The following is a 62,755-nucleotide window of genomic DNA, read 5'->3' as shown; positions in this document are numbered from 1 at the left end:
TTTACTTAAATTTTCACACCACTACCCTATACCACCAGTTGATTGGGGGCACAGTGAGATTAAACCCCTGCTCACTGCCTCCAATTTTAACTGATTAGTTTTGAAATTACGGGGAAACAACTGCCAGACTGAGCTATGACAGACTTGTGAATTTATCTTGTTTAAATACTCCTGTTAAGCCGTTGCAATGTTTTCTAAACTCAATCCATTCCATATACTTAAAGATACATTATGGGAGATTAGATAAAGAGCTGACAGTAAAAACTAGATAATGTAAAGGAAATTTGCTGAAAATTTCAATCAAATTGATCCACTCTAAACCGAGAATTTAGTAATTAAATTTTCGGCCTAGCTTAGATCATTATTACTAAAGTCGGTACGATAATATAAACATAATGTCGATTATCCATTTCATGATTAAATCATAAAAAAAGTTGAGCAGCAAATAGGACCCTAATCCAGTAAATATCACAGGCTAGCGATGACATCGAGGGTTGATTATGGTCTGGATAAGTTAATTAATGTCTAATTGATAATTTAGATAATATTTCAGGCCTAAATAAAATCCTGGAATAGGCAGATTTAGCTCTTGTATAATGTATGTTTAACAGCCAGGAAAGTTGAACGATTGAGGAAGAATGATGTTTTGAAGTTAATGATACAAGATAATAACAACATATCAGAACAAAGTGTCAGTCCATCTTGTTATTTTAAATCAATCTAAGATATAAGAATTGGGTTCAGGTTTAATACCCAAATATTACACTGACAATTATTGAACAGTTGATACTTCATAAATAGTTCTTGGGTCAATAGGGTTTCAAGTTGTAATTGATTTGGGTATTCAAGTAGGAGCAGATTGGTGGATGATATTTGCTCTCTTGATTGGTGGTTCTTTTGCCTTAAGTTTCCTTCTGCCAGTCAAGTAGCTTTAGACTCATTAAGCTTATAGTTTGTGGGGATATTTGCTATGCTATTCAAAATACCCCGACAGAGTGGTTAAGTAAAACGGGGCCGAAATAATTTTGCACGCTGTGTTTTTATAGTTTCACTCTCTAAAGGGTGTAACCTTATTCAGTGATGATCTCGTCCTTTCAATGAGTCGATCGATACATGGTTTGACTCGATGGTGCATGAAGCTCAATTGAAAAAGCATGAGTTCATTTTTCATTGTGGAACCTATTTTGTAGCTGTCGGTATATGATTTATTACATGAAATAAATCATAAATCATCCCACCCCACCTTGACAATTGTATGGGATGGGGGTGCTGGGAAGGAACAGCGTCTAGTTGTTCGGTTGTGACGGGGAAAATGGGGTTGGCGTTCTCGTAAAAGAATCCTTGACCGTTGGAATTCAATTGCGGTGCAGGTAAAATGACCGCATAGCACACTGCATGTCGCATGTCTGTCTACATTAACCCTATTGGAGCAGAAACGTAGGACGAAAATCCATTTTCATTCGTCTTCAGTATTATTATCAGCTCATCCACCTGTAGTAACTATCCTGTCTTATTCTGTATATATCAATTCAAATGGCTTGTGGTGGTTTACATAGTAATCGATGCACCAACCTATAGTGTAAAATTATTGTTTAAAGCGTTAGAAAAAGGAATGAAAAACTTTTACCAGTTATAAAACATATTATAAATATGTTACAAAGAGATTGAAATTAAAGAGAAAACTGGGTTAAAGGGATCTCCAAAATTGATGACTTGTAATAAACTAACAAAAGATAAATTCAATACAGAGATAATACGATTAGCTTTATTGTATCATTATTACCAGAACGGTTTTAACTTTATCCGAGCTGAGTTATTAACTTTTGTTGTGTTATTAGTCTTCATTGTTTGACGGTCATAAACTGTTATTCTTTGATGTTGAAATATGGATTATAAAATATCATTATTTTAGCTTTAACTAAGATTGAGAGCAAAGTGTAATGGCTACTGAATAACAGTAAAAATGATAATATTCTGATAAAGTGAAATAGCTGCTGAATAACAGTAAAATGATATTATTATGATAAAGGAAAATTGATATCTTTATTGTTTGTCATATAAACACTGATAGTCTCAATATTAATGCAGATTAAATATGGTTCGTGACCGACTTCAAAACAAAATAAAAAGATTATTCGCTCTTTCCTCCGTGGTTATTATATTGAACATTAAGCTGTTTATATGAAAATGATTTTGGCGCCTGATCAATAGCCCGGCAGAGGGTGGGGGGGGGCTATATTGTTTGAGAATGTTACTCGGGATTTTCTGTCACGGTGTTGTCGGATTGCTTCGTGTAGTTGTTCGAAATGCACAAAAAACCAGTCCCAAATGACATTGGCGTGCTCGTAAAAACAACAGAGCCGCAGACAAATTGTCCAGTATAGCAAACGTTCGTGCAGAAACATACTAGGATGTTATACCCCATTTCACTTCATTTAATTTATTGGATAAAGAGCTGGCAGCTTTCACTATAATGGTGAAAAACGAGATAATGTAAAGGAAATTTGCTAAATATTTCAGTCAAATTGATCCACTCTGAACCGAGATTTTAGCGACTCGATCATCATTACTAAAGTCGATACGATAAAAAAAACATAGTCCCGATTATCCATTTCATGATTAAATCAAGAATGAAAGTTTAGCAGCAAATGGTGTCCTAATCCAGTAAACATTGCAGACTAGCGTTGACATCGAGAGTTGATTATGGTCTGGATAAGTTAATTAATGTCTAATTAATAATTTAGATAACATTTCGGGCCTAAAGAAAGACCTGCAATAGGCAGATGTAGCTCTTGCATAATGTATGGGGTTTTTTTTAAAAAAAAAGAAAATTTAAAGCATTGTACGATTAGAATGAATACACCCTAACCGTTTTCCATATTTCTGTTTAACAAAACCGAGCGCTTAACAATGGTCTATTAACAGTATTTTTGGGGATTAAACAAAAATATATATTTTGTTATATGTAATACCATGGTCTGGATGTTCTCAGATAAAATTGAGTTATCGCTCCGGCAACAGATAGTCAATGATGGCGATATGGTAGCAGTAGTATGTAATTTGAACTCTTTAAATAGCAGTAACTGAATTAATTTAGGGTTGGGCCAAGATTTTTTTCATTAAGACTACTTTCTATTATGCATTACTGACAGTCTTTTTGTGTGTGTGTGTGTGTGTGTGTTTTATGCTTGGTAACGACTTGTGAAATCTTTTTGAAACGTCGCAGTGAAATAAACCATAGTAATTGTTATCCATAAATAGTGTGTTGTTTGAGTCTTTTTATAAAATACAAATATACTCATCTTTCAATATCTATGGAAAATTTAGAGTATCGGATACCATCGAGGGTTGATGGTCTTTGTAATTTAATTCATAAATTATTACAACATTTCAGGCCTAAAGAACACCTTTAATAGGCAGATTTAGCTTTTGCATATGCCCCTCAAAATACATTGTAAACCATTTCAAACTTTTCGATTTGAACCAAGATTACTCTGTATATTTAATACTGACAGTATCTTAAACGTGCCTTTGCTCCCCTGTGATTGATTATATTTTATTAATGTTTGTCAGTATCTCAAGTTCTATATATAAAAAAGATCAAATGTTTAATTGTATTGAATCAAAGTCAACAATTGATAAGAAATAACAATAAAATCTACTTTATATTCCGTGTATCTAATAAATGAACAATAAAGATTAAAATAACGATAGTTTTAACAGATCCAAAACCAACAAAACTCTTGTGATTAAAATATACTTTATTAATATGAGGTGTTTAATTTATCGTTACTGCGATTGATGTTTTGAAGATAAGTTACCTTCGATGTAAGTCTTAGTCATATAAAATAATAGAAATAGGATGGGGCTTAGCGTCCTACTTTTCTGCACCGAGTGCTACGAGGAAAGTTTGCCCGGACAGCGGCGCATCGGCCTACTCCTATTTTGAATTCCAATTGTCAAGGGTTCTTTTAAGTGCACGCCAATTTATACACGGGAGCTCGGTTTTTTGTCCCATCCAAACGAATATACGTTGTCTCTTGTCAGGTTCTCCGCCCTACGCCACTGACAAGAAATGCCACCGAATTTTCTCGGCCAACGCTGGGATCGTACATCCATCTTATGATTTAGCAACAGCTTCAAGATAGACGAATTTCAGCCTGTCGATTTAGTTAACAAGGACGTGGTGTCTGATTGCTGAGCACCCGTGAACAACTTTTTTGAGCTAAAGTTTCCAGACCCGCTCACAGTGTATACCTTAGTTATTAAGATATGTAGTCAGTAATAATAATGATCAATTGGACAAGGGTAGCCATTGACTGACCAGTCAGTATAGTGGTGTAAATTTTTATTTCACCAAATTAAATTGTAGTAAAATGAACACAAACTTCAACCATAACGTGACAAATCAAATCTCTTTAAAGACATAAATTACAAGAAGAAAGTCACTTGGTCACTTATATTATCGATTTAACAATAACCTTAAGGTCAGATGAATCTGTAAATCAGATTTTATATCCAGTGGTTTTATGCCTCAGCTGCTAGGTCAATAAAATTAGAACATTAAACATCAATTGACGGCATTTATGGTGCTCGTAGAATTCGGGACTTTAATATAAAATGTTGTGACTTCAACGGAACAAGCTAACTAAAGCAGATGTAATGTTTATTGCTACAACACTAATAATTGAAAAAATTATATAACAATAACCGTGTTCATAAACATTACATTAATTCACTTTGGTACAAAAAGCGTCCATTCATGATATAATATATATAATCTAAATTTGATATAGATTATTACAACAGATACTATTATTCCACTAAAAGAACGAAAATCAACTGGGCTTGTCGTTCATTGTGGTGAAACATCGTGACAATTTAGAGTTATGTCGCTTCAGAAGGCCCGCATTGGTAAAAACAAGAAATCAGATTTCAATCTTGAAAACCATCCATCACAAGAGACATTGAACAATACTGAATAAAACTGTAACGAAGTGTAAAAGTTATTTCAATTAAGAATACTCCAAATCCCACTCTTTATTCCGTTCATATATATATCTATGGTGATCTGAACGTTAAAAATGTCATAGCTCAATACAATTTTATTCCTTAAAGCTCCAGCGGAAACTGTTTTAATGTCGAGGAGCAATATAATTTTATTTCTTTTAAAACTCAATCAGAAACTAGATCAGTAACGCGGATTAAAGTGTGCGTAAGGGGGAATAATTCACACTATTTTATTCTCGATCTCGTGCCAGGAAGTGTTAAGATCTATTAACGGTTATATCTGAAGTAGACTAATGAGATCGGTGCCTAAGTGCCATCGGGAATTATCAATCCGCCAATACTGAACTTACATAATTATAATACCACTGTGCTGGTAACCCAACGCCACCACTTCTCCTTCAGCTAGCAAATCATTTGCTTTACTTTTCATTTAAACCACCGGGCTGGTAATTCGGCTGATGTCCTCGTCTTCTGAATCCACGTTTCCATGTAGTCATAATGTGGCTTACTCTTACTCTTTTTGACCGATTATATCATTGTGTCCAATTTACATTCCTGGAAAAATTTGGTTAAATTCCAACAATTACACCTAATAGGCCAATGGGATAGCCGTTGGATTTTCTTTGCCACTTATAGGGTTTGCTTTAATTGGGTGCGATATTAAAGGAACTAGGTATCTATCCATTCCATAGTCACAGTTGTATATTTAACCCAATGTAGTCCGCCTAGTCCGGTCAAGAGTCAAGTATGTACGTAGAGATATTGGCTATCCGAATATTGTATTGATTGTTTTCTGTTGTGAAAGTTTCTCTGCAACATTGTTCAATATTTGAAAGAACAAAGATCTAATGTTTGCAGGGTGCCAATATCATTAAATCATGACTATATGACTTCACTGCTATTATCATCATGTCTTTTACAATTATTCATATATTAGTTATATTTATATAGACTAATAATGATATACAACATCTTGTATTGTAATATACATGATCAGAAAATATGTTAGCATCGTCATCATAATTATCATAATATACCTAAAGGTATTAATACTAAAACGAAAAGGGGGTTTAACATCTTGCTGTTCTGCACAAACGGGAGTAATGAAGAAGAGCATAATAATATATCATACTGTTCTGAACCAACCTGGCTAATGAAGACAAGTATAACCATGTGGCTTAATATAAGAGATATATTGTTTTCCCTGACAACGGTGTTGCGGTTTACTCCTATTTCGATGTCCAGCTGTCGTTATTTTGGTCCCACGCGAATGACTAAGCACTTGTCCTTGCCCACCCCACGAGTGACAAGGGGAAACCAATCTGGTAAATATTATGGAAGTTTCTTTGGCACTGGGAATGAACCTCTGATTTCCTGGTTAGTGATTCATAGCTATATTACCTATATGCTTTATATTAAAAAAAACAACCTAATTCAATTTGACAGGTCCTCTAATCACCGACAAGACATTTTGTGTCAGTATCGCCCAAAGTATTGTAATAAGTGACCATGAAAAAAATATATGTTATTCTCCACATCATATCCAAAATTTCAATGATTTTATAAAAAAAAACAATTTTACAAAACTATGGAGAAGTGAAAAGTTAGGTATTTCTAGGCCTACATTTGATTCATTTTCTCTTCAAATGATTTTATAAACATAAAACATAATTGGATAAGTATTGACATAAATAATGCCCGGTATATCTGCATTATTCTGTTATAAATAAAAATAGATGAATATTTACACAGCTCTACAGAAATGGTGTTAGTTACCTTTGCTTTGTTGTGATGAAATATCACTCTACTATGTGTTATATCTCCTGATTAAATACATATGAATTGTTACTTCCCCTGATAACTGAATTGATATAGATGTTAAGATAATATCTATAATTGACTTATTTATTATTCCCACATGACAAGTAAATTCAATATTTATTGTCTATTAGAGACCCCGGCAAGGAAGCGTAAATTCAGTAGCTATACACTTATATAAAAACTGCTACGGCCTGCACACCAATTGTTTTCCTGTACTATAAGCCAAACAAGAACTTGCTCCTCATCTCAACGGAATCAGTTTTAATAGAAAACAATTCTGATACAGGTTTATGTCGATTAGTATTGGATATTCTATTGATCTCTTGATATAATGTACAGGGTAACACAAATTAACTTAAAGGACAATATTGGTACCAGTACATAATGTGATAGACCTGGTTAAACACATTCCAAATATTATTTTAACACAGAGATCATTGCCACGATAGCTGAGTAATACAGGTTTCCTGAATCGGAAGTGACGAACGCCAAAGGAAAACACGAGTCATCTCTCTATATAACTGACTGATGTGACGAGTGATAACAGATACACGGCCGAATTTCTGCTCACTAATAATTCCTTCTAAGACCAAAAGTTGTTATATGGGACTGTAAGAGGATACCTGACAATTCAATAAAGTAATTGAGTGTCATTAGATAAGAGAACACGAGAAAAATAGAAATAGTCCGTACATTCCCTTATTTATATTCATTCTATACCTTATAAAAACATGCTAATGCACGGACTTTTTCTGTTTTTCTTTCGTGTTCACTTATCTAGTGGGAGTCAATACTTTTTTATGAATTGTCAGATTTCCTCTCACAATCTCACACAACAACTTTTGGTCTTCGAAGGAATTTTTCGTGAGCAGAAATTCGCCCGTATATCCGTTATCACTCGTCACATCAGTCAGTTATAGAGAGAGATGACTCGTGTTTTCCTTTGGCGTTCGTCACTTCCGATTCAGGAAACCTGTATTACTCAGCTATCGTAGCAATGATCTCTGTGTTAAAGTTATATTTGGAATGTGTTTAACAAGCTCTATCACATATGTGATAATGACTGGCACCAATATTGTCCTTTAATATCTTATGCGACGGGCAGTAAGCAAGGTCGGACTATTAATTCATTTACATGCCGATATAAGCGATACAGTTAGTAGCCTTTCGGGGAAAGGTATTGGTCTGGAATAGTTCTATTTTCTACATTAAAGTGACAACGAATATACTTTTAACAATTTAATCTGCAATACTTGCCATATTTTCGAATATGTCCATTGTTCATCATCTATCTTTAAAATCGCCTGCTGTCATTTTGGTTGCCCGAGTTTCAAAAGTTGTATTTAAGAAATGTGGAGGTTTGTAAGATTCATTTAATTTGTAGATGGCCTATACCGGGTTTTGGCTACATTCAAAATCTGAATGTAGTTGGCTATCATCAATTAACAGCAACAGTGAAATAGGATTATCACTCTGAACAAAATAAAATCAAAGATTTATGTGTAGTTAAATCTGGACGTGGTTGGCTATTATCAATTAACAGCAACAGCGAAAGGGCATTATCACTCTGAACAAAAAAACCCACCAAATTTACGTGTACATGTAGTTAAATCTGGACGTGGTTAGCTATTATCAATTAACAGCAACAGGGAGAACGCATTATCGCTCTGAACAAAAACAACCCACCAAATGGTACGTGAAGTTAATCTATATAAATAAAATCAAAGATGTCTGTGCATGTATGTATGCACGTATGTTCGCTCATCACGCTTCGTCGCTGCTATGCACCCCCACGTATGTGATATCTAATTAATTCGTGAATGTTTTAGACCATGGTGTATGAAGGTCAAGATCACAGATCTTGGTCGCCGGGCGACCCGGGCGAAGCAGAGTATCCTCCTAGTTCTGAATAGTATTTTGAAAATAACCCTACAGTAAGGTACTTTGAGCAAGGGATCGTCAAACACACCGAAAACCACCAAATAAAAATAAATAAATGATTAGTTGTCTCAGATTTTATATGTACATGTAATTTAATATGAAGTATGATGCAACTGTACAGTCCAATCACCTGACACCGGAAATTATTTATTTTCCTCCACAGACAGCGCTAATATTGCATGGAAGTTAAGACTTTCCCAGAGTCACATCAGTGTACTGAGAGTTGGAAATGGGGTTTAAAGTCCAAACAATCCAAACTATGTCATATCGGGACTAGCGTTACCTTACAATTTTAGTTCAATGGTACAAGGTAGACAACTCTATTATAAGACGTGGTCTAATTATTTTGGAATATGATTACATGTACTGTTTATTATTGAACGACGTTTCGACTAGTATGCTCTTGTCCCTTTCCAGCTCTACAGTATTGTTTTTCGGGGAGGGGGGTCTCAATATACTTGGACCCCCCCCCCCCAAAAAAAAAAAAATATATATATAAAAAATAAAATTTACTTAGTAGGCCCTAACTCAGGACTATCTATTTACAACAATTATTAGGATTAGTTAAGATTCTATCTGTATAAAACCTGTACATATCCCAATATGCATACGACGCCCCCTGACTTGAACATGATAAACATTGTATTGGTGTGATGTTTTAGTTTAACCCCGTAAAATATGCCAAAACAGTGTTTACAGAAGACTGACCCTCCCACACTCTCCCTAGGCCCTATCACACTGATCCGCAGTGAATATTTGCTTGGCCGCGACAATCACTGATAAGGATGACGTTGATGCGGCTTAATGAGCTAGAAATATTTACTTTTTTCCTGCGACAAATTAAATTCTAAAACATTTTTTGTATATATTGGAAAAATAAATAAAGGCGTTTGACGTATTTGTAGGTAAAAAATTATTTCCGATTTAGTGTAAATGGGTATTAAATTGACTAAAATGCAGCATTCTCTCCGAAGCAGTTATGTCTTATGTAAACAATGCACGCGCCATTCAGCCAATGATTCACACCGCGTGCTGTGACAGCACGTGTTAAGGCAGTCATCTGTGACAGAGATATTATACGAGACTCGTAATTCTCTGTGAAACAGATTGAGGCCCTATCGCGCTACATCGGCTGCTGCGCAGCCTCGTGCCTCCGGCATCACAGATTGTCAACATTTTATATAATTTCATTTGCGCCCCCCCTCCCCCCAATAAATATTTCACGCCTACGCCTCTGGCTGATAGTAGATTTAAATGGAATGGATCTTGCCGCAACACTAACGCTGCGTTCACACTGGGTTTTTTATCTGAATTGAATTCAGAATAAAGTCTTATTCCGGATTTTGGCGTCACACTCAATTCGCTAAAAACCGAACTGGATCTGAATTAACGAATCCGTATATTTTTCCGAATTCAACCCGGAACAATTCTGAATCGGGTTATTCGCAATCAAGATTTGAATGTGGCACACTTGAATCAGATCAACGGTTTTACCGGAAACGAATACTTTGCGCGCATGTCCACTTATACTTCCGTCTTATCGCGGAAAATCGTGTATTTATGAAACTAAGGGCTGTAATGTTGACGTGCCGTTTTTAATCCGGGACTAACCTATCCTAACTCCAGAGGCAGATCTCCGGAATTCGCATTTAATGCGCATGTAGTGTGAATGCAGCTTAAGCGAAACATCGAATCAAATCAATCCGGATCAAAGAGGTTTAATCTTTTACGCTAACAAAGAATCTCAACCTTGGTGTACTTATGCGTAATTGCCATATTGCTATACACACAAAAATCACAGAACTATCAGATATACTTATTTGTTCTTAAAATCTACTTTAATCCTATATAGTTTGTAGCTTGCTTTGTTTTATAAAAATTATTTGATATCTAATCCGTGAATTAACTTTAACTTAATCCCGTTTTCTTTGGCTACGGTCAGTTGAAAACCAAGACCCCTATAATTAACCTCGATATTAGTATTAGAGTAGACATCATAAAGATTGTCATGATATGGTTAAAGAGAAACTCAGCGCACACATCGTCACAAACTCCTTCACGTCACATTGTAAAAAAATTCTCGCTGCCAAACATAATAATTTGAAATTTTCCTGCGTGGTTTCCTATTGTCGAAGTTACAATACGGGGAGGGGGCCTGGCAAGGATAGGCGTCTCGTCGTTCAGATGGTACGGAGCCGGATGTCCCGTGTACTTTGGCGTACGTAAAATAACCATTGCTGATTCGAATTAAAAAAAAGAATAAGTTATAACGCCGCTGTCTGGCCCAAATTTCCCTTTTAGATTGGGTAAGATTTGCCGCGAACAAGTTTGATTTTGCTAGGGTAACTTTTCTTATGATACTAGTTTTAGCTACTGTAAATCGATCACAACTTTAATGTTTGTTTCATGTCGACAGATTAACTATGTATGATAGCGTAACAACATAAGACCACCTGCAATGAACCAAGTCCAGTAAAATATGATCATTGTTGAAACAAAGATGTTTTTGAAACTCGTCTGTTTTACTTTATATTTATACGAGTGTAACGGTAAGTTAAAGATACATTATGGGAGATAAGATAAAGAGATGGCAGTTCTCGCTACAATAGTTAAAAACTAGATAGTTTAAAGGTAATTTGCTGAAAATTTCAGTCAAATTGATCCACTATGAGCCGAAAAAGAACCCGGTGAAATTTTTGCATAGTCTCGGTCATCATTACTAAAATCATTAATATAAACAGCATAGTCTCGATTATCCACTTTTTCGGATTTAATTATCTTTGGCCGTTAGCGGCATATAGGAATCTAATCCAGCCTACATCGAAGGCTAGCCTTGACATCGAGAGTTTATTATGGTCTGGATAAGTTAATTAATGTCTAATTGATAATTTAGATAACATTTCAGGCCTAAAGAAAGACTTGTAATAAGCAGATTTTGCTCTTGCATAATGCATGTTTAAGTGATTTTCTTATTTTATTTTTTGCAATCAACACACAATCTCCTTTTAACTCTGTGCAAGATGGTTGACTTTTAAGTTCACGTGCAGTATACGTGTGACGGCTTCGATAACACGTCGTGGTTTATATCGACTGTAGTAACACAAACTGGTCTTGGCAGAACTGGTGCCTTTTACTCATTTTACGCCTTGGGATACTATTTTATGTACAGACTTACACTAATTGCGAAATATTTTTATCCAGTAATAATTCCAGTAATTGAGAGCTAATTAACTCGCCCGGGGTCATCCCTGATAGTAACGGCCAAACGAATGTTTACTGCTGATCAGTTTGATCTACGCAGTGTTAAGGTTTATTCGGTGTTTTAGGGCTGGGGATCGGGAATATTTACCAATTTTGAAAAGTCTAGTATTAGAGCAATTCTTAAACTTTTCCAGCATAATGCAGTCTGTTTTATTTCAAGCGACGATAAAATAAATTCCTTGAAAATTAAAACTTTCTTGATTCACAATTATTTTAGGCGATGAACCGAATCTGAACAGCACTAGGTTTGAACCGAATCTGAACAGCACTGAGTATGATCCAAATCTGAATAGCACTGGTTATGAACCGAATCTGAACAGTACTGAGTATGAACCGAATCTGAACAGTACTGAGTATGAACCGAATCTGAACAGCACTGGGTATGATCCGAATCTGAACAGCACTGATGAAGAACTTGGAAGTAATTATACCTTGATCGGTCACGATATTGGGAATGGTGGATATATTGGTGCCGATAGTCCACTTGGGAATTATCCAGGTAAACTACATTTTTCTTTGTAGAATTATTTACCATGTCTGTCCAATAAAATATCTTGAAAGCATGACAGAATACTATACACATCATATTTAATGCTGTTTGATAAATTCTAAAGAAGCCTAATCGAAACGTTGCTCCATAAGTAACCATTCAGTAATTGCCTTCCATAATATTGAATCCTGTGTATAAGACATTTCTAGATATGGTTCGGTTCTTATTTTACCCTGGAGTTCAACGCCTTATGGTGAGCGCATTATGATGCAACAGTAGGGGTTTAATTAAAAATAAAGAGAAAATTCAGAATCACGTCTATGAAACACTATTTAAGACTGGGCAACATTTTCGGGAATGTACATAAAATTCATCAAGTTATTTATTATAAATGTGATAAATTGTTGTCATCACTAAATTGCTATTTCTGTAATCAGTTTTAGGTTGTGGTAACATATTTGTGAGTGAATCGGGAACTTTCTGGTCACCAAATTATCCTTCATATTATCCACTAAACCAAGATTGTGAATGGCAGATTATCGTTCCTCTTGGTAACAGAATTGTATTATCTTTCTCCAGTTTTGAGGTTTGTTTCTAATTATTTTTAACATTAAAATTCAATGTAGCACGAAAACTTTGTAGTAATAAAAAGACTAGCGTAGAGACACAGTCAGCCCACCTCTGATAACACTTAGTAGTGTTTTGTAGATCAATAATTAGACAACTGTTCGGCCCTGCAAATATACCATAATACATGTACTTGACATGCCATTACTTGTGGAACCAAATCCTACGTAACACATGACACAATGATATGGAATACAAGTTACTTAAACATGCATTATGCAAGAGCTAAATCTGATTATTGCAAGTCTTAATTTAGGCTTCAAATGTTATAGAAATTATAAATTAGATCTTTATTTAAACAACAAGACCAAAATCAACTCTGTAGACCCACGGATGGCTCGGCTACAGCTCGGATTTAAATAGGATTTCACTAATTGATTAAATCAAAAAAGTTGTAATCCTGATGAAAATACGTCAGTTAGATCGAGGCTAAATGATAGAGTGTACTTAGCGAGGCCGCTGTAAAGCGTTTCCGTATGCCATTGAAAACTTTACTTGATAATCGAGATATGTAGGTGGATTAAACGCCTGTCAATCAAACGATCGGCGAAGGTGAAGACACATTTCGCTACCATTTCTAGGCAAATATTACAACGATGATAACTATGTTCAGAATAAAGTAATTTGACTGAATTTTTCAATATATTCTTCTTTCATCATCTACTTTTGAACTGTTATAGCAAGAATGGCCAACTCTCTATAAAAATCTCCCATAATGTATCTTTAAAGGATTTATTTCAGCGACGTTACGACGAGGGTTCTCCCGTCTTTATCAAGCAAAGAGGGGATCACGTGGCTAAGTGGGTAAGGCGCTGGCTCGCTAGCCTGGAGGTCGGGTGTTCGATCCCTGCATTGGCCGAGAAAGTTCATCTCGATTTTCCGGCGTGGTTTCCCCTTGTCAGTGATGCAGAACGGAGGGCCTGACAAGGACAGCTGCCTAGTCGTTCGGATGGGACGAAAAACCGAGGTCCCGTGTACACATTGGCGTGCACGTAAAAGATCCCTTGGCAGTTGGAATTCGATATAAGAGTAGGCCGTAGCGCCGCTGCCCGGGCAAAATTTCCCTCATAGCACACTGTATGGCGTATGCCCGTCTTCAATTAGCCCAGGTTAGGTGCAGAAGAGTAGGACGTTAAACCCCATTTCATTTCATTTCATTTATCAAGCAAAGAATGATGAAGAGGTGAGAACCCTCGTCGAAACGTCGCTGAAATAAACTCTTCAAGTAACTTGTATTCCATATAATTGTGTCATGTGTTATTCTCATCCAGTTACTAAATGCCACTCAATCAATAAATCCTACGTAGTTTTAAACATACATTATGCAAGAGCTAAATCTGCCTATGCAAGTCTTTATTTAGGCTTCAGATGTTATAGAAATTATTAATTAGACCTTTATTTACACGACAAGCTTAAAATCAACTCTGTAGATCCGCGGATGGCTTGGATACAGTTTGGATTTAAACAGCCTCGTCCATTTAAAATTAAATCAATAAATGGCGGACCAAGCTAACGTTTACCGTTACTCGCTGATGTCACAACCGGAAACTGGTGATGAAAAGCCTGCCAAGCGAGGCTGCCATCGCCATTGAGCATGTTACTTGATAATCGAGAATATGTGGGTGGAGTTATTGTTTGTCAATCAAACGATCGCCAATTCTCATAGACGGTGAAGATAGTGATGCCTATTTCTAGTCCAAACTTCTAACAGTTACAATTCCGTTCAGAACAAAGTAATTTGACTGAAATTTTCAACATTTTCTTTTTTTATCATCTATTTTTGAATTATTATAGAAAGAATGGCTAACACTTTATAAAACTCTTAACTAATGTATCTTTAAGTACACTGTGTAATAAACAATAGGACTGATGTAGAGACACGGTCAATTTACCCCTGGTGCGATCTTTTTATGTTTAGTAGCTATAGACTCATAATGAAACTATTCGCTTCTGCGAATATACCATAATACATGTAATTCACTTACTATTGCAGGTGGAACCACACCCTACGTGTAGTTATGACTATGTAATGGTAAGCGAGGGCAATACTTTACTGGATGTTTTATGTGGTTCTCTAATACCAAATCCTATAACTAGTAATGGCAATATGTTAAATATTAGATTTCACTCGGACACTCTTGAACCCGCTAATGGATTTATTGCTAGTTTTATCGCCGAACCTTTAGGTAAGTATGTCGCATTTTCTACCGATCACTTATACACCTAGTGGATAGCACGGTCTTTCGGTATAAATCGTCCAGTGTGTGCGTACAAAAACTAAAAAACGTTTTCCAACGAAAGCCAAAGGATTTTATCTTCTGGTTTCGAGATGTTCCATTTTCAAAAAGTTTCTCTTGCAACATTAACATGTACAAACCTACTTTAAACCAGGAACCAATCATGGCGCCATCGATGTGTAATTGTCCAAGGAACACGCATGCCACGTTTCATGTCGATCGTACTTGAATTATCGGGGCCTTGTGCTTATTTCGAAGAGTAGCACTTTGGGTCCAATTCATGTTCCATCAAATAAAACTAGCCCCATTGATGTGACGGACAACACTTTGCGCTTCGTTCGCCTTATAGTAATTTACTTATCATGTTACCTTTCATGCTCCATCAAAAAAAAAAATTAGCCCCATTGGTGTGACGGACAACACTTTACGTTTCGTTCGCCTTATAGTAATTTACTTATGATGTTACCTTTCGTAATATACTCGTTCGTAAAAGATTTAGACTTCTGTAGACCTTCGCCATTTATGTTTAGTTATTTATTAGTGAGTAAAAACACGCACATCGTGAAACAGTATTTATTGACAAAGCTATAATTGGTGGACAATATAAATGAAATGGGGTTTAATATCCTACTATTCTGCTCCGACTGGACCAATGAAGACAGATACGCCTTTCAGTGTGTTATTAGTGAAATTTTGCCCGGACAGCGGCGCTACGGTCTACTCATATCGAATTCCAACTACCAAGGGATATTTTACGTGCACGAGACCTCGGGTTTTCGTCCCACCCGAACAACTAGACAGATGTCCTTGTCAGGCCCTCCGTCCTGCACCACTGATAAGGTGAAAGCACGCCAGAAAATCTCGATGAACTTTCTTGGCCATCACCGGGAGCGAATTGGCGACCTCCAGGCTAGCGAGCTAGTGTCTACCCACTTAGCCACCGTGGCTCCCCTGAGCGAGTAAGTACGGTTCGTTTTTGCAACGTATTAGTGCTGTTGTTTTTATATCCACCTTTTCATTTTCTATTTAAACAGAAGTTACATCCACTACCGCACCAGCCAGCCAATTAGGTAAATGGATACAATAATAAGTTAAGACAAATTGAACATCTGTAAAATATATATTTGTATTTTTGACAGGAAATCATTTAGTTAAGAGTAATATTTCATACGAATACACTGAAACAATATACGTAATTGCTGACTCCGGATCCATTCACTTGATCTGATATTTTACTTTTTGTTGTTTTAGATGTCTGTGTATATTTTGTCATATCCGTAGGATTGTCTTGTTTAATTGTTTGTGTGTGGTGCGGTCCTCCCGTACTTAATAATATATTTATATATGCAATTTCCTGTGGGTCAGCTTATTTTATTTATTTATTCGTTTATATATTTATTCATTCATAATGATCATAATTCATTTATTTATTTAGGTGAAAAGACATCGGATGTTTCATCAGACATGTTAACTGTAATATTAGCAGCCATTGGAGTTATTGTGGTGCTAGGGGTTGTCGGATTATCAGTCGGACTTATCTTCTGCAAACACACTAAAGATGTAAGACCGTTTGAAGATATAACATCTGAATATTTGACCTTAAAAGACTAATTTTTTTAAAAAAATTAAGTTTCTAATATACAGCTTTTATTATTTAATTTTTTGCGAGGAGGGTTGGAGGGATCCGTGCTCGGTACTAAAATATGTAAAATAATATATAAAATAATTTAATCTTAAAATATATCCATTTCGTCGGGGTGTAATACATTTGCATTACAATGATCATCATTAATTGCATGTTTTCTAACTTATTGTTTCAGAGAGTTCAAGACCTCCAGAAGAAATCACAGCGTATCAGACCAAAACGGGGTCCAAAGTTGCGTACTATATCAGTGCTCGAACCTTTCAAGAATATGAACGCCATATCTGTGTCGCCGTCACCATTTAATAGCGTTGCAAACAAGAATGATATACTTTTAGAGGAAGCATAACAGTTTCTAATCACGTATATAGAAATGACTCTAATTGTACCAATCGACTTTCGTTTTTTTTTGTTTCAGATTCAGATTCTGGTATTTTCAAAATGATATATGAAACTATTTTCAGATGTGTATAAATAAATATTTACGCTAAAATATGAACAGTATTTTTTATTAAATTATAATTTTAATGAAGATGGGCTGGAAAGTTCTTTGTTACTTTAGGATCTCAGTGTCTCACACATTCAAACATTCGGATTGGCGAGTCTGTGACTGACTGCCATTTTAAATTGATATCGTATAATATCTTGGAGACTTGATCAAAGAATTCGGTATTGATTATCATCTATATGCCTATGATTCACAACTCAATATTGCATTTAAACAAGGTACTCAAAAAGATGAAATTTATAATTTACAACAATGCATTCAGTCAATAAAAAAGTGGATTTCCACCAACTTTCTTAAACTAAACGACGAAAAAACAGAGGTATTAACGATCGGAAGTAAGTTTAGAAGATCGCAAATAGACGAATTTCCAATCAACATCGGTGATATTGCTTTATGGGGGAGAAATGATGTCCGTGATCTTGGTGTACAGTTAGATTGTAACTTTGATTTTAAACACCATGTTTCAATGATATGCAAATCCACTACCATCTTTATAACATTGGTCGTATTAGAAACTTTATTGTTCTAAAAACAGCAAAATTGTTAGTTAATTCACTTGTAACATCTCATCTTGATTACTGCACATCCATTATGTTTAATCTCCCCTCATATCAAATAAATCAGCTACAGAAGATCCAAAATAAGGCAGCCCGTATTGTAACAAGAACAAAACAACGTGATCATATTACTCCAGTATTAAAGAATATACATTGGTTACCTATTGAATCACGTATTAACTTTAAAATCTTCTCCTTAACATACCTGACTCTCCGCACTATCTTAATCCCTACTCCATCGATACACTCCAACTAGAACTCTAAGATCCCAGAATAACAATTTACTGGTACTACCAAAAACCAAATCGTCCTACGGTAAGAGATCTTTTACTTACGCTGCACTAATGTTATGGAATTCTCTACCCGAACACATAAAAAACTCGCAATCCCTCGTAACTTTTAAAAAATTGTTAAAAACAGAACTTTTTAAGCAAAGTTTCATGTAGTGATGGTGATGATTTTTAAAAATTGAACTTTTAAGCAAAATTTTATGGAGTGTCTGTGATGACTTTTAAAAAATTGAACTTGTTAACAAAGTTTTATGTGCCGATTGTAGTGACTTTTAATAACTGAACTTTTTAGCTAAGTTTTATATAATGCTTGCGCTTTCATTTTAATAACTTCATATTTCTTAAATTTCCGTGATTATATGTATAATTCATTTTTTTTTATTTAACATAATGTAATAGCGCCGCGGAGCAGTAATTTTTACTGGAATGAGGCGCTTTATAAATTCATTATATTATTATAATGATTCAACAATGAAATGAAATGAAAATAAATGGGGTTAACATCCTATACTGTTCTGCTCCGACTGGGCTAATGAAGACGGGGATTCAACAATGATACCCCGGTTAGGTCTAAATGTAAATAGGGTTAGGAGAGAGATAGAGAAATGGGGTTTAACGTCTACTCGATAAAAACTAGGTAATTTCGGGACTAACATATGGTTCATTTTTTTTTTATTTGAATAATTCGCTTGCGCGTAGGGGTCTTTAGCAGTGGGGGGGGGGCTGGAGAACCCGGAGAAAACCCACAAGATTCGACAGGCGACCCTACTCCTTGTCACGCACAACCGGGAATCGAAACATGATTGTTGACGAGATTGTGGGTTAGGGTTAGCATAAGTGTTAATGCTAGGTCTTGGGGTAGGGGTAGGCCTAGCTCTGTTTACATCTAGCAGTTATGGCCTTAATATTCAAACCTAACAGGTAACACGGGTATATTTATTCGTGAATAGCAATTAATGTATTACGAAAAACGACTCAACCTCGCAATGCCCTATGGGTACTCATTATCTTTAGATGTCATGTCATTTTTTTTAGTGCTTGAATCTAGGCCTACTGGTTAGTTGTCTTTATTCGTGAATTATTACAATTAGAAAACTACTAGTAACGACGTAACTCCACAAATCTAACAAATGAAATAGAGTTGAATTTCCTATTTTTCAGCTCCGACTGGGCTGATGGAGACGGAAGTACGACAAAGGACAGTGTTGCACGCTCATGATTTCTTTATTATTGTCTCTCCGAGAAAACGCCCCTTTGTATGACAAACGACGTTGATCCAATATAGATCTGGATGCAATCATCAATTGATACAACCATGGACCTTATAATATAATACATGTATTAAAAGCCCCATGGTACAACTAGTGGGCCTACGGTCTCATACGGTCCATGATAAAACTGACATGCATTCTGAACAAATCTTGACGTGCATCAAGTATGCCAGAGTTTCAATTATCTCCCTTGCAACAAATCTCATATCCTCTCTTGGCTGTTTTGCAAAGGGTTTGTCGATCAGATTTGATTTTATGGTTGGGAACGAAGCAACATTGTTATAACCACATTTACATTTATCATAAATGTGTAGAATCGGTGAGGCTTAAGGTTTGTTTATAATTACTGTTTCCAGGCAACAAACCACATTATTAAACTTGCCAAAAAGCCTACCCTCGTTTTCTTGCACTTGATCATAGTTGATGTTTTTTTTTTCTGACTATTGTAATTAATTTTTAAGTAGGCCCTAGTCTAAGCCAGCTGAAGTTACAAGTGCATTTTTCACAGTATGCTTGCCACCATCACCATGCAGCTATGACAGGTAATTACCAGATTATGGAAAAGTCTTGCCAAGATAGCCCTGCCCCATGGTCGCAAAAATAAGGAAGTGTTTTAAAATGGCATAGTTTGTTGCATTCATTATTATATTATTAGTAGTACTAGTAGGCCTATTATTATTATTAGCTAAAGGAGCTAAATAGCTAATCGTCGGTGGGGAGTGAAAAGGTCGTATGTGGGTTTTTCAAAATTGTTCAGGAGAGACAAAAAACTTCATAAAATTGCGACTAAAGACAGTAGAAAGGTCATCTTTTAATATAAATTGCATGTTAACACAGCGCATCGTCTGATATTGTCACCATAAAGAACATCGTTTTGCGAGTTGCATCCGCCGACTTAAGAGCTTTTGACGTCACAAAAAAACCTCACCAATTGGTTTGGGGTTTAGCGACCTACCTTTCTGTAGCGACCATGCTAATGAAGACGAACATACGCCATTCATTGTGCTATGAGAAAATTTAGCCCTAGAAGCTGTCCTACGACCTACACTTATATCGAATTCCAAAAGTCAAGGCTGATTTTACGTGTACGCTAATTTTTTTGTCCCCTTCGAATGATTATACACTGTCCTTGTTGGGCCCCCGGCCTGTACCAAGGAAATAACACCGGAAATACCTGAGGGACATTTTCGGCCAAGACCAGGAGCTTTTTCTCTTTTAGTAAAGGTGGTGATAATGCCTGCTTTTTTATGTATTTGGGTTATTAGATTTGTTGTAGATATATCGGTCAATGTGTGTTGGTTTTATGTTCACTGATGTGGTGACATTGGAGTGTTCTCTTTTTACCATTACATTAAGAAATGGGAGGCTGCTGTTGGTTTCATCTCCACTGTAAACTTCATTCTTGGATGTTGGTTGTTTAAATGATTCAGGGAGGATGACAGTTATCATCTTCTTTTTGTAACATGACAAAGGTGTTATCCATCTTTCTGAACCAGAAAACAGCTTGAAAAGGAACGGTTCGAGTGCCTTCTTCTTGTAACATCATGTAAATTTTGAATATCAGCGGGGTTAAGGACTTCCCATCGGTAAGCCTTGGATCTGTCCATAATCGTTTTTTCTCATGTGAAATATGTGGATTCCAGGCATTGCGGCAATGCTTGATCAACGGAATACTGGTATGAACTTGTAGTGGTGTATCCAGTGGTGTAGAAAGTTGTCGAATACGGGTTTCAAGAAGTCTGAAATCAAGTCTTTTTCTCTTGGCACATTAGTGGAGTCCTTAATGAAAATATCACTTCGTCTGGGAGATCTAGGAATATCATGAGTATGACCAATCCTACGGATTGTATTTACAATATTAGGTAAAACAGAATGGACGTCAGGAGCTTTTAGGGTCATCAACCGAATCCGCTCTCTTCTCCGAGAGCCGAGCTATATAAAACCCGTAGACCAATAGAGAAAATTTTAACGAAAAAATTAATGTTGTACCGGATACTCTGAAGTTCAATTTACTCATCTCTGATAGTTGGACCAGGCGTTTTCCTCGTGAAAGGATGTTGTCTGTTGACATATTTCGATCTTCAGATCATCCACCAAGAACGCATTGTTATTCTGTATTCAGAAACAAAACAAATTGTAGTTAAATACCATGCAGATGACCCAAGAGGCTACAAAAAAAGTATTATATGGTCAATACAAAAAATCGTATTTCGGTATAAAACGTATTTAGAATAGAACAAATAAACTGCAAAATGTCGTATTTCTAAAAAAAAATTGTTTTAGGACTGTGCTTATAGGTTGATAAAATCGTTTTAATACCAGATTACTTCATCGAGAGTTATAAAATAGAGTTAGGTTGGATATTGTAATGCATATCGGGTGACATATTGAATATTTTTCGATTTAACCGCTAACATACTTATCTGTGATGAAAGGTGACGATGATGCACCGTATAAACCCGCGTAAATACCAATAATTACCTGTAGTTTTTATACGCCCACATTTTCAAGTGGACGTATATTGTCATTGCCCCTGTTCGTCCGTAATTGTTTGTGAACAGTCTACAGGTCACAATTTTTATCCGATTTCAATAAAACTTGAAATATAGGTTTATCACCCTAAGATCTCGGTTCCTTTCGATATTGGCATCTATCGGACCGTAACTTTATGGATTATGGCCCCTGATTGCACGAAAAATCACGTTTTTGGCTTTTAAACACTGTAGAGGTCACAATTTTTATCCGATTTTGTTGAAACTTGAAGTGTAAGTTTATAACCCAAAGATCTCGGTTCATTTCGATATTCGCGCATATCAGTCCATAACTTCCTGAATTATGGCCCCTGATTGTACGTAAAAACGTGTTTTTTGGCTTGTGGACCCTATAGAGGTCATAATTTTTATCCGATTTAAAAAAACGTATTATTATATCACCGTTAAACCCTAAGGATGGTCGAGTTCGAATTTCGTGAAAATCTGCCCAAAACTGACAGACAAAATGGCCGTCGTTCGTTCTCAAATAGCGTAAAAATATGGTATATCAAGGTTGTGGACCCTATGGAGGTCACAATTTTTATCCGAAACTTGAAACTTGAAATGTAAGTTTATAACACAAAGATCTTGGTTCCTTTCGATATTCGCGCATATCGGACCGTAACTTCATGAATTATGGCCCCAGATTGTATGCAAAAACGCGTTTTTTGGCTTATGGACCTTATAGAGGTCATAATTTTTATCCGATTTAAAAAAACGTGTTAATATATCACCATTACACCCTAAGGATGGCTGAGTTCGAATTTCGTGAAAAATCGGCCCAAAACTGACAGACAAAATGGCCGCCCTTCGGTCTCAAATAGCGTAAAAATATGGTATATCAAGGTTGTGGACCCTATAGAGGTCACAATTTTTATCCGATTTTGTTGAAACTTGAAATATAAGTTTATAACCCAAAGATCTCGGTTCCTGTCGATATTCGCGCATATCGGACCGTAACTTACTGAATTATGGCCCCTGATTGTACGAAAAATCATGTTTTTAGCTTGTGGACCCTATAGAGGTCATAATTTTTATCCGATTTAAAAAAACGTATTATTATATCACTGCTACACCCTAAGGACGACTGAGTTCGAATTTCGTGAAAATTGGCCCAAAACTGACTGACAAAATGGCCGTCCCTTTGTCAAGGTTGTGGACCCTAGAGGTCACAGTTTTTATCCAATTTTGTTGAAACTTGAAATGAAAGTTTATAACTCAAAGATCTTGGTTCCTTTCGATATTTGCGCATATTGAATTGTAATTTCCTGAATTATGGCCCTTGATTGTAGGAAAAATCACTTTTGTTTAGCTGGTTTTTTATCCATCTCTCGAAAATGTGGGCGTATACTGCCTGGCAGCCGCTGGTTGTTTTTTGTTTTGCTGGAAGCAACTTGTTTGTCACATGGCAGTGCTTCATCGAAATACGACTTTTTGACATGTCATTTTTTTTATCGAATCGGGTTACGAGATATCAACATATGAATAGTTTTTATTGGGCTAGATATACGACTCTTAGATCAAAAGATGCGCCATGCAACGCAGATTCTGAAAAAACAAAAAAGTGCATTTCGAAAAATTTGCCACATACGACCTTTTGACTCCCCACCGACGTAATATGGGACCTAGAAGTAGAAATTGAAACAAATGAGTCAAAATGCATATAATGTAATGTAATGTGAATGTATATAAACTGATTTACATTCAATTGTTTCCGTTTTTACTCTAATTTCAAATCAGTTATGTTCGGCAAAATATGTCTCTAGTGTCTGGTTATTCCAGATCACACCAATAGTAGGCTATTTATTGCACATGCTCTCTGGATAAGAATATGTCGTCACTGTTTGTGGAATATGTCTGGCCTCTTTCTTTGAGTCCCTTGTTACAAATTGGTAAGGTACGATTTGCGTACCAATGGTAAAATGTTTATTTTGTCTTAAATATTGGATATCAGAAGTCTATCTTTTCCCGGTATAATCACAACATCAATGTTGATTTAAATTGACAAATAATTTGTGTTTTCAGTGTCAAAGACTATGGATGATACTGAGTTAGGGACTTAGTTTAACTAATTTCAAGATCATTATGGTCATGATAGATTCCTTATTTGGAAAGTGAATGTCATAATATAACATTATATGCTATCGCTTAATTGCAACCAAGTTGGGTAAAACACATGTAGGCCTACTGCCTACTCACAACCATGGATTATTATTACAATGACAAAAATGCCCCCCCCCCCCAACAAGAAATGGATAGGGTGTGGGATTTGATTGATTACTGGTATAAAAAAGGTGTTTGGGTATATAAACCAAAATAACTAGTAGATGTTCAACATGCAGGCATTTTCAATACTTACTAATTACTTTTGTACCCAGAACTAAGAAGGGGATCACGTGGCTAAGTGGGTAAGACGCTAGCTCGCTAGCCTGGAGGTCGGGTGTTCGATCCCTGCATTGGCCGAGAAAGTTCATCCAGATTTTCCAGCGTGGTTCTCCCTTGTCAGTGATGCAGGATGGAGGGGCTGACAAGGAAAGCTGTCTAGTCGTTCGGATGGGACGAAAAACCGAGGTCCCGTGTACACATTGGCGTGCACGTAAAAGATACCCTTGGCAGTTGGAATTCGATATAAGAGTAGGCCGTAGTGCTGCTGTCCGGGCAAAATTTCCCTCATAGCACACTGTATGGCGTATGCCCGTCTTCATTAGCCCAGGTTAGGAGCAGAACAGTAGGACGTTAAACTCCATTTCATTTCATTTCATTTCAGAACTAAGAAAAATGTGTAATATATATGTAATAGACTTATAACTATAAACCTATCAAGGTTGTTATATTCTATTATACTGTTAGTAACCCAGTGATAGTGTTACAAGGCTTATTTCACAATAAAGTTTGTCAGTATTTTTTTTTACCCAAATCAATGAGGTTTATCTCCTTTAAATTTTTATCCTTTAAAATATCAGTACTCTATACCACTTTTATCTTTTGATAACTAGCAAAACATAGCTCTAGATGGTATTTAACTGTATAAAACAGCCAAGTCTCAATAGGCCTAGCTACAGAATCAGCTGTCTGTTCTATCTTCAGGATTCTCATGATATTCTGGACTCTTGTCAATCCACCCTCCTGTATATTGGTATTAATAGTATACTGCAGTAAAAAGTTTGCCCTTGATTAATAAACCATACTGGTTATCAGAAACTGATGCATGTCTCTAAAGATAACAAACTCAACTGTTCGTGATCAAAAATACTACTTTTTGATGACCTTACATTTAACTTTATACAGATAAATTTCTCAAGGGTAGATGATGGACCCAGATGAAGAAATAAATGGAGATGGAGAACAAAGTGATAAGGAGGATGGAAAGCATGAAATACTTGACCAAGAGGAAGCATCTTTATTAGAACAATTAAATAGACTCCGAAATGCTGTTAATAAAAAGTGTAAAAAATCAGATCGTATAAAGAGATTAACAGAATTGATTAACAGTGAAAAAAATAAATTAAATGAATTAACAGGTTGGTAAATCTTTTTGAGTGGTCCAGCAATGTGTGCTTTAAATTTAGAATATATTGAATGATATGGTTTAAAGTTTTACTTTTCTACACTAACTGGGCTAATGAATATGGACATACACCATACTATGAGGGAAATTGGATCCAACTGTCAAGGGGTCTTTTTCATGCACTCAAAAGGTGGATATGCATGGGAGCATGGGACCTGAGTTTTCCAATCCATCCAAAGGTCTCGATGCTTTTGCTTGTCAGGCCTCCATCCTGTATCACTGACGAGGGTAGCGATGCTGGGAAATATCATGGGGAACTTTCTCGAACAACCCCACAATTGAAACCTGTACACCCTGTTTAGTGAGTGAGTGCCTTTGAAACGCAATCTTTTACAACAATTGATCATACATTTTGTAGTTATCTCCCTGTCTACATGTATATTAATATTTATGAAATGCAATACAGAACAGAGTTGTTGAAATATTAAAACATTGATCGATCTGCATAAGGAGTTTCAAACACATTTTGTCGTGTTAGCTTTGGTGTCAATGAACATGGCTGGTACAGAAAGTACATCTAATTTATGTGCTAACAATGTTTTGACTATACTGAATGAGTACTGTTTATCTAACTGATAGATTCTTATACACTGATACAGGTATATTACATATTTCAGAAGTGACAAGGAAAACATTGTCTAATTACTCAGTGTGTGTTAAAGCGGAAATTGCAACTTTTTAAGTTATATTTTTAAAATTTATTAAAATAAAGCCTGAAAATAGATGGTATCCATAAACAGTCCTACCTTGTTAAAGAATAATCCTATAATTCACTATTGCCAGCTGAGAAATTGGCAAAAATATCATTTTCCTCTTCATTTTCAAACGTTTGAAAAAAGCTACTCCATGGTGGAGAATAGAAAAAAAGGGAGGTAATTGTGTTATTATTTCCTGTGTAAATGAGTTTTAAGTGTGAGAATGACACCTATGATTGTATAATTGTGAGTTGACAACCTATTGAGCAAAAGACAGAAATAATTACGTTTTGACTTTCTTAGAAAATTTGTAATTTCCGCTTTAAAACATAGTTACTTATTATGACTAGTTGTATCAGCCAACTTCAGAATAGTCAATCTGTATTGCATAGATGTTTTGAAAGCCTTTGGTTATTCTACTGAGAAAGATAATTCTAATCTTCTTCATAGATATGAAGTCTTGTAAAATATATCTCATCAAAATACCCTACATGCATTAGTAACTATTTGTATATAGAGGTTGAAACATATAGCTATTGGTAGGTGTATATTTGTTGCCTGTCTTTCAATATTTAGTATTTTATACATAAATTCTCAATACCTGTATTTTTGAAAACATTATCATATTTATTTACGTTTTTTTTTTCCAGATAAAAAACCAGACCGGAAATCGGGACATGCAAGAAAATACAATCCAGAAACATCTTACAATGAAATGAATGAAGATGATGATCATGAAGATACAATGAATACAAGTTCTTCTTTCTCCACACAGTCTTCAGAACAAGATCAAGAAAGCAGCAATATTTCAGAAAATGACACTGATTCAACTTCTTATGAATGCAGCATATGTTGTTTAATTTTTGATACAGAAGAAAAATTGGTTTGTCACACCAGAACCCACAGTGGTCTGAAGCCATACCAGTGTGATATATGTGATAAAAATTATTACCATAAAAAAGATTTGAAAAAGCATAAAAACATAAAACACTCAAATATCGATAATGGTTTCGAACAAACTAATCAAAATCCAAAATGTTACGAATGTGATCAACTGTTTACTGACACTCAAAATTTGCAGAGGCATTTAGAATCCAATCATAACGTGAACAGTAAAATTGGACATCAATCAAATGAAAATGGAAGGGAAGAAGACATTAATGCAGATGTGGTGTCTCAATCCGAGGACAGTGATTTCAGTTTCAAATGTGAAATTTGCGGCAAAAAATACTTAAAAGAGTCGAGTTTAAAAAATCATAGGAAACGAAAACACTGCAAAAAATCTAATAAGGATGAAGTTTTTGATTGTCCAGAGTGTGGAAAAAGGTTCCGATTTAGATCAAGTATGCTTAATCATTTAAAAACACATAGTGCTGAAAAACTGTTTAATTGTTCAAAATGTGAGGAAACTTTCCGATTACAATCTGAATTAAATCGTCACATGAGACAGAGTCATGAGCTTGCTGATTGGTCACCTTATCAATGCCACTTTTGCAGCGAATATTTTGCGCAAAATTATCTTTTGACAGCTCACATTACAAGTCACACGAAAGTAAAAGTATTTGAATGTAGAGACTGTTCCGAGAAGTTTAAATCCCATGATGAGCTAAAGCAACACAGGACCATACACGCAGCAGAACTGAAATTCCAATGTGATACCTGTGGTCGTCGGTTTCGCATACCTAAACTTCTTCGTATCCACCTAAGGGTACACACTGGTGAAAAACCGTATCAGTGCATGGAATGTGGAAAACTTTTTACTCAACAGGGGGCACTGTGGACTCATAAAAAGAGTCATTCAAATGTGCGTCCATATCAGTGCGAAATTTGTAGTAAGCTGTTTCATCTTCGTGACTCGCTTACCCGACATATGAGAATCCATACGGGAGAAAAACCCTATAAGTGTGATATTTGTTATAAAGCGTTTAATCAGAAGGGTAATTTAATAACACATTTCCGCATACACAGTGGAGAGAAGCCGTATAAGTGTGATATTTGTGATAAAACTTTCATGTATAGTGGTTTATGTAGCGACCATATAAAATCACACAAACAAAATGATACCTCAACAACCACCGCCATAAATTAAGGATTCTCCACTTTACGATAATGTTCAACAGTGAGGTGAAAACGTCAAGCTTCCACATAGTGAACAATAGTGAGAGGACATTCTAACTTAATTTAGTTTGAGACACTTAAATTTTAAATTTCATTAAGATCAGATCAAATCAAAATAAACTTTGTGATTGTTGTTTTTGTATGTTTAGAGGTATATACTCCCAGGCCCTGTCAGTGTTTATTTGTGAAGCTTTCCTGCATCATCCATTAAATTAGATGATATTAGGATTTGAATTAAGCAAACACATCTTTAGATAATTATATTACACTCCTAAGTAAAATGTAATTTTGTTTACATCTCGTATCCAGTTTGATCAAATGTGAGCTTGTGAATTTCATTTGATTAATTAAATGGTTTATTATTAAAATGAAACCAGTTTTATTATTGGTTATTATTTTTGTCAGCCCTGACTGTCCCAGATTCACAATTGCTTGTCATCCTCCAAATGAGGCGAAGATTCTATTGATTTTCAACAATTTCTCATACTTACTTTTGGAGTTATCTCCCTTAATCAACCTGAAAAGTCTTGTGGAGGCCCAAGAGGCTAAGGTTATCATCAGATTGACTTGCAATTTGTACACTTGTTTATTAATACATATTCATACAACTGAGGCCTCTTAGACAGCCCACAAGGATAGGGATAACAACAATATTCGATCCGAAATGAAATGGGGTTTAACGTCCTATTGTTCTGCTCCTAAACTGAAGATGGGCAAACGCATACAGTGTGCTGTGAGGGAAATTTTGCCCGGGCAGCGGCGCTGCGGCCTTCTCTTATATCAAATTCCAACTGCCAAGGGATCTTTTACGTGCACGTCAATATGTACACAGGGTCTTGGTTTTTCGTCCCATCCGAATGACTAGACAGCTGTCCTTGTCAGGCCCTCCGTCCTGCATCACTGACAAGGGAAATATTCGATCCCCTTTCAATGTAGCCCATATAAAAATGAAGCATACATATATAAACAATTTATTTAGTATGAAATAATTTTATTTATTTAATGGCTTTCTGGAGTTAAAAACTTTAATTCCGTTCTGTAGAGAAGCTCTTGCATGTCTGGTTAATAGAGCACCAACATCTAATTTATCTGTTACCAAGTCCCTGTAACAAAAAAAAAGTCTTATGCCAGAAATGTCCCTACAAGTATATACAATTTGTTACATAAAATTACAACATTTGTAACTGCAGAAAAATTTGCAATGAATAGAGGTTGAATTTGTTTGAAGATACATAAAATAGAAGGCATGGATAGGATGATGGTAAAAACTAAAAAAACGTTTAAAAGGTCATCTATAGTTGTCATCAATTTTAGATAAAAACCTGTCAAGTTAATAATTAAGAACAGTACCGGTATTAATATTTTTAACAAGGAATATTTGTCAAATGGATACAAATAAATCATTTGTATTTTAGATAAAATGAATTGTAGAAAAAAACATATCTTATTATTCTCAAAACTTTGTAAACTAACTTTATATATGGTGTTATATCATCTCTTGTCCATTTCTCTCGAGTTCGAAACAAGAAATCAAATCTTTCGTTGATGTCTTCTGGTAGATCATCCACAGGAAAATGCCATATAACTGGTATATTACAATCTAAATTAGTTAATGCCAAGCCCTGAATAAAATCATAAAAGGAATTATCAAACATTACATCTGTTATTCATCTGATGATGTTATTACAGTGAAATCCCGCTTAACGACCAACTCAGTATTACGGGCAACTCACGTATACGACCACATATTAAAAGAACCAATTTATTTCTTCTATATTCCTTATAAATTGAACTCAGTAATACGGGCAACTCACTATTACGGATTACGACTACCGAAGCCAGTCCCAATCAGTCAAATTCATTGTTTTTGTGACTCGCGATAACGACCACTGATTGGGATTAGTAAGCCGGCGACCGAGATCAAAGTAATAACGACCACTGACCGAGATCAAAGCAATAACGACCACTGACAGGGATTAGTCAATCTAACGACCAAGATCAAAGCAATCAAACATTTGTGGTAGATTGATTTCATCGCAGCCATTTAACGAGCCGCTAATCTTTCTTTGTTGGTTTCGTTTTTTAAACAATGAAATTTCTCATTGGGTGTTTAATTTAAACAAAGAAATTAATAATGATTAGGTGATTAAAACTAATCATTTATTTACTATTTATACAAGTAAATTTTGTAGATTATCATTTCTTATTCGGCCTTCATCTGTATGTACGAGTAAATTTTGTCAAGTGTATTATTTCTTATTCGACCTTCACCTGCGTAATGGAAAAACCCCGTAGTAAGCGTACTCGTGTAGAATTAACCCTAAAAGCAAAAGTAGAACTTATCAAAAAGAGTGAGGGTAGAAGCCAAAGACAATTGGCCGAAGAATTTGGAATTGGTAAGACCCAGGTACAGACAATTTTGAAAAGAAAGGCAGAAATTCTTGACATAGTATAGAAGACAGAAGTTGACATAGTTACAATACTTTTTGGGTGGTAAATATAGGGTTTGGAGCTTAAGAGCCTCATGCAAATAAGCATTTATATAACAGCAATTCTCTAGTTGACATTTCTGCTCACATATAATTATGGAAGCAGCCACTTCAGTGAAACAGAATTGCTCCGGTCTACCAGAGACTTCTACTGGGCAATATAAAAGGAACAGCCACACAATCTCACTTAAGCCTAAAGAGTTTGCATAGAATAAAACTAGTAGCATCGCGAGAGAAATCTGGGACAGCTACCTGCCACTTATAGATTTCCGATTTTATGGTGAACATACCGTTAAGCATGCAGGTCCTGAAAAGTATGACAATGTCCTGAAGAAATAAAGCCCTTAATTATTGTTACATTGTGACTAATGGGCAAATATTAATTCCTTTTTAACAAAACCTCCATGGCATGACATTTTCCATATATCATTACTCCAAAAGATGATAGGGAGTGACAACAAATTCCACCAGTCACGTCTATATTATAGTCTACAACTCCCCGACATTTGGTCCTCGTCTCGGATACATGTATATCTCATTAAAATTAAATCAGAGAGAGAAATGGGGTTTAACGTCCACTCAACACAAACTAGGTCATTTCGGGACTAACATATGGTTCAATTTTATTTTCATAATTTGCTTGTGCGTAGGGGTCTTTAGCAGTGGGAGGAAACCGGAGGACCAAGAGAAAACCCACGAGGTTGGATGGGCGACCCTACTCCTTGTCACGTACAACCAGGGATTCGAAACCATGCCAGTTGACTCAATGACAGACTTTATGATACAGCGCGCACATGCTAACCATTCAGCCATCCAACCCCCCAAATTAAATCACACACATCAAAAAAGATGCTCTCATTTTATAGTAATTACAGTTTATTTTCTCTTCAAAATTTACTGAGCTTGTTTTGAAATTTAACGTTAAACAGAATAATGTGTAAATATTGCTACCAAATTTTAAATTTGACAGATTAACAAAACAGACTCAAGTGAGGTAATTTAAAAAAAAAAAGAAAGGAAGCACAATAAGGGAGATAATTTGTATACCTCTAGTTGACACATATTGGTTTTCATACCATCTGGAACACTTTGCTGCCATACTTGTAAAAATTCTTTGTAGTTGAACTAAATAATGGAGTAGATTAATATTTAGATTAATATCTAAAAGGTATCAACAGGAAACCAATAATTTCACTAAATTAAATTTCAATAATTTTGCCTAAAGGGCAAATTATGGTTATAATTGGGAAATTATGGTTATAATTGGGAAATTATGGATATAATCTACTGTTCTTCTTACTAAAATATTACAATCTGTTGATGCACACACAAAATTATATTTGAAGGAATATAAATTGTTGAATGGTGTTTGGCCAGTCACATGCTCATGGTAAAATTTGTTTTTATAATTTATCTCTGTTTTTCAACTTAATACAAATATTCCCTATAGTGCAAAAAGGTCAGGCGAAGATAATCTAAATTTCAAATTACTAAGCTAAGCTTCAGTTGCATGTCTTTAGATTCCAGAACATTTTCAGAAGCAACTTCTGATAAGTAAATAATTATAATATAGTCACCTGTCCTGACCCTCTTAATAGCAACTCAGCAAAAAAACGACAAACTTTATCCTCATTTATCTTAAATACATTTTCTGCAATCAATAAATATTATCAAGAAAAAAAGGTCATCATCCCCATTTAAAACAAGCAATCAGTGAGGCTGTCGACCCCCAACTCAATCCCAAAATAACAGAATTAAAGTTGACCCTCATTTATTACTTTCTATAAAAAAATAAATGAAATGGCGTTTAACGTCCTACTTATCTGTACCTACTGGGAAAATATGACGGCCTACTCTAATTTCAACTGTCAACGGTTCTTTAACGTGCACGCAAATGTGTACACAGGACCTGTTTTTTTTTTTTGTTCCATCCAAACGACTGTACATTGCCCCTTGCAAAGAGGCACCATGCTGGAAAAGCTTGATGAAATTTCCTTGGGATCGAACATCAGACATCCTGGTTAGTGGGCCTACATCCTACTTACTGAGCCACGGTGGCTCCCATATTACAAAATAAAGGAATGACATGGAGTTCAACCTGATAGTTCAGTTATTTGGTAATTAGATATTCCCAAAAAATTTAATATGTGACAAATAGAATTACAGCCAGTTGTTAATATTCTCTCTTGTACTCCGGCACAACTTAAAGTAGCTAAGCTTCTAACTCAATATCGTCCAAAGTCTTCGACATTGAAAACACAAATTATTTGTCAATTTAAATCAACATTCATGTTGTGATCTTACCGGGAAAAGATGGGCTTCTGATATCCAATATTTAAGACAAAATAAACATTTTACCATTGGTACACAAATCGTGTACCATAAAGCGTTTCAGCTCCATTTGTAACAGGGGACCCGAAGAACGAGGCTAGAAATATGTCAAACGGTGACGTCATATTCTTATCTGGAAAACATGCGCAATAAATACTATCGGTGCAGACTGGAATAACCAGACGCTAGAGAATGCCATTCGACTGAGAGTTCTGGCGTATTGCGCCGAACATAGCTGATTAGAAATTAGAGTAAAAACAGAAACGATTGAATGTAAATCAGTTTATATACTCCTATTTAATTATTATATGCGTTGCGACCCATTTGTGTCAATTTCTAGGTCCCAAATATTAGCGAGTTAGCTCCTTTAAGTCTTGAGCTGGAGGGGCTTGACAAAATAAAATAAATTAATGTAACTTTGACAAACTTGACAAAATAGAAATAAACATTTTACTTACCATTTGTTTCTTCTATTCTTTTATCACAGTAACAATCAATCATATGCTCTATCACAGATCTACAAAAAAAGTTCGAGTTTTTATTCATGAATTGAAATGAGGCTTAATGTTCTACATTTCAACACCAACAGGGATAATGAATATGGGCATACATGTTTTTTTGTTGATTTCCAGTGAGCAATATAAATATTGCAGGTTTTTGCGGTATTCTAATTACTTCTTGGCAAAGTTTGCGAATTGTATTGAATAGTTAATCTGAAACTTCTAGACAATATTAATTGGCCATTTTCTAATAAACTTTTCTTTCAAAGATCCAGTTAGATCTGTGACTCCTCCTTTGATGCTTGTACAAATCAAACATGTTCTTAAAGATACCTTCCTACATAAAAACTGTGTGATTTGATAATATATTAGGACTAAAAACATATTCAAACTATTTTTATCTATTAAAACACTTCTTCAAAATGGCTCTCATAATATTTTTATCTAAAGAAAACTACCCCATGGACGATTTTTTGTCAGTTGGTCCTTTAAAATATAGTAGTCTTTTCTAATTTCTTCACTGAGTTCTCCTACATTTTTACCAACATTGTCTTCATTATTCTAAAACATTTGAAGAAAATAAAATTTTCATTACCTTTGGAACAGTTCCTCTAATGTCTGACAACATTCCTCCATTGGTATCCCAGAATTTAACCAATCATTTTCATCACACAGTTGCATTATATGGTTAATAATTTGAGTTTGAAAATCAAAATCTAACAATCGCCAATAACCTACAGAAAATCATAAAACCTTACACAAATATCATTTTTTATATTAGAATTATTAGAATTCAATGTCATGTACTCTCCCAACAATGACAGAGTCATTCAAGCTAGCTAAGAAGTAAGTCAAGTTTTGAATGATTCAATTCAAAACAGTGAAAACTAAACTGAAAGTGAAACATTAAAGTCTTGGTAGGGTTCTTCTGGAAAATTTCATGCTGATAGCACTATAGAAATGAGTTATTTTAAAATGTATATTGTCGAGCCGTGCCCCCCTGTGTACAAGCCCACACAATGTTGTCAACAATTTCTATAAAGATCTATGTACTGTATCATGTTCACATTGGGAAGATTCACAGGGTCAATACAACATTTGGGGGTTGAACAAAACAACAAAGCATGATGATTCACTCGGGGTCCAGGCCCAATTTGCCCCGAGCTCAAATGCGATGGCCTAATACATTAAACTGTATTAATCATGCTGGTTAATTTGATACCACAAATGTGGGGGTGGAGGAAGGCGACAAAGAGTCATGGGTGAACACACACTTGGTTTTAATTATATAGATATTAGCCTACCATCAATTAAACAGGCTTTAATATGATGTAGAGCTTGTGTTATTTCTGTATCACTTGCTTGTATAACATCTAACAAATCACTATAGGTATACTGAAACATATATAAATTATATAACAATTTATCAACTAAATGAAATGAAGTTTATTTGATTTAAAGTCACTCATCATCATATTATAGTAACATGATTATAGATATCAATAAAACACAGATCTACACATAATAAAACAAAAGTATTTCTCAAGTTGACTTTTATAGTTAGAAAAACTGGATCAATTCATTAAACATGCATTATGCAAGAGCAAAATCTGCTTATTACAAGTCTTTCTTTAGGCCTGAAATGTTATCTAAATTATCAATTAGACATTAATTAACTTATCCAGACCATAATAAACTCTCGATGTCAAGGCTAGCCTTCGATTCCTATATGCCGCTAACGGCCATTGATAATTAAATAAAAAAAAAGTGGATAATCGAGACTATGCTGTTTATATTAATGATTTTAGTAATGATGACCGAGACTATGCAAAAATTTCACCCGCTTCTTTCTCGGCTCATAGTGGATCAATTTGACTGAAATTTTCAGCAAATTACCTTTACACTATCTAGTTTTTAACTATTATAGAGAGAACTGCCATCTCTTTATCTTATCTCCCATAATGTATCTTTAAGAACAGGAAAATTTCATTCAATAAATGTGCTAGACCATATGAAAAAGAATGTTGACCAAAGGAAGTAATGGGTATTAATGGTCATTTTTGTTCTTAGGGGAGGTTACGTAACCTTTAACAGATTCAATATTTCTTACTTTTTTCCCCTGGTGCTGTTCATCTTGTTCACATTCTTTACCACTATAAAGATTCTTCTCTAATAACTCTTTCATTTTCTTAACCTTAGGTTTACATGGTCGTAATTCATAATAATTATTTAAGACAGATGTAACCTGAAATGATAGTTGGTATTTTGTATGGTGACATATAACTACATTATTATATATTTTCATAACATACTAATGCTGTGACCAAGTAATTAACATGATAATAGTTTAAATTATGTATGGGACATTTAATACATTATAATGGATATTAATATTCATAACATACCAATGCTCTTGCTAAGTAATTGAAGAGCTCCGGGGAAGAACAATCTAAGTCACTTTTTCAACGAACCCCCGTTAATAGCACCATCCGGTAGCAAATTGCATAAGCTGTCTGGAACAATCAATTTCAGGTAAAAATGATCAGAGTCACATCGAACCAAGGCCCTTCTGAAATGGCCTCCCGGACAAATATGTCCATCGTACTCTTTATTTGATCTTAATTTGGCTGAAAAGTGGAAGTTAGTTGTTGTACTGGTAATTATGATTCGTATTAAACATCATTTTGAAGTTGTAATTAAACCCACTCGTTGTTCTGTTTCGTCAAGCATTCTTGTCCAAAAGTCAGTTTTGCCTTTTGTGCGAAAAGACAAAAATGTGACTTGGACCGTTCTTCCCCTGGACTCTTCAATTACATGTTAATTTTGTATGGTGAAATGTATGTTAATTTTCATAACATACCAATGCCATGGCTAAGTAGCCTAATGAACATGATAATAGTTAAAATATTCATAATAGACCAAAGCTGTCGTTGAGTAATAAACATGATAATGCTGATTGTGGAAACACTGTCAGGGTCCTAACTGAAAATGGCAGGGTTGTCATATTATCAATAATCTTGCTTTTTCTAGTTATTTTATTGCAACATTATGGTTACAAAGTTTTGTTAAATGGCTTCTTTTTAATTGTTCCTGCATTGTTTGATGGCAGTCCTACTGAAAACTGGACAATTTAGCATGATTAAGGATTCACTACCCACCTGGTTATATGTGATGTGAACTTCCCCATCATTTGATAAATCGGCACCAAACTTTAAATCAGGAATTATAAGTAAAGAATTTGATGTTTCTGCTTCTTTCATTTCGTATGTTTTATCTTTAGTACAAAGAACAGCACCATCATCTTTATCTCCTCGTATTACAACCCTGAAATAATATAACATCAAGTTACTCTGGTATTACAATCCTGGGGCCTGTTTCACGAAATTTTAACTAAGATAAAATCCAAATTTTAGTAATTTGATTGGATAATATTAGACTGATTGTAGTGCTTAGCCAATCAAAATTTAAGTATCTACTAAAATTTGGATTTTATCTTTAGTTAAAATTTTGTGAAACAAGACCCTGAAATGTAGAGATACAATGAAATGTCAAGGCAGTGGCATGCAAAATCAAAACCTCCCCCCCCCCCCTTCTAGTACTAAAAAATGTGAGAAAGGAAAACTTTTTAAATATGTGAAACCATATGAATCAAACTTTTTATTCAAATTAAGTAGGGCTGCTTGCATGATACCATTAACAGTGATAATTCTAAAATTACAAAAAATTAACATAATACTTTGATTGAATGCTGCCTTGAAATTGATGTCCGGGGTCGTCTCCTCATCTCTGCATGCCACTGTGACCAGTATAAAAATATATTTCATGTCCCCATTGCCGATCAAGTAAAAATAACATAGGTTAACAAACCTACTGTACTATACAATGACATCTGGGTAGTTTGTCATTAGAGCTTTCGTAAGTCATTTACGGACTAACACACATGGGAGATTTGTATTTCAGTAATTTGCATGCACCATCATGTTGTAGGAAACAGGAATAAAGTTAGACAAGCGACTATACCATATTCGCATCGAAACCATCTCATTTGACTCAATGACAGATCACTTAATTTAATTGGTTACCCATACCCCTCTACTAGCATAATATAACTGTTTATCACCCAATAATACATTCTACAGTAGATATCGCTTGTGTGATATATTTCATAATCTACTGCAATATCTCCTTAGGAAATATCGCTTTACATGAATTTGATTGGTCAGTTGAAAAGGAACTACATTTTTTTATTTTCAAAGAACAGATCATTTCTTATTAAAAATAACTTTTTTTTAATTAAAAATGAACTATTGTTATTCAATTGACCTTGATGGAAACACTGGGCCAATATAAAGGACCTTGCAATGGTTGAATTGGTATCAAACCAGCGGCTGCCAGGCAGGATACGCCCACATTTTCGAGAGATGGATAGAAAACAAGCTAAAATGAAAGTGATTTTTCCTACAATCAAGGGCTATAATTCAGGAAATTACAATTTGATATGCGCAAATATCGAAAGGAACCAAGATCTTTGAGTTATAAACTTACATTTCAAGTTTCAACAAAATCGGATAAAAATTGTGACCTCTATAGGGTCCACAACCTTGATATACCATATTTTTACGCTATTTGAGAACGAAGGGCGGCCATTTTATCTGTCAGTTTTTGGCCGATTTTCTTCGAAATTTGAACTCAGTCGTCCTTAGGGTGTAACGATGATATAATAATACGTTTTTTTAAATCGGATAAAAATTATGACCTCTATAGAGAGAGAGAGAAATGGGGTTTAACGTCCACTCGACACAAACTAGGTCATTTCGGGACTAACATATGGTTTAATTTTATTTACATAATTCGCTTGCGCGTAGGGGTCTTTAGCAGTGGGAGGAAACTGGAGGACCCAGAGAAAACACACGAGGTTGGACAGGCGACCCTACTCCTTGCCACGTACAACCGGGGATTCGAAACCACGCCAGTCGACTCAATGACAGACTTTATGATACAGCGCGCACACGCTCACCATTCAGCCATCCAACCCCCCTGACCTCTATAGGGTCCACAAGCTAAAAACCCGATTTTTCGTACAATCAGGGGCCATAATTCAGTAAGTTACGGTCCGATATGCACAAATATCGAAAGGAACCAACATCTTTTGGTTATAAACTTACATTTCAAGTTTCAACAAAATCAGATAAAAATTGTGACCTCTATAGGGTCCACAACCTTGATATACCATATTTTTAAGCTATTTGAGAACGAATGGCGGCCTTTTTGTCTGTCAGTTTTGGGCCAATTTTCACGAAATTCGAACTCAACCGTCCTTTGGGTTTAACGGTGATATAATAAAATGTTTTTTTAAATCGGATAAAAATTATGACCTCTATAGGGTCCACAAGCTAAAAACGCGATTTGTCATACAATAAGGGGCCATAATTCATGAAGTTACGGTCCGATATGTGCGAATATCGAAAGGAACCAAGATCTTTGGGTTATAAACTTACATTTCAAGTTTCAACAAAATCGGATAAAAATTGTGACCTCTATAGGGTCCACAACCTTGATATACCATATTTTTACGCTATTTGAGAACAAAGGGCGGTCAGTTTTGGGCCGATTTTCACGAAATTCGAACTCAGCTGCCTTAGGGTGTAATGGTGATATATCAACACGTTTTTTTAAATCGGATAAAAATGTATGACCTCTATATGGTCCACACGCCAAAAAACGTGTTTTTGCGTACAATCAGGGGCCATAATTCATGAAGTTACGATCCGTTATGCGCGAATATCAAAAGGAACCGAGAACTTTGTGTTATAAACTTACATTTCAAGTTTCAACAAAATCGGATGAAAATTGTGACCTCTATTGGGTCCACAACCTTGATATACCATATTTTTATGCTATTTGAGAACGAACGGCGGCCATTTTGTCTGTAAGTTTTGGGCCGATTTTCACGAAATTCAAACTCAACCGTCCTTGGGGTTTAACGGTGATATAATAAAACGTTTTTTTAAATCGGATAAAAATTATGACCTCTATAGGGTCCACAAGCCAAAAAACGCCTTTTTACGTACAATCAGGGGCCATAATTCAAGAAGTTACGATCTGATATGAGCGAATATTGTCGAAAGGACCCGAGATCTTTGGGTTATAAACTAACAATTCAAGTTTCAACAAAATCGGATAAAAATTGTGACCTCTACAGTGTTCAAAAGCCAAAAACGTGATTTTTCGTACAATCAGGGGCCATAATCCATGAAGTTACGATCCGATAGATGCCAATATCGAAAGGAGCCGAGATCTTAGGGTGATAAACCTATATTTCAAGTTTCATTGAAATCGGATAAAAATTGTGACCTGTAGACTGCTCACAAACAATTGTGGACGGACGGACGAGGGCGACAACAATATACGTCCACATGAAAATGTGGGCGTATAAAAATGATGTATCACTACGTCGTAATGTTCAGTAAAAGGGAAATCTACAGCAAAGAATTATATTTATCTATTTGTGCATGTAAGAAGGGATTGGGTGAAAAATAAAATCTCCTACTTGTCTTTTTTGATATCAAAAAATATCAACACTCGTTGATAAAGTAAAACGGCAGAGTCTCGTTTTTTGTTACTTTATCAACTTGTGTTGATATTTTTTGATATCAAAAAAGACTGGTAGGAGATTCTCTATTTAATAATAATAATAATAATGTACCTATCACCAACTGTTAAACATTTAAGAACTGTAGAATCTAGTTCTAGTAATTTAATACTATCATTGTCTAGTTCCTGTGAGAATATAACACATTGCACTGTAGGTTTTATATCCCTTCTCTCTAACTTGGCAAAACTTAATACAGACTCAACATCTTCTAAATTTCTGCAAAAAAGTAAAAAGAATCATTAAATTATAAGTACAATATCATGTCACACAATCCTTCTATGTACAGTCGTTGAATGCTGACTATCAATAGGGGTAATCGGTCTCAACGCTTCCAGCCAAACTATAGCTTCTATTGCATTTACAAAGGCATAACTGTGGTACAGAAGGCTGTGGAACACTTGATATCGATAGGGTTTAATCACTCACAACAAATTTGAAAGAGATCTGTCAAAAACAGTAGATTCTACTAAGTAACTAATTCTATCATGTTCACTAGTCATTTGTTGACAGACCGGGCGATGACTATATATAAGCCCAAACTATGCATGGGTGTATTAAACTGAAATGGGGTTTTAAACCGTTTAAAATGTTCAGCACCAATCCCGCTGTATAATGAGGATGGATATACAATGTGATACAAGGTGAAATTTTGCCCAGACAGCGGCACTATGCTCTTATTTAAAATTCCAAATGTCAAGGGTTCTTTTACGTGCATGCCAAAGTATGGGACCTTGATTTTAGGTACAATCAACTAGACACTGTTTCCTGCACCACTGACTGGTAAAGGGAAACCACACTGCAAAATCGTGAAGTACCAGTACATGTACTTTCTTGGCAACACAGGGATGGTACCCCAGATCACTTCATTAGTCAGTGAGCCAGCCTCTTCCACATTGATCCAACATCTTCCTCAGGGATCCACCATATATGGCTCTCTCAAAGGACATAAACAATAAACATATTGATAGACTAGATCCGTTAGGAAGTTAGAACAGTGTCTGATCAGACACCAGTCCTAAAGGAACTAATTGATAGATATACAATGTAAAAATATTAACAACAGAACTAGTTCTTTTAGGAACAGTCTCTGATCGGACACTGTCCTTACTGCTATTCGTCCTTATTTGAAAAAGCTGAAATATGAAAATACTACTCTATCGCTATTTTGTGATTAAAAAACATAAGTAAAAAACATTTGAACTGATCTGGCATTACGAGACTCAACCAAAAATGTGCAGATCGCAAAATTCTACTTGATGAAGAATCATGGTGAACAATATACAAGGTATGGGATGTGGTCATAATGGCCCTATGTCATCACAGCCAGAAATATGTTTGGTCAAAACGCCCCTACTTTAGTCATAACGGCCAAACAGTATGTTTATAACGGCCAAATCATTTGGTCATAATAATGGTAAAAAAATATACTCGTAACAGCCAAACATTTTTAATTTAAAGGCTCAATACCACTCTTGTTGTTACTGAATAATATGTCCCAATCTTTATTCTGGTCAACAAATTGTACTATTTTACAATATTTCAATTAATTGATGATACAAATTTCATCTTAACACACCTTATTTAAAAATTATGAAAAATTCAACATAATGGTTTGAAACGTCTAACGTAAACCTTTTCAAATGAAAGTTCGATTTAAAAATATTTTCGAACCTTCTGGACAAGTAAAATAGGATTTAATGGATAATTAACACAACAGGTAGGACACTAACACATCTAGTACTTAGATAGAGAAATTATTTATTTTCTGGAGCTTTCTAGCCAGCAAGAGTGTTATTGTCCCTTTAATGAAAAACAATTTATTTGAACAAACCATTGATGTGATGCTACAGTTATACAAACCATGTGTCCTGAAGAATTTGTCAGTGGAAAAATTGCCAATAATACCCAAGCCAACCCGGAAGATTACATGCTGTAAAGTGTAATTGTAATTCAAAGAAAAGAGGTCAGTACTAATTAATCAACTAATTGGATAATCCCTAATTAAGTACTTCACACCCTCTGATCTGATTAGGTAATATATGAGATAAACATTAATCATTTATTTTTTATCAGTTGAAAATAAAAGAAATGGACATCTCCAATCCATTCAGAGAAAATCCAGAGAACCTAATCAGAGCAGCTGCGTTAAGCTATATTTACTTAGTTATTTTAGGTTAAGCTATATTTATAAATTCAGTTTATAGGTAAATGAAGATGCAATACCTGATTTTTTACGTGCCGATATAAAAGTTCAAGGAGAAAGACATTTGACGTTTTCAAAAACAAGACAGTTGGCTTTGCTTGCTAAATCCAGCCATTGAGTTATTGGTGGGACTTTTATCAACTTGTATCTATACACTGTAAAGTATGATTTAGTATAAATGTATTACGTATGTGAAATATTATAGTTTGTATTATGTTAAATGTCTATGTAAATATACGTATTAAATTAATGTTTATGTAATGTATGTATTTTTATTATGCTATTATCTATTATGCAATATTTATGTCAATAAATATCATTTCATACATGTAGTAAAAGTTGGGGTTTTTTGGGGCCGTTATGACCAGTTTGTATGGACGTTACGACCAATTTCTTTGGCCTTTATGACCAAAATTTGTGGCCGTTATAACCATAATTTTTGGCCGTTATGAGTTGGGCCGTTATGTCTATAACCCGAAGGTATAAAGGATTCCAAAACAGATCTAGAGTAGAGTGGACAGTGGTATTTTCATATTGCAGCTTATTGCAGGGCCAAATAGAAACGGTCAGATCACTGTGTCCGCTTGTGCCCGGTTGCGTCTGACTCCGATCAGAGATTGTTCCTAAACTTTCTAAACCGGGGGACCTACAAAACATCATAGATCGTGTAATAACTAGTACTGCAGTTCTTTGATAACATTAATTAACAAAATCATAATCTCATTCTCAGACTGATGTGCTCTGGTTGGTAGTGGTACCATTATTTTCCGTATCGATTATTTGAATTTGATAATGAGCTTCGGATATATATTCTAGTTGTATCAGAATATGCAGAAAACTGCAACATAATACATTTTATAATACCTGACAACACAACTTTCACTTTCCACATCATCCATTTTCCCGCCGTATTTTTGTAATAAGCAGTAGTCTCTGTTGCCCAGATTACTTTTGGTCTGGGTAACTGAGTCTAAATACTCGGCACTTCGAGTTAAGAAATTGACAATATATGTTGTCCGAATGAAGTTGAATTAATTTTCAATAATCTGTAAAATCTCATATTATTGATAGAGCTACAGACCAAATTTGTATGTCTGTTTATCGTTTATATGTTAATTACAAAGATACATCCAGATACTTATAAGTTGATGCGAAGATTCGTAGGCCCGTGTTAATGTTTTGACTTCCGGATTGACCGTTTGTAGCGCCACGAAGCGTGTGAGTTTTACCGGCAAAATGTAAACACCACACTTGAGACAGAAAAAAATAAACATTTAAACAATAATATAGGTTGTACAACATTCAGAAATTATCAACAAAGGACAATAATATAATATCTAAACGTTGAAATGAACCTACGCATGATGTACATATATCATATATGAAGGTCCAGTTCCAGTATATTCATTAGCCTGTCTGGTCCCTGCAGTGCTGACTGACTGTCTGGGCTGCAGTCAAAATCATGCTGCCCATCGAGGGATAATTTAACGTGTCTACTAATACTAAAGGGTTTTTATTTTCACTCCCATCATGAAGAAGGACAACAAAACTGATAATCAAAGACCCTATAAACTATCTCATCAGAAAATCTGTCTAACAGGAGTGAACTTTGAGAAGAAATCTATTATTGGTTATGTTGATCTGACCATTCATCCACTTCGTGCAGATTTGAAACGTTTAAAAATCAATTTTAAACAAGGTCGTATTTATCGCATCTGCATAAATGACCAATGGGAAGCAGCTTTCCTCTACAATGACCCAACACAAGAAATTTGCCAGGGTGAAGCCAAGCAAAGGAATCTGGACTTTTTCCAAAATTGTCACTTGTCTGCAATGAGTGCTGTAGATGCAGACAGTGTAAATGGGGAAGTTACAATTAAATTACCTCCAGAGACACACCCACTGATTGCTGAACTGCGTCCATTTCGATTGTGTATTGAATATTCTTTGGAAGATCCAAAAGGCGGAATTCATTTCGTTGTACCTGAAATGTCTGGTGACATGGCAGATATTGGAGCACACATGTTCACCTATGGCCATGAAAACTCCTCCAGACTCTGGTTTCCTTGCATTGATTCTTATTGTGAACCGTGTACCTGGAAAATTGAAATAACAGTGGATCGTGATATGACAGCTGTATCGTGTGGGGACTTGATTGAGGCTGTCTATAGTCCATGTCTTATGAAGAAAACTTTTCATTATTACATGTCTACACCTGTCAGTGCTCCAAACATCGCTATTGCTATTGGTCCTTTTGAGATTTTCGTAGATCCAAACATGCATGAAGTTACTCATTTTTGTCTTCCACATTTGAGTGGAATCCTTAAACATACGACAAGTTATATCCATGAAGCTTTTGAATTCTATGAAGAATTATTATCAAGTCGTTATCCATATTCTTACTACAAACAAGTTTTTGTTGATGAAAGTTATGCAGATGCAATGTCATATGCCACCATGACAATATTCAGCACAAATCTTCTGCACTCCTCTCGCATCATTGATCAGACTTTTATGACAAGAACACTTATGGCAAAAGCAGTAGCACAGCAGTTTTTTGGTACATTTATATCTATGCATACTTGGTCAGATGCATGGTTACCCAAAGGTATCGCTGGGTATCTTTCTATGCTGTTCATCAAAAAAACGTTTGGTAACAATGAGTTCCGATATGTTATTGCACGAAAGCTTAAGGAAGTCTCTGAGCATGAAAATAAAGTTGGTGGAATTGTCCTTGATCCAACAAAAAAAGAATCAAACCTACATTTCTCTGCTAAAAATTCCCACACAGTTTCTCCACGGCATGCAACCATGTTCAGCCAAAAGGCAATGTTAGTTATGAGAATTTTAGAATTTCGAATTGGAACAGAGTTATTGCTTCAGGCCTTAAATAAGCTACTGTCCTTAGCTTACAATGCATCGCAACAAAAATATGTTAGTAACACCTGGGTGAATATGCTTTTATCAACAAGTTCCTTCTCAAAGATCATCTCCACCGTAACTGGGAAGGACATCTTGCCGTTTCTAGAACAATGGGTTTACCAAAGTGGATGTGCGCGATTTTATGGTAACTTTGTTTTCAATCGTAAACGGAATGTTGTTGAACTTGAGATCAAGCAAGATAACAGTGTGAAAGGTGCGTTGAAATATGTTGGGCCGCTTACAGTAACTATTCAAGAATTAGATGGATCGTTTAATCACACGTTTAAAATTGAGGAAAATAAAACTAAATTTGAAATTACATGTCATTCCAAAAGTCGTAGAAATAAGAAGAAAAAGATTCCATTGATGACCGGAGAAGAGGTTGATATGGATCTTAGTGCCATGGATGCTGATTCTCCAGTTTTATGGCTCAGAGTCGACCCTGAATTGAATACTTTACGTCAGTGTGCTTGGGAGCAGCCAGATTACATGTGGCAGTATCAGTTACGTTATGAACGCGATGTTGTTGCACAGAAAGAGGCAATTGATGCTCTATACAAGTATGGAACACCAGCAACACGGCTTGCTTTAACTGACACTATTGAAAACGACTCTTGTTACTACAGAATTAGACTTGATGCATGTGAATGTTTGGCTAGTGTAGCGAACTCTATGGTTAGTAATTGGGCAGGGCCTCCAGCAATGATGACCATATTTAGGAAAACATTTGGATCTCATTCTTGTCCATCCATCATTCGTCAAAACAATTTCAACAACTTTCAGCATTATTATTTGCTGAAAACGATGCCAAAAGCAATGGCAAGACTGAGAAATATTCACAATATATGTCCAATGGAAGTAATGAAATTTCTGATGGATTTGTTCAAGTACAATGACAACAGTAAGAATAAGTATTCAGATAATTATTACAGGGCTGCATTAATTGAGGCGCTGAGTCTGACCATCACACCAGCAGTTGCTACGGTAACTGTCTCAAGTCAGGGTATTAGTACAGAATATCTTAGCGCAGACATGAAATTGATCTTAGAAGAATGTACCCGATGTCTGAATCTGGAGAAACTTCTCCCTTGTTATCGACACACTGTAACAGTCAGTTGTATCAAATTAATTAGAACAATGCAGAAATATGGCCATCTACCCAATGATTCTGAAATATTCCAGTGTTACGCAACATATGGTGTTTTCCGTGATGTTCGTGTTGCTGCTTTATCATGTTTGGTTGATTTTGTTCGATCTGAATCAAATCAGATTATGTTTGATTGGTTATTGGATTTGGTAGAGTATGATCCCGATCCGTTTATTCGTCATACTGTCTTGATGATGTTCGTAGACAACCCACCTTTCAAAAAAGGTGAGTACAGCCCCATGAATACTACAGAATTAGTGGACAGGTTGTGGAATTTGATGAACTCTCTCTTGTGTTCGGACAGTCGTCTCAGATGTGGCGTCACAGACCTATACCACACACTGTATGGCCGTACTCGACCCTTTTGTTTACCCATTCCAGAAAATATGATGGTTCTTAATCTCAAGCAAAGAACAACTATGTTGAATCCGTCAGTGGTTCCAGAGAAACTTCAGGACCAGATGTTTGAGGACGAACTAGAAGTAGAAGAAAATGTCAAGCGAGCTGCATTTGGAACAGATGTTGAGAAATCTGGTCAGAAAAGGAAAGCAGATTCACCCCTTCTAGAGGTAAAGTCCAAGTTTGAGTCTTCATTTGTTGAATTTGTTCGTGCAGGAAGTATGGATAATTCTCAAGCTTCTGAATCAAATCCATCTAAGCAGATTAAATTAGATGAAGAGGGTCAAAAGTCGAAGGTCATTCAGAAACAGCCAAGTGAAGCTCAAGATGATAGAAGCCATCTCAGCGAAGATTCCAGTTCTCCAACACATAGTCAGTCTTCACAGTCAGTGGCAACACCGGCAGCACAAAGCAGCCAGTCTGTTGATATTCTGTGTAATTTGTCTGGACCTAGTACACCCCTTCCGTTGGACTTGTCTCGGACACCAGTTGGCTCTGTTCCTTTGATGAGTGGAGAGAGTTCCAGCAAGTCGCATAAATCAAAAAAGAAGAAGAAAAAGAATAAACACAAACACAAGCATAAACATAGACATGATAAATCACGAGATGAAGAAAAAATGTCCAAAGATCGCGCTAGTTCAGAACAAAGAGAAAGTGAACAATCAAACAGTAATCTGGCCCCTTTAACTACTCTAAAAAGTCCCCCTTCATCCCCCGAATTTGAAGTTATGTAAAGTTACAAAGAATAATTTAACTGTTGTGTATGAGAATTATGTAACATTTAATTGTAAGTCATTGCTTGATCTGTGTTTACAAATATTCTTAAGTACTATTTGGTTTTCACAGAAGTAATCAGTTGTTTTGTTATTGTTTTCATTGGTGTATTCTAATTGAGAAATATTAAAATTACAGTGTTAAAAAAAAGGGAAAAGAGCTAATAAAAGACAGCTCCACTTAATTTGAAAAGAATAAGTCAATTGCTGTCCTAAAACTTTCTTTTTTATTTCTTTATTGCTTATATGAAAGCCCAGCAAGGAATAACAATCCATACTTTTTATGACAGATGATCAGTTTTAATGTTGTTTGCTGATTAAAAAATACAAACTGATTTAAGTGAGCAATATTTTGTTTCAAGCACTGTATTCAAAACACTACATGATGTATGCATGCTTTCTGAAAAGAATGAGTGGATGAGGTTAAGATTATTTCATACTGCTTTGAGAAAATTTGATTAGTGATAAGTATTATATGATTTAAGTATGAATAACTTCTAGATAATAATTGTTTTGTTTTGAGATGATAGGCAGTATAAACCTAATTTTATTATCATGTGTTTTAACTCATTGATTTGTCAGGTAATAAATCATCTGAAATATGTTACTTTAATTTAATTGATTATTTTTGAAATGAGCATAACACAACATTGAGGAACCTGTTCTATTTGCTTGATTGCAAAATTTTGGGCCCATGAATCAATCCAAGGCCAAAATACAGCCAAATTCAGTCTTTACCCATGTTGGCATTTAGGAGGGGCCCTTTGGACTGATGATTACCATCTATAAATAATGGCATTTTGGTATTATTTAGCTTCCCAAAAAATCTGTTCAGCGCAAGCTACATGTATGGTAGCTTAGTTGGTAACACTACAACTTAGGTATCATTTAATTGTGCTGTTTTAGTGGGAGTTTCTGAATTTAATGTTTCTGGTTCCTATTATGGCATAATTTAATAATTACTTAACTAGTGAAAGTAATCAGTTTTAAACCCAACACTCTTTATCTGAACTAAATGGACCATTTTAAACTACACAACAGTAGAAACCCAATATATTTTGATGATTCTCAACCGATTTGAACAACTTGTCAAAAATAGTTTGACACCAAACATTGAATACAGAAGCTCCTGCTAAAAAAGCACAAGTCAACATTACGCAAGTTGTGGTGTAAGGTGCTCGGTCACTAACCAGAAGGTCTCAGGTGTCTGGGTGTTCGCTGAGAAAGTTCTTTAGGATTTTCCGTTGAGCTCTACCCCTATAATGTGAGTGGTGCAGGGAGGGGAGCTTGCCATAAAATGCCATCATTGGCATCTACGTTAAGCGCCATTGTCCAGGCCAAATTTCCTGTATCCTTCATAGCACATCACTGAAACGTAGGATGTTAATAATAACAAAACCCTGACTCCATTAAACTGCCTCTTATATTTAAATCTTCTGGTCAATGTCTACCTCCGTTTTGAAAAAGTATTTTGGAGAGAATTTGTCTAAGATGTGTCTAAGTTTAGAAGATATGGACTTTGACCTTTTATGTAGCCTTTGTTAGAACTGAATTTTAGTTCGATGGATAACATGGCTAAAACATATTGTACAATTGTCTCCCTAGCTGTAAATTGGGTGAGAGAAATTTTCATCTAACTCTAAAAGGGATAGTTAAGATATTAATCTGGTAGATGAGGATGATGTTGTGAAAGGGATGGTTAGGTGAGTATGATGTTGTGAAATATACGTCTATGATGACATATTGTTGTCTGTTGTTTACTTTAGATATTTTAATGTAGATTAATATATTGAATTAGTGACCTATATTGATATCGTACCCAACCTAATTATAATATTGATATCTTATATAGATATTTAAAGAGGAAAATTCATCAAATCATTTGAATCCCAATAGTCTTGGCTATATAAGTATTAATACCGTATCTGACCTACACATTATTCAAGGCAAAGTGTGATTTGTATTGCGGTTGTACCAGTACACCCCTGTGTGTCCACCCGTCAGTCTTAATTGATTATGGACACTGTAGAGGCTTAAATTAAAATCTTTTTGAATTTTATATTCTGTAGATTTTCAGCAATTCTCAATAATTATTGTCAGGATTATTGCCCCTGATCATTTCAAAGTATCTTGTGGATGCTCTATAAGCTGAAGTTATCATTTATTGACATGAAATTAATACACAGTGTTTATATGTTAATGAGAGAGAGAAAGATACTTTTAGAATTTAACACTTTTTGATGATTAATGTTTAGTGTTATTGCCTTTGATTATATAGATTCTTTTCTGGACACTTTAGACATTTGTATGTACATTATGTGTATTTATAAGTGAATGATAACTACTCTGACAGTTACTGCCCTTGGTCATTTTCGCAGAACAGCCAAACTTATCATGAAATGAAATGGGGTTTATCGTCCTACTATTCTGCTCCGACTGGGCTAATGGAGACGGGCATTCACCATGCAGTGTGCTATGAGGGAAATTTTGCCTGGCCAGCAGCACTACGGCCTTCTCTTATATCAAAATCAAACTGCCAAGGGATGTTTTATGTGCATGCCTCGCTTTTTCGTCTCATCCAAACAACTAGACAGCTGCCGGAAAATCCTGATGAACTTTCTCGGACAACACTGGGAGCCAACCCGCGACCTCCAGGCTAGCGAACCAGTGTCTTACTCACTTAGCTACCGTGGCTCCTCCAAACTTATCATTTGATTGCCTCTACATGTTAGTGCTAAAAAGAAGCCTATCAAATATTAATTATTTCTGATAACTAGGCTACTAAATTAACTATTTTGGATTAAGAAGTTCGAATTCATTTTCAACAGATGTGTCTGACTTCAGAGTTGACTTCATGAACACAATATCGGACAAAACCTGGTAGGATTGTTCATAGGGGCCTTAATCGTAATCCCAACTTTTTTGATTACAGATATTCACACATTATTTAATATCTTGTGAACTCGATATAGGACAGACGTTCCTCAACATCAATTTTTTAAAACTTGTTGAAATTGTTCATTGTTCATTTGAATTTCAAAATTTTATATTGTAAATTATCTTTCCAATTGTACTTTTATGTGTAAAGCTTGCAACATAGTTCATAGTGGATTTTTTAAAAAACATTTCTACAGATATTGTTGATAATGATTTTAGATCTACATTGACATTTGGGTTCATATATTATGACAAATTTATGTTTAAACTGAAATTAACACAAAATTATTACCAGTATATGTATTTTGTGTAAGAATTGATGTATTGAAGATTAGGAAATGATTCAATAATGGGATAAGGAAGTAATTTCTGATATTTAACATATAAATGCACTTGTTATCACTTTAAGTTTAAAAATAGATCCTTTTTATTGGTGCAGTGGTCTGGATTCTTTATAAGACAAGGGGGATTGGGTGAGGGGCTTTAATATCAAATATCAATAGGTCACAGTTCATGATATATTGAATATAACTGATAAGGTCATCTATGTCAAACAAAATCGCAATTGATAACTGGAAGTTTAAAAACAATGAAATATCTTATCAGTGGTTTTAAAATGCAGACATTATAAGTTGGAAATTATACATTGGCCTTTTCATTTAAAAACATCTTTATCAAGTGGATATAGAATTGTGTGGATTTTTACTGAAAGAAAAATGTTTTATTCAGAGTTTTTTTGTAATATTTTTTTGTGATATTTATTATATCAACCAGTTTTATTGTTGGCGGGCGTTTAAATCCGGCAAAAATTGTATGTGCAATATTTGACAATATGCTTAAGACATTATCATTTGTATTTATTTTATCTGCAGTGATTGTCATATAAATGTTTCCTGTGATATTGACACACATTTGGATTACATTGGTGATAGTTGAATGAACTTGGAAGGAAATTTTTACCCAATTACTGTACTACATGTACATGAGTATTTAAAATGCAGAGAATTAGAACAAAATCCACATCGTCAACAAAACCAGAAATTTTCCTGATAGGAGAACAACTCAGGTAATTATGGTTATTTTGTACTTTTATATACTAAGTTTAAGGCCATATATAAATAGCATTGACCAGGGCTTTCTCTTCAAAATTTGAAAAGTTTGCATGCAAATTAATTTCATTTTTCATGTTTTTTGTGGTACGGTATTGAATGGTTGGGTGGCCGAATTGTTAACGTGTGCGCATTGGATCATAAGGTCTGTCATTGGCATGATTTCGATTCCCCACTTCTACCTGACAAGGTGTAGGGTCGCCTGTCCAACTCGTGAGTTTTCTCCAGGTCCTCTGGTGCCCCCCACTGCTAAAGACCCCTATACACAAGCAATTTAATGAAATAAAATTTAACCATATGTTACTCCCGAGATGACCTAGTTTGTGTTGAGTGGATGTTAAACTCTCTCTCTCTCTCTCTCTCTCTCTCCAGTAGGTGTACTTGGGGATTAATGGTATTGCTGGTTAGTTTTAAAGTTGCCAACCCATTTACTACTAGCGAGGATTTCAAAAATAAACCAAATAATATACTTTTATGGTTTGAATTTGAGTATTAACAACTTCAACTGTAAATTTTTATAATCTAGATTTGAAATGGGGGCTCAAGGTTTGATTGGCAATAGAAAGTACCATTTACGTACATATAAATCATGTTTTGTTGGACAAGAAGTTGTGGATTGGTTGCTGAAATCAAGGCATATACATTCAAGGGAGGCTGCTGTTACAGCCATGAGAACATTACAAGAAAATCACATAATCCACCATGGTTAGTTTTTCTTTCAATATCAAAAAATAATTTTTGCTCAAATCTTATATTTCTGCCAATTTATAGTCCTTAAATTGGGAAGTTTTCTACTAAAATTAATGTGCATTTGCTTTTAAAAATCAGAAATTATCATTCTTATACATCCACATTTAATGTTGTCATCTGCCTCAATTGGTTCATGAAACTTTTTTCAGTAGGCCTACTTGTCAATTGTTTTCAAATTCACATAGTTTGTTCATTTGACATGTTTTGATTGCAAATTTTAGAGTTACTTGTTCAGACTTGTGAAACCATGTGAACATTATACAGCACAAATTTCTGAATATCATTTTTTTAAATATTATGCATTGAGCAGAATAAAATTATTTGTTCACTTTATTACTTTTAGAGCTTAGTACAGGGTTCATACTATACGGACCAGGAAGTGTTGCCTCCAAGAAGAAGAACGAGATGAGTAGCAGTTGGGGTCCAGTTCCTGGTCCAAAATTGCTCTGTGGCATTTGTTAACAATGATTTTAAATTTAGCACATACAATGGGATATGGGGTACCTGTTAAAGACCTCAGTGTGGTATTGAAAGCATTTGTGTGTATATGGTTCACATTGGCAATAAAAATCACCTCTTTTCAGCTTTTGAGCATGTTGTATAAGTATTATTAGTCTATATAAATGGGTTACCCGTCTTAATCCAGACTTGCAAAACTGACTACCGGTAGTGAAAACATCCTGTTTTTATTTTGAATATTTGATTGTAGTTTGTGATGATCACCTATTTAAAGATGAGAAATTATTCTACAGATTTCGTCGAGATGACAATACTTACTCCATAGACAGGGATTTACGATCTTTTTATACAGGTCTTCGTGTCTATCAGAAGTAAGTTTTATTAGGATAAGATAATATTTTATGCTAATAAGTACATTTTATGCAGATGAATTTTAAGATGTTAGTAGGTTAAAACATAGAAATATATACAGTATATATTTCTATGGTTAAAAGGTAAATTTTATACAAATACAAATTTAATTTAATACAGATAACAAGTTAACTTTATGCAAAAAAAAGTTAATTTTGTACAGATAAAAAGCAAATTTTATACAGATAAAAAGCAAATTTTATACAAAAAAAAGTAAATTTTATACAAATATAAATTAAATTTTATACAAATAAAATGTTAATTTTATACAAATAAAATGTTAATTTTATACAAATAAAATGTAATTTTATACAAATAAAATGTATATACATAGTTGTATATTTATTTTGACTGCAAATTTGTTTTTATTATTTCAGAAGGACATATTATTTTGTAAATAAGACCTTTATTTTGAATATTTTGTAGAATAAGAAAAAGAAGTGATATAATGAAAGATTTTAACGATTCTGGACGATTATATCGAGATGCTTTCACTGGTTATAATTTTGTCAACTGGATGATGGAGAATGAAGAGACATATAGTCGAGATCAATCAGTAAAAGAGGGAAGAGAGTTATTAGAGAGTGAGATAATCAAACATGGTAAACAAATTCATCCTGTTTAGCAGGAAAAGGAAGTCCTTTAATGTAGTCAAAGCTAATTTTTTTCTAGCTAGTTTATCTCCTTACACAAAAAGACTTCATTTTACTAGATTCACCAGAGAAACCTCATTGAAATGTATATTTAACTATTGTAATCTTATGTGCTCTTTGGCCTAACACTTTCTTTATCTCTGATCCCAAGCTTGTATGTGACAAGGAGTAGGGTCGCCTTCCTAACCTTGTGGGTTGTGCAAAAGGCCCCTACTAGCAATATAATTATTGAAATAAAATTGTGCCGTATGTAAGTCCCGAAATGATCTAGTTTGTGTTGAGTGGATGTTAAACTCTCTCTCTCTCTCTTCCTTTCGATATTGGCATGTATCGGACCATAGCTTCATGGATTATGGCCCCTGATTGTACAAAAAATCACTTTTTTTAGCATGTGGACACCTCTAGAGGTCACAATTATTATCCGATTTAAAAAAGATGTTCGAATATATCACTGTTACACCGTTATAACAGATTTTTAATTGGTCTCTATCTGGTAAATCGGCCCATACACCTGTGGTATGGGAGTCTGTAGTAAGGGAACCAGGATGTATTTGTATGAGGAATATTTCTTTCTTACATTGTAAATGTAATTATCAGGATAATAGTGGTTGATGTAAATGATGAGGGACTAACAGAATTTTCGAATGAATTCTATCAATCACAGTTCATACCTAGTGTGTGAAGGGTTGATAAGAATTTGTGAATATTTTATTTCGAAAAACACAAAGAACTGAGGTCATCGTCACTTATTAGTAAAGTGACATGATACCCCAGCATTTAATTAAATGTATCTGTATATTTTCAGTTACTGATGATTACCATTTCCGTGATGGTCAGTATAGATATCAGTTCTGTCTAGATTTTAATCAGGCATACCTTCTGTCTGATATCTTCCGTTTAAAGAGAAACAATAATCGATCTTACAGTAGTAGTAGCAGCTCCAATAAAATCTCAGCATACAGTGATAGTAAGTGACCTTTACATTGAATGTGGGGCAATCTTTATCACCTGCCGTTGTAGCTCCACAGTTTACCCCCCATTTACTTTAAACTTTGTACAATCTTTTTTTGTCCCCCGCCTTTCGAAGAAAGCAGGGGACTATTAAAATGGGTTCGTCCGTCTGTCTGTCTGTCTGTCTGTCCGTCTGTCTGTCCGTCACACTTTTTGGGACACAATAACTCTCTTCCTAATTGAGCTAGAATGTTCAAACTTGGTGTATGTGTTTATTAGGTCAATGCCTTGATGGAGTTCGAAGATGAGCATTTTCCGCTTAGGGTAAGCAGAGATAAGCAATTTGATTGGTTGATGCTTTGGGACATGATAACTCTCTTCCTAACTGGGCTAGAATGTTCAAACTTGGTGTATGTGTTGATTAGGTCAATGCCTTGATGGAGTTCGAAGATGAGCATTTTCCGCTTAGGGTAAGCAGAGATAAGCAATTTGATTGGTTGATGCTTTGGGACACGATAACTTTTAATTGAGCTAGAATGTTCAAACTTGGTGTATGTGTTTATTAGGTCAATGCCTTGATGGAGTTCGAAGATGAGCATTTTCCGCTTAGGTTAAGCAGAGATAAGCAATTTGATTGGTTGATACTTTGGGGCACGATAACTCTCTTCCTAATTGAGCTAGAATGTTCAAACTTGGTGTATGTGTTGATTAGGTCAATGCCTTGATGGAGTTCGAAGATGAGCATTTTCCGCTTAGGGTAAGCAGAGATAAGCAATTTGATTGGTTGATGCTTTGGGACACGATAACTTTAGTTCTAATTAAGTGAGATTGATGAAACTTGGTGTATAGTTTCATTACAGTAATACCTTGACTAAGTTTGATAATGAGCATTTTCTGCTCAGGGTAAGCAGAGCGATACGCAATTTGATTGGTCGAGACTTTGGAAAACAATAACTCTCCTACTTTGATTGTCCCCCGCCTTTCGAAGAAAGCAGGGAACTATTAAAATGGGTTCATCCGTCTGTCTGTTTGTCTGTCTGTCCGTTCCGCTTATGGTAAGCAGAGATAAACAATTTGATTGGTTGATCTTCGAATTGAGTAAATGTTCATGCTTATTGTCCCCCGCCTTTCGATTGACATTTAATGACAGAAAGAAAACAGTGAACTTTGCACAACTTGCAGCAAGATGGAAAATAGACCCGTTGATACAACTAAACTCTAGATCTGTAGGCATAGAGCATGTTTTCCCCTTAATATGCTATAATTATTCCATCAAAAACATTGTATGCTTAGACTATAAGTAAAGATATACTGTTTGATTGTTCAATACTTTGTAAAAGATAATTTGTGATAAATTTATATGTGTCCTCTAATTATTTTCCTATTTCGGCGGGGGACATCAGCCTCACTGTTGGCTTGTTTGAAAACATTATAGGATAGCCCTCAATGGGATTTTTTATAATTTTAGTGCCATTGTTTTATAAGGTATAAGAAAGAACTTTACACAGTTTGTATTATCTTCATCATATTTTAAAGAGTTATTTACATATTTCAAGGATGCAAGAAGTCTGGCATGTACTTTGATTTTAGTCAATAGAGATTGAAAGTAAGACTGGTTCTGGAAATCCTCTTAATCACAAAAGTTGATTTATTTTTAAATCAATTATTAATTTTAGTAACTCTTGTGAGACCACGGCAAGAATCTATCACGCAATCATCCAGTGGTAGTCCAGATCAACATGACTCCTTACAATTCAGCCAATCATCAGAATCTAGTGAAACTTGTTCCGAACCAGATAGTAATGGAATACTTGAACCAAAATCAGGTAACAGATTAATATATATCTAGACAACATGAAGTTATAATTTTTATGAAATAAATATAAAACTTTAAATAACCAAAGAATATGGTGAAAACTTGCAAATTAGAACATGCTTGATTCAAAATCTGTTAATAAGTCTAGAATTTTAAGTCTTGGCTCAAAACCAGGTAAATTCTGTCCATTAAGTCCATTTGGGGTAACTCTGTCATTTAATTTAATTGCTGTACTATTGCAATATATGTATATTTACCCAGATATAATCAAGTCTGCAATTGTTTATTAATTTTTTTTTCCCTAGTGTTAGTGCGTCAAGTATCTGTGAGTGAACTAGAGGATCCCAATGCTCCATATATACGACAAAAAATTAAGGTAACAAATGCTAAATGAGTATATGTGACATTATAAACCATACTAAACTTAGGCTGCCTGTCTAGTCTACAGTTAGCTCCGCTTGAGAACAGACACTAAGCTAGTCAGTTGACCTACATTTTAAGTCCTGAATCCTAAATTAAGAACTTTAGGCGAAAACACTAAATATACCTCAAGAATTTTGAGAAGTATTTATTCTGCTTCCATATCATGGAATTGAATAGGTTTTTTTAGTCTTTGTGTGTATGCCAGATGTGAAACAGAGTCGAATTACATTTCAAAACATGGCATGGATATGGCAGCCATTTAGGACAGAGATTTATTCTCGAAGTATGAAGTAGATGGATCTTCGTGTGCAGAATGATTATAACCTTTACCAGGTTTATATGTGGCATATAACAACCTAGTACAGAGTATATATGAATCAACTTGTACCGACTCTACTGGTATTTGTGACATTATAGGCTTATGTGTGGCATATATCAAATTAGTACAGAAGTATGTGATGCATCAACCTGTACCCAGTCTATATGTTACATTATAACCTTTACCAGTATTATGTGGGGTATAACAACCTCATACCACTTTATAATTTGATATAATAACAAAAACCATGTAACAGGTTTATATATTGTTTAATAACCATGTAACATGTTTATATATTGTTTAATTACCATGTAACATGTTTATTTGTAACTTGGACGGAGAATCTTCCTTTGTTCTTTTTGATGAATAAGCAGATTGTTTATCTCTAGTAGATTGAGTAGAGCTTAACTATGCAATGACTAGATATTGTTAATGTTATAGAGAAGTGGGGTGGGTTTTCTGTGCAATAACAAGAGCATGTTGGGCAGGTGTCAATGTTACAAGTCATTTGGGGATCACGCAGCTAAGTGGGTAAGACGCTAGCTCGCTAGCCTGGAGGTCGGGTGTTCGATCCCTGCATTGGCCGAGAAAGTTCATCCAGATTTTCCGGCGTGGTTCTCCCTTGTCAGTGATGCAGGACGGAGGGGCTGACAAGGAAAGCTGTCTAGTCGTTCGGATGGTACGAAAAACCGAGGTCCCGTGTACACATTGGCGTGCACGTAAAAGATCCCTTGGCAGTTGGAATTCGATATAAGAGTAGGCCGTATGGCGTATGCCCGTCTTCATTAGCCCAGGTTAGGAGCAGAACAGTAGGACGTTAAACTCCATTTCATTTCATTTTCATTCCATTTTACAAGTCATTTATAGCAATCTTCATTTGTTAACAGGTTTAACACCTCGGCCTACTATCTCTGTGGTTAAACCTGTTAACTCATGAAAGCGGTGCTATAAATATAACATATGGTTAAATAACCACATACAAAAAGCAGACTTCATATGACATTGTTATACAAAAATTACTTTTAAATATCAACGACAATCGCTGATTAATAGAACATGTATGTATTATATATTTTTAGATATTAAGTGATGGAATTGGTTATGGTTTTGTCATTAGAGGAGATGGACCTACCTATGTTCAAACACTTGATCCTAATGGCCCAGCAGCTGCTGCAGGAATAAAGGTTAGTAATAAGTCACAGGCATATAGGATGGGAAATTTTAAACAAAATTTTTATTCATTATATCTGAGTGGGATTGGGGAACATGCTTAGCCTATGTAAAAAACCTATCCTTTGACTGCGGATATATTTGGTTACGAGTCTAAGGATCTTACGTAACCAAACATCATTGTAAATGTCTGAAAATTATTGTAGACCGAGCTAATGCACTATTTTAGGCAACACAAATAAAATAAGTTGTTTCTCGGGCACCGCCCGCACGCAAAATTGGTTGCGCGTGCGGCCTATTTACTAGTCTTGATGAAAAATAAAAAATATGTAACGCCCGCCCGAACATCGATAAGCAAGTCATAAAAAAAATATGCTGCATGTATCTACATGCCCCATGCGTGAATATCCATTCAAATGTATTAAACTGATTCAGATGTAAACGCTCATTTACGGGTCTTTTTTTTATTGATATCGAAAGAACCTCCATTTTTGTATCACGTGATTTTAATTACCTCCCCTTGTGAACTAGAATTTGATTCGTGTTAAACATCGAAAGTCATTGACAACAATGCAATGTATTTCAATCATTCGATCTTAATCGGCTCATTATTGCCGGCTTCAGTCGGTCCATGTTTGAAAAAATCCTACTTATAAAACAATGAATCGTAGAACAGGTTAATTATTATAACTTGTGGCTACGAATACGATACGATGATAGTCACCATACCTTAGTCAGAATCTGGGTCATTAGCACATTTAACGGCAGTTTTGATAATCCGGAAAATAATAATTGGATTACACATTTGATGGTTTTACTGACGAGTTGTTAGTTAAATTTAAATAGTCATTCGATATAAACCCCAGATAGAACACCGAATATCCTGAGAAACACACCGAATAATCTGAGAAACAGTCATATCCCGATGACACGTGACATTGGTTGGAATTAGGTCAATCATTATAAACCAGCGATACTAGATTTAGATCGCAGTGTCGTTTACCGTGATGATTATTTTTGATACACATGCTGACAGAGGTTTACTCTTTAAAATATTGTCGTTATTATGGACGGCTATTAATAGTCGTACGGAATTTTATTTTAAACCAATTTCAATTATGGTTGTCACCATTACCATTAGTAAGCTACATTACGTGAATTAAATATGGAAAATTATTTTCCTTTCAGTCAGTGTTCAGTGTTTGAGTAGACTTGATTTTTGGGTTTATGTTCTAAGTATGTATAATATATAATTAAAAGCAAAACCGTAGACAAGTAATGACTTTCTCATTAAAAAAAAAAAAAAAATACAAGGCCGCCCTCCCGCCCAAACAATTTTCAACAATAGGCAAATTTTATTTTGCACCATCCTCTAGCCATAAATGAGATAAAAAAAAAAATAAACCGCCCTCCCCCCCTACAGTTTCAGCTGTCAGTTGCCCGAGAAACAAGACATTTATTTTGTGTAGCCTTAATGATGAGTATTTATTTTGTTAATATTATGTTGGTATATTTTGATTCAGTAATTTGGGAACAAGTATATGAAATGCCCAAGAATGGTAACTAACTTAAAAATTGTGTCTATTTCAGGTTCGTCAGTATATATATTCAGTAAACGGAGAAAAGGTTATCAATAAAAATCACAAAATGGTGGGAAAACTTATACAGGAACAAGATTCTTTGTCATTGGTTGTTTTATCACATTATAAGGAAAGGTAGATGGGGATTGGTGGAACCGATATACTCCATTCAACTTCACTAATTTTCCTCATTGGTAGAAAATGTATAGTTAATGCTATGGCTGTTGTTTTTTTTTTTATCAAATTGGTATATGCCATTATGTCATTGGCCATTTTGAGGTTGATTTGACTATAAGATTTAGGGTGATATTTCCATCAATGATGGAATGAATGGTCCATTTAATTTCTGCTTTAACCAAATATTCTCCATTTCGGCATTATTTACTTGTGTAAGTGCCGAATATGATTGGGTTTCATTGGGTTTCGGGGAAATTGATAAGTATGATAGATGAGAAGACTTGTTTTATTAGTATTTGGTTTTTAATATCTTGCTTTCGAGATTTTTTTTAAGGTGAAATGCAAAACAAGGTTGACCCTTAAAGACCAAGCTATTAGTTGTATTTAATAATCATTCCATTCATATTGTGACAAAGTAGTTGGACTTAGGGCACATTATCATCCTGGTTTAATCATTGATCAATCTGATTAAAATAGAGATCAATATTTCGTTTCGTTATTTTTGTACTTTCGATGGCCTACATTATATGATCTGACAAGTTGTACTCGAAGGTCGTGTCAGGTGTCGTATGAGCGGCTTTTGACCCAATGACGTCAGACATTGATTAATCAATAAGCATTGGCATTTCTAGTGATTTACCCACAATTTCGTGCATGGCACGCCAAGAAGTCGCCGTAACAGACTGTTTCATTGGCTTATTCCCCGACTTCAACCAAAACGCTGGTAATATAACAACTCTTCCAGATCCTAGTGTAGTAAAGACAAGTAAAACAAAATTTTGAACTATAAAAAACGAAAAGAAATAGGATCTGTGTTTTAATCAGATTGATCATTGATGTAAAGCTCTAACATGTCCTGTTGGTATTTGTGGAAATATGCACACCATGCTACAAGAATATAGCTGGGTAGACTGGAATAATGCATCTTATTTAAAAACTTAACACCCAGTTTTGGGAGCAAATGATGTGCCAAATCATTCATTGACATCATCTCATATATTAAGCCAGGTCTGATTTAATGCAATTCCATGTGTTTATGGCTTGTTATACGTAATTTAATTAATTTTCTGCTAGAAATGACTGACTTTTGATTATCTATTGATTTAAATTTTTAAAATATGTTGTCTTTATAAATTTGGCTTACTTGTAGACTTATAACTTATTTGTTATTAGATGCAAATTAAATATCAATTTATTTCAAACCTGTCATTCTTGTTATAGTGGAAATATCCCAACCAGCTGTTTTGTGAAGGGAAGAAAAGATATCTCAGGAGCAATAAGTTCCCCTTAAAAACGGATGTGAAGAGACAGCTTCCTTCTCAGGTTTTGGTGGGGAGTAATAATTCTGCCTTAAATCAATGGGGTTTGACATCCACTCAACATAAACTAGGTCATTTCGGGACTAACATATGGTTCAATTTTATTTCATTAATTCGCTTACACGTAGGGTCTTTAGCATTGGGAGGACCCGGATAAAACCCATGAGGGTGGACAGGCGGCCCTACTCCTCCTTGTCATCAAATTGACTCAATGACAGATCTCATGATGTGATGTGCACCCACCCACCCTATTTCAGTAGGGTTTATAGTTTATTCATATATTATAATTACAATGTTTTGGTAACACAGGAAGTGCCCACAATAAAATTGTGTCACCACTATGAATTTTGATGGGGTTTCTCCCATGGCCAACAAATATCTGTGAATTAACTTATTCAACACTGTGTGTCACTATTGTATTTTCCTGGCATACATGTATTTACTAAATTGTTTAACTTCCAATAAACATAGCATCCAGAGCATGTTCAGCTACTTCTGAACACTTCCCGAGTTATTGCCCCTTGATCAATTTGTAGAAAAGTTATGAAAAGTAATCATTCGATCTGCTTGAAATTGATATGTATAGTTTTGATTCATGGGGGTATATGTTTCAGTGCCTGGTTGGCAACCCAACTTTTCAAATATAGTATCCATGAAAATTAGTTACTCTGAAGAGAGCATTTGGATGTGGATAT

The 62,755-nt window shown here is 35.1% G+C and overlaps 4 protein-coding genes across 11 annotated transcripts; 3 read left to right on the top strand and 1 right to left on the bottom strand.

The window, feature by feature from the left end:
- Positions 1–19,854: 19,854 nt before the first annotated feature.
- LOC126818737 (gastrula zinc finger protein XlCGF57.1) lies at positions 19,855–28,968 on the top strand. Of its 5 annotated transcripts, none has more exons than XM_050546284.2 (4): positions 19,863–19,974; positions 20,120–20,197; positions 25,475–25,707; positions 27,100–28,968. In XM_050546284.2, exons 3-4 carry the CDS (start codon positions 25,494–25,496, stop codon positions 28,536–28,538), a joined length of 1,653 nt encoding a protein of 550 aa, XP_050402241.1. In that variant the 5' UTR covers positions 19,863–19,974; positions 20,120–20,197; positions 25,475–25,493; the 3' UTR covers positions 28,539–28,968. The 5 variants fall into 5 exon arrangements, with proteins under 5 accessions (XP_050402242.1, XP_050402241.1, XP_050402239.1 ...); XM_050546282.2 differs by having other exon boundaries at positions 20,117–20,197; XM_050546281.2 differs by having other exon boundaries at positions 19,863–19,986; positions 20,117–20,197.
- Positions 28,969–29,431: 463 nt separating this feature from the next.
- Positions 29,432–43,691, bottom strand: LOC126818743 (sister chromatid cohesion protein DCC1). Its single transcript, XM_050546292.2, has 11 exons — positions 43,610–43,691; positions 40,594–40,758; positions 37,046–37,211; positions 35,998–36,132; positions 35,192–35,282; positions 34,483–34,621; positions 33,846–33,904; positions 32,634–32,707; positions 32,104–32,181; positions 30,041–30,189; positions 29,432–29,670 (listed from the first exon to the last, which is right to left on the bottom strand). Exons 1-11 carry the CDS (start codon positions 43,642–43,644, stop codon positions 29,559–29,561), a joined length of 1,203 nt encoding a protein of 400 aa, XP_050402249.1. The 5' UTR covers positions 43,645–43,691; the 3' UTR covers positions 29,432–29,558.
- A 282-nt stretch (positions 43,692–43,973) lies between these two features.
- Positions 43,974–48,599, top strand: LOC126818734 (transcription initiation factor TFIID subunit 2). The gene has a single exon (XM_050546275.1). It carries the CDS (start codon positions 44,276–44,278, stop codon positions 47,945–47,947), a length of 3,672 nt encoding a protein of 1,223 aa, XP_050402232.1. The 5' UTR covers positions 43,974–44,275; the 3' UTR covers positions 47,948–48,599.
- A 208-nt stretch (positions 48,600–48,807) lies between these two features.
- Positions 48,808–61,962, top strand: LOC126818745 (DEP domain-containing mTOR-interacting protein). 4 transcript variants are annotated; one of them, XM_050546295.2, is made up of 10 exons: positions 48,808–49,689; positions 51,796–51,989; positions 52,559–52,737; positions 53,492–53,612; positions 54,079–54,254; positions 55,111–55,272; positions 56,933–57,082; positions 57,378–57,448; positions 58,894–58,998; positions 60,575–61,962. In XM_050546295.2, exons 2-10 carry the CDS (start codon positions 51,919–51,921, stop codon positions 60,701–60,703), a joined length of 1,164 nt encoding a protein of 387 aa, XP_050402252.1. In that variant the 5' UTR covers positions 48,808–49,689; positions 51,796–51,918; the 3' UTR covers positions 60,704–61,962. The 4 variants fall into 4 exon arrangements, with proteins under 4 accessions (XP_050402252.1, XP_050402254.1, XP_050402253.1 ...); XM_050546296.2 differs by lacking the exon at positions 48,808–49,689 and adding an exon at positions 51,209–51,396; XM_050546294.2 differs by lacking the exon at positions 48,808–49,689 and having other exon boundaries at positions 51,209–51,989.
- The last annotated feature ends 793 nt before the right edge of the window (positions 61,963–62,755 follow it).

The sequence above is a fragment of the Patella vulgata genome, chromosome 4, assembly GCF_932274485.2.
Source record: "Patella vulgata chromosome 4, xgPatVulg1.2, whole genome shotgun sequence".
NCBI classification, from domain to species: domain Eukaryota; kingdom Metazoa; phylum Mollusca; class Gastropoda; family Patellidae; genus Patella; species Patella vulgata.
Note: the sequence above shows the minus strand (reverse complement) of the source record. Positions and strands in the feature narration are given on the sequence as shown.

Excerpts from the sequence above, each read along its gene's own strand:
- LOC126818743 (XM_050546292.2), bottom strand. The coding sequence starts at position 43,644 with ATGGATGATGTGGAAAGTGAAAGTTGTGTTGTCAG. Across the intron at positions 37,212-40,593 it reads TGTTTAACAGTTGGTGATAG|GGTTGTAATACGAGGAGATA; the intron begins GTACATTATTAT and ends ATATTATTTCAG. Across the intron at positions 35,283-35,997 it reads AACAGCACCAGGGGAAAAAA|TATACCTATAGTGATTTGTT; the intron begins GTAAGAAATATT and ends TATATGTTTCAG.
- LOC126818737 (XM_050546285.2), top strand. The coding sequence starts at position 25,494 with ATGATGGACCCAGATGAAGAAATAAATGGAGATGGAGAACAAAGTGAT. Across the intron at positions 25,708-27,099 it reads TAAATTAAATGAATTAACAG|ATAAAAAACCAGACCGGAAA; the intron begins GTTGGTAAATCT and ends TTTTTTTTCCAG.
- LOC126818745 (XM_050546295.2), top strand. The coding sequence starts at position 51,919 with ATGCAGAGAATTAGAACAAAATCCACATCGTCAACAAAACCAGAAATT. Across the intron at positions 54,255-55,110 it reads GAGTGAGATAATCAAACATG|TTACTGATGATTACCATTTC; the intron begins GTAAACAAATTC and ends GTATATTTTCAG. Across the intron at positions 57,083-57,377 it reads AATACTTGAACCAAAATCAG|TGTTAGTGCGTCAAGTATCT; the intron begins GTAACAGATTAA and ends TTTTTTCCCTAG.
- LOC126818734 (XM_050546275.1), top strand. The coding sequence starts at position 44,276 with ATGAAGAAGGACAACAAAACTGATAATCAAAGACCCTATAAACTATCT.